A 72,089-nucleotide genomic window follows, 5' to 3' on the forward strand; every position below is an offset into this window, starting at 1 on the left:
CATCCGTCGTCGTCGTCCGTTAACTTTTACAAAAATCTTCTCCTCTGAAACTACTGGGCCAAATTTAACCAAACTTGGCCACAATCATCACTAGGGTATCTAGTTTAAAAAATGTGTCTGATGACCTCGCCTGCCAACCAAGATTGCCGACATGGCTAAAAATAGAACATAGGCGTAAAATGCAGTTTTTGGCTTTTATCTCTGAAACTAAGGCATTTAGAGCAAATCTGACAAGGGGTAAAAATGTTCATCAGGTTACGATCTATCTGCCCTATTTTCAGATGAATCAGACAACCCGTTGTTTGGTTGCTGCCCCTGCATTAGTAATTTTAAGGAAATTTTGCAGTTTTTGGTTATTATCTTGAATATTATTATAGATAGAGATAAACTTTAAACAGCAATAATGTTCAGCAAAGTAAGATCTACAAATAAGTCAACATGATCAAAATGGTCAATTGACCCCTTAAGGAGTAATTGCCCTTTATAGTCAATTTGTAACAATTTTTCGTAAATTTTTGTAATCTTTTACAAAAAATCTTCTCTTCTGCAACTACTGGGCCAAATTTAACCAAACTTAGCCACAATAAATCACTAGGATATCTAGTTTTAAAAATGTGTCCGATGACCCCGCCCACCAATCAAGATGGCCGAATGGCTAAAATAGTACATAGGGGTAAAATGCAGTTTTTGGCTTATATCTCTGAAACTAAAGCATTTAGAGCAAATTTGACATGGGTAAAAATGTTCATCAGGTTATCTATCTGTCCTGAAATTTTCAGACGAATCAGACAAGCCGTTGTTGGGTTGCTGCCCCTGAATTAGTAATTTTAAAGAAATTTTGCAGTTTTTTGTCGAGCCTGCGACTTTTGTCGCAGAAAGCGAGACATAGGGCTAGTGATCTGGCGGCGGCGGCGGCGTAAACTTACTTCTTAAACGCTTTATATTTTAGAAGACGGAAGACCCGGATGCTTCATACTTTGCATATAGATGCCTTATGTTACGAAGTTTTCGTCTGTCACATGTCCATTGTCCTTGGCCTCATTTTCATGGTTCAGTGACTACTTGAAAAAAGTTAAGATTTTTTGTAATGCTAATTTCTCTCTTATTATGAGTAATAGGATAACTATATTTGGTATGTGCGTACCTTGCAAGGTCCTCATGCCCATCCGACGACAGTTTTCACTAGACCTCGACCTCATTTCATGGATCAGTGAACAAGGTTAAGTTTTCGTGGTAAAGTCCATATCTCAGGTGTATGGAAGGATTGTAAGGTGTACATGTCAACTGGCAGGTGTCATTTGACCTTGACCTCATTTTCATGGTTCAGTGGTTATAGTTAAGTTTTGTGTTTTGGTCTGTTTTTCTTATACTGTACGCAAAAGGTCTACTATATTTGGTGTATGGAATGATTGTAAGGTGTACATGTCCAGCTGGCAGGTCTCATCTGAACTTGACCTCATTTTCATGGTTCAGTGGTCAAAGTTAAGTTTTTGAGTTTTGGTCTATTTTTCTTATACTATATGCAATAGGTCAACTATATTTGGTGTATGGAAATATTTTATGATGCACATGTCAGTCTCGAAGGCTTGATATGACCTTAACCTTATTTTCACGGTTCATTGCTCAGTGTTAAGTTTTTGTGTTTTGGTCTGTTTTTCTTAAACTATAGGCAATAGGTCAACTATATGTTTTGTATAGAAGTATTGTAAGCTGTATATGTCTGTCTGGCAGGTATCATCTGACCTTGACCTCATTTTGTTGGTTCATTGGTCAATGTTAAGTGTTCATGGTAAAATTTGTTTCTTAGATACTATAAGCAATAGGTCAACTATATTTAAAGCATATGTTGATTGTAAGGTGTACATGTCTGCCTGGAATGGTTCATCTGACCTTGACCTCATTTTCATGGTTCGTTGGTCAATTTTTTGTTTTCTTGGTTAAGTCTGTTTCTTAGAAACTATAAGCAATAGGTCAACTATATTTATTATATTGAATGATTGTAAGGTTGATAGTTGTAGTAAAGCTTTATATTTAGGACTATCAACATAAAATCAATGGTTAGTAAAGAAGGCGAGACATTTCAGCGTGTGCACTCTTGTTGTTATTATCTTGAATATTATTATAGATAAAGATAAACTGTTAACAGCAATAATGTTCAGCAAAGTAAGATCTACAAATAAGTCAAATGACAAATATGGTCAATTGACGCCATAAGGAATTATTGCCCTTTAAAGTCAAATTTAACAATTATTCGTAAATTTTTGTAATCTTTTACAAAAATCTTCTCTCCTGAATCAACTGAGACAAATTTAACCAAACTTGGCCACGATGACCCTGCCTGCCAACCAACATGTCAAACATGGCTAAAAATAGAACTTAGGGGGGAAATGCAGTTTTTGACTTATATCTCTGAAACTAAAGCAAATGTATAACGGTTGCGTTATTTCATGCATCAATTGTAAATAAAAATATCAGTTAACAATACAAACTGATTTATTTAAAGCGTTATTTTTTGTATCTTTTTTTTATTCCAAATAGAAATTTAAATGGGAAGTTTGAGATCTTAATGTGTCAGTATGCCTTTTACAAGTCATTGATTTTCTCTATTAGTTACATCTTAATATGTTTATACTTTATAACCTTAGTTGATGGAATTTGGTATTGTTGCATGTCTTTGACAATTTGATTAAATTTATTCATTGTTTATCTCGAATTAGAGCGATTTAGAGATTGGCATGTTTTCTAGACATCTGTCTATTTTTAAGAACATGTGTTGATCTATAGATACTCTTTATGTCATTTTCTTTGCTGTATCATTGACATAATTAAATATCTATTTTTATTCCTTTTAAACCTAGAATGTAATACTTCAGTGAAGCATACTATGTAGGTGAAGGAGACTTTCTTTTTATATGCATTAGTCATATGGATTAGTAAGTTTATCTAAATGTAGGTAACTTTTTTCCAATAAACTTCTATGTTTAAAGAACTTTATTCAATTAATCATGAAATATATGTTGACTTTGAATTGTAGAATGACCGAGCTGTAGATGTAAGTAACAAGAGCTTTTAAAGAGCATGAATAGCTCATCTCGTAACAATGTGCCATTTTGATATTCATGTTTACCTTTACAGCAATCAGTAATGTTTGCCTATTTGTTAATCTTATTACATGATATTTTTGTAGATATTTTATTGATGATTATTTTCATTGGTAACAGTTAATACTTATCTATGAATGTTTTCGACATAATTCGCAAAATTATTAAAATTAGTAAAAAGTGCAATAAATCCTATAAGGAATATGACAATTTGCCCATGTTAAATGATTCGTAGATCTCATTTTGCTTCTTTGAAGAAAAAAAAATAACAAAATTAAAAATGACTTAAATCATAATTCATAGCCTACTTAGGGGAAGTAACTCCTATAAGGAGTCGGTTGACAATTTCGGCAATACAGACTTATTTGTAGGTCTTTTGGTGCTGAACTTTTTTTCTGTAACTGTCCCTCTTTATCCATATTTTTTTCTTTAAAGGACTGTAACTCCTATAAGGGGTCAATTTACGATTTCGTTCATGTTGACTTATTTGGAGATTCTAATTTATCGAATATGTTTGCTTTTTACAGTTCTTTTTATCTTTTATGAATTCTGCAAATTATGAAACAAGAGTGCACACGCTGAAATGTTTCGCCTGCTTTTCTTACCATTGATTTTATGTTGATACATGTAGTCTTAAATATATAGAGAATATTATATGGCACTTTCAATATCACACCCGTATCAATCCGAGACACCAATATAATCATGAGAGCTCTGCTCGAAGGATTATATTGGTTGAGGGTTTATACGGTGTGTGATATTGAAAAAGCCATATCATATACACTTTATTATATACTTTAAACAACTCATAGACAGTACAAATTCTTCGGTATAAATTTCAAAGTTTGCTACATGAGGGGCCTGATGGGTTATTTTCGTTCTTCGTGATCGGCGCATTTTCGCTATCGTGATCCGTTTTTCTACAGATTTATACTCTTTTTATATTTTCGTGATCCGTGATCATGGAAATTTATTTTCTGTGAATCGTGATTGACAAAAAATCAACTCGTGAATCGTAATGAGACCCCCCCCCCATCAGGCCCCTCCTACATCACCACCGTCAACATCGTCAATCTTTGAAAAATTAGCGCTTTGACGTAATGACATATAAGGGGTTTGATAAAGCCTTTGCAACCGTGCTGATATCGATATCATCACGGGTGGCTGATGCAGCACGCTTGCCAATGATTGTATTACACATACAATGTATCTGTATTTACTACTAAGTATATAATAAAAAGTTTTACTACATGTATCACATAACATTAACATGATTCAAGAAAATGAGGCCAAGGTCAGATAAACCAAGCCAGAAATACATGTACACCTTACAATCATTCCATTCACCCAATATAGTTGACCTATTGCTTATAGTATACAAGAAACAGACCAAACCATGAAAACTGTATATTGACCAATGAATCATGAAAATGAGGTCAAGGTCAGATGAACCCTGCCAGACAGACATGTACACCTTACAATCATTCCATGCATCAAATATAGTTGACCTATTGGATATATAGTATCTTAAGAACAATCTTAACCAGGAAAACTTAACATTGACCAATGAACCATGAAAATGTGTTCATGGTTAGACGATATCTACCAGACAGATATATACACCTTATAATTATTCCATATACCAAAAATAGTTGACCTATTGCTTATAGTTTAAGAAAAATAGACCAGTACACTAAAATTCAACATTGAACAATGAACTGTAAAAATGAGGTCAAGGTCAAATAAAACCTGCCGGACTGACATGTACATCGTAAAATATTCCATACGCCAAATAAAGTTGACCTATTGCATACGGTATTAGAAAAACCGACCAAAACACAATAAATTGCTTCGCCGAGCGCAGCTGGATACGACCACAGAGGTCGAACCCTGAACAGTTGGGGGAAAATGGACACATCATTTGCACTTGATTACTGTCTGAATTTGGATTGTAATTAAATTGACACATAATAGGTTTCTGACACAGAATAACTGTAGTCAAAGAACTTAGAATTGGTTATATGATTTGAATTTATATTCAATGTTTTGCTTTTGTGCAATACACTTTGCTGTTGCGAATTGACCCCCCCCCCCCTCCCCCCAAAATAAAAAAAAAATTACCCCCCTTTTTTTTTTTTGCTTTTGTGCAAAACACTATGCTGTTGCGTATTGACCCCCACCCACTTTTTTTTGCAAAAAAAATAATATTTGAAGAATTTTTCTTTTTAATTTCTGAAATCTGAAATGAGAAAAAATTGACCCCCACAATTTCTTTTTACATTCCTAAACGGTTTGAGCCATAACCCCCTAAAGCAAATCCTAAACCATCCCTTTGTGGTATGGAAACTTGTGGTATAATTTCAGAGAGATCCAAACACCGTTCCACAAGTTATTGTCTGGAAACTAGAAAAATGCTTATTTGGGCCCCTTTTTGGCCCCTAATTCCTAAACTGATAGGACCATAACCCCCAAAATCAATCCCAACCTTCCTTTTGTGGTTATAAACCTTGTGTTTAAATTTCATAGATTTCTATTTAATTATACTTAAGTTATTGTCCGGAAACCAACTGTCTTTGGACGACGACGACGTGATACCAATATACGACCCCAAAATTTGTTTGCGGTCGTATAAAAACTTAACTTTAACCACCGAACCATGAAAATAAGGTCACGGTCAGATGACACCTGCCAGTTGGACATGTACACCTTACAATCATCCCATACACCAAATATAGTAGACATATTGTTTATAGTATCTGAGATATGGACTTGACCATGGAAACTTAACCTTGTTTACCGGTCCATGAAATGAGGTCAAGGTCAAGTGAAAACTGCATGAAAGGACCTTGCAAGGTACGCACATACCAAATATATTCTAATTTTACCAGTATGAAATTTTAATAACTTCACTGACATGACAGTTTTTGGTCATTTTTAGTCCTTCCTAATTCTGAAGTAATTGGTTTGATCTGGATTGGAATTAAACTCATGAATTGCCACTGGTCAAGAATGCTAAGGCAGTTGCATATTAAATACCTGAATTAATGTAAACAATCTTTCTACAATCAGCCTTATGTAGAAGAAACGTGCGTCTGGTGAACAAAATTATAAGCTTGGTATCTTTGATGATTTCAACAAGATAGAAAATAAAGATGTGAGGTATATAACAATGAGACAGCAAACAAACAACATACAAATGTAAAAACAAAAGCACTAAAGGTCAACACATGATCTTCAATAATATCAACATTAATGGTACCACTTTTACACTTCCAGATGCACATTTCAACAATAAGTGTCTCTTCAGTAATGCTTGAGTCCAAATTATTGGAATAAGGGTGACTGTGCAATGTCAAGCTCTAATTGGTCCATAGTCCTAACAATGACAAAATAAATTTAACATGAGACTATTTAAGATCTGACATCAACATAAAAATGTCCAAATGTTCAAATAAAAGCCGAATTCATGTAAATCTTACAGTATGTGCATATACCACGAAAATTGAAATTATGTTAAAAGCTATATATATTTCTAACTAGAGGCTCTAAAGAGCCTGTGTCGCTCACCTTGGTCTATGTGCATATTAAACAAAGGACACAGATGGATTCATGACAAAATTGTGTTTTGGTGATGGTGATGTGTTTGTAGATCTTACTTTACTGAACATTCTTGCTCCTTACTATTATCTCTATCTATAATGAACTTGGCCCGGTAGTTACAGTGGAAAATACTTTGTAAAAATTTACAAAATTTATGAAAATTGTAAAAAATTGACTATAAAGGGCAATAACTCCTTAAGGGGTCAATTGACAATTTTGGTCATGTTGCCTTATTTGTAGATCTAACTTTGCTGTACATTATTGCTGTTAACAGTTTATCTCTATCTATAACAATATTCAAGATAATAACCAAAAGCTGCAAAATTTTCTTAAAATTACCAATTCAGGGGCAGCAACCCAACAACTGGTTGCCTGATTGGTCTGAAAATTTCAGGGCAGATAGATCTTGACCTAATGAACAATTTTATCCTCATCAGATTTGCTCTAAATGCTTTGGTTTCAGAGATATGAGCCAAAAACTGCATTTTACCCTATGTACTATTTTTTAGCCATGTCGGCCATCTTGGTTCGCGGGCGGGGTCATCGGACACATTTTTTAAACTAGATACCCTAATGATGATTGTGGACAAGTTTGGTTAAATTTGTCTTAGTAGTTTCAGAGTAGAAGATTTTTGTAAAAGATTACAAAAATTTACGAAAAATGGTTAAAAATTGACTATAAAGGGCAATAACTCCTTAAGGGGTCAAATGACCATTTTGGTCAAGTTGACTTATTTGTAGATCTTACTTTGCTGAACATTATTGCTGTTTACAGTTTATCTCTATCTATAATAATGTTTAAGATAATAACCAAAAACGGCAAAATTTCCTTAAAATTACCAATTCAGGGGCAGCAACCCAACAACGGGTTGTCTGATTCTTCTGAAAATTTCAGGGCAGATAGATCTTGACCTGATAAACAATTTTACCCCATGTCAGATTTGCTCTAAATGCTTTGGTTTCAGAGATATAAGCCAAAATCTACATTTTACCCCTATGTTCTATTTTTAGCCATGGCGGCCATCTTGGTTGGTTGGCCGGGTCATCGGACACATTTTTTAAACTAGATACCCCAATGATGATTGTGGCCAAGTTTGGTCAAATTTGGCCCAGTAGTTTCAGAGCAGAAGATTTTTGTAAAAGTTTACGGACGACGGACGACGGACGCAGGACGACGGACGCCAAGTGATGAGAAAAGCTCACTTGACCTTTCAGGTCAGGTGAGCTAATAAAAGGGATATTTGGGGGAATCTGGTGAAAGATATCGAATTAAACAGCATCAAAGTGACATGGCTAAAATATTTTTTGTTTTCTTATTTCTAGCAATGTGTGTGTCTGTATGTGTATCTGTTTGTGTTTAAGTGAGTTATCAACATTTATTGAATATAATTAAGAGAGAAAATTACAACATTTGATAAAAAGTCTTTATTCATAATAATGTTTGTGAAAATGTCCATCTTCCAACATATATTTTAAGCACAGATTATGATGCAGACATAAAAAATAGAACAATTAATCACACAAAATATTGCACATGTAAATGGCAACATCCTGGTAATAGCTTCAATGTACTTCTAAATTATTATTTTACATCTTTATTTTATCCTCAAATAAGTTACAATCAAAAAGATGGCTTCACAATTCTTATATCCAAGTGATGGAATGTTCAGAATAAATAAATATTTGCGTGAAACTTATTCTTACATTAAGTTATAACAGCTTTGAACGGAAAAGATGCCAGAACAATACCAGTCGATTGACCTGATTCTTGCTGTTTGCAACCAAGAATTCAGCCAACTTACCCTAGATTGTTTTTTCAAATATACGTATAGATGATTTCAGCAAATGACCCATAATTCCTCTACAATTTTCATGTCTGATATAAAATTACTTTGAAAGTTTAGATTTTTGCCATGTAGAGGAAATATAATTATTGTTTGACCTTGATTGACTCTTTATAACAAGACATTGCATATGATTTCATATATAATAATTGTTTGATATTTAGTTATTAGAAGTGGCAAATATAATTCTTCTGAGAACTAACTGGCTTACAAAAATAAATAATGGACAAATCAAAAACAAACAAAAAATGTGTTTAACAATCTTTATCTCTATTTGTTGTAGCCTTATTTTGTAATTAATAAATTGTGCTACAACAAGAAAAGAAAGAATATAAGGAAAATTATTGGGAAAGTCGATTAGTCTTGTGCATGGTGGTTTATACTCAACTATTTTTCTTACTGTTGCAAAATATTAGAATACAATCAATGAGCAATAAATCTTATAGGAAACAGATGGGAACCCTTAATTAAATTGATAGCTATTAATTTGAATTACAAGTGCCTTCCAATACATTCTTTCAGCTTTTGAGAAAAGGTAATATAATACATTTTCACTACTGACTTACTGGTAAGTGGGAAATTTTCACGATTCAGACAAAATCACAAAAAAATATGCTCTCACATAAATTTCAAGAATCAAAGATAACAAAAAAATGCACAGCTAAACTAAAACCTTGTAAATCTGTGAGGCCTTTGAAATCAGGAAATTTAAAATTAACGAAATTAACCCATTTAATGTACCTCAATGATAAACACAGTATCAATCAACATTCATATAATATAACATTAGGTCAAATACACAAACAATCAAAATACAGATCCCGTGTCAAAATTTTGCTTACAAGGATCTGAAAACACTCAGTTCTACTTTCTGTTCTTGTAAATATTACAATAGCCAATGAAATTTCAGCCTTCCAATTTTTGAAGTCATGTATCATTATGACAAAACTAGAGGACCCCAAAGGGTCTTTAAAAAAGAAATGAGAACAAGTCGTTGTCAGATCCTTGTCAGCCAACAATGAACGTAGAATCTGTATATCTATCATAAGGATTTACAATAAATAATAAAATATAATTAATTGCACCTACAAGCAGCACTTACCTATATGCACCAAGTATCTAAAGCTCTTCTTCATAAAGTGAACATGCACATGTATGGTCAAAATAGTTATCTAACAACTACATTTTGGTTAATATTACAGCTATCATTCCTCATGCAGTAGGGTATGACAATATGATCTGATAAACATCTTATATAGTACCAACATCATTTACTTACATTTGAATATATGAGGCATAAGCTAATTAAAGAAAAAAAATATATTCTGCAAATAACCTTTTAACATACACCTGTAAATGTTTAGAATTATATATTTGAAACAAATTACCTTTAACAACACATTGTTTTCAAATGAAAACATCATTGAGACAGTAACCAAACAACTAATAGCAACCAAAAATGTTTACAAATGATGACAAAAAGAGTAGCCTGCAATCTTACAGCCACATACCTAAGGTTATGGATACAAGATTTTTAAAGATAGCATTGATAGTACATCATGTGATTAAAAGTTAATTGTGGTTGACCTTTTACCTCTTAGACAAAGGGTGAAATTGAAGGTGCTACTATTATTTGTGTTTGACAGGTGTCATTTAGACTTGATTTTATGTGAATCTAACAAAAAAATGAAAATAAAACCTCAAAAACAGGTTTGGTCCTAGAAATCACGAAATTAAACTCTGCGAAAACCAAACCACTTTACAGTATACTAACAATCTATTTTCAACTTCTTTGTAAGATATAGCATTGACATTAAATACTGTGGGTTCATATATATTCTTGAGGAACCAATTTTCCTGGATTTTGTGGATATAGGTGAACTGCAAATTTAAATGTTCAACAAAGTACAAATTTTCTCTTAGGCAGGTATGCAGGTTTTGCTAAAACCATGAATTGAATGTCCACAAACATACATTTCTTCTCAATCCACAAACATCCATGAAAATATATGAATCCACAGTTAAGTAATTTTCATGGATATTTGTTATGCATTACTGAATATATTTTATCATCATGAACAAAAGACGTTGTGGGCCAGGAATATATGTAATTGAAACAGCAACACAACGACACAAATAACCAAATGACATCTAGATTTCAAAAATTAGTCTTCAATAAGTCTATACTTTATTCCAACACATGGTTTTTATTGGAATAAAAAGATAAATAATAGAAGTTACATTAAAAACATATATTGATACTTAACTTATCATTCTCTTCAAAAGCATCATACTTTTTTCACGCTACCAAAATGTGTAAATTATGAAGAAAATTAAAGTATCATTTATCAAGTTAATAAATAAATCTGAATGAGCACCTGTATTTTAATACCTCACATTTTTTTCTTAAAAATATCTTACATTCTATATAATAACAACAGATTTTTTTAAACAAACATATCACACTTGAAAAATAAATGTCACTCAAAAATCACTCATTACATGCATGATTCTCTTTTGTAAATTTCCAGTGATTGAGTATATCACTCTCACAGAAAACCCTGTGTCCAGCTTTTGATGTAAACCTATTTTGTTGTGTTGTTGTGTTGCTGTCTCAATGGTATGTATCAAACATCTCCTTAACAAATTCATTTTAATGACATGCAGTAACTAAAAGGCAAGTTGTATGGATAAGCAATTTCTCATCTAAAAGAACCTTTACGCTGTAGACATTTCAATACATGTATCACAAAACGAAAATACGTAAAAGTTCTAAATCAAGGCAAGAGCCTTTACAAGAAATATGAATATGTGACAGTAAAACTCATGACTGATGTACACAAATATACGTACTCATCCTGCTCTAATGGAGCTAGTAAACATTTATTTGCAATCATAAAATCTTGCAATGATGCTATCAAATATTGAAAGAAAAGATATTTTAAAACATCTGAGCAAGATTTGGTTTACATCCTGCCTTGATGATGCTCACCATGCATGAACATTTCTAAATGTACCAATTAAGGATCTCATACCATTTCATGTAGTCCAAGCAGAATCAATCTTAAACAAATATAATGCTAGATTAAGATAGCAAAATAAACTTTTATGTGTTCTATTGATAATTTCTAAGCATGTCCAATTGGACTTCGGCAGAAAAATTGATGAATTTACCATGAAAGTTCATATTTGGAACACAAAATACTTATAGGTCCTAAGGTATATGTTATTTTTGTTAATAGATTTTTTGTTTGTTTTTCTATTTTACAAATTTGTGAATTAAAATTGTACCCTGATTTCATTTACAATAAATAAATTAATCCTTATTACATTAATTAAATGCTTATAAACAATAGTGACTGTGGAACAAAATAAACATTTTCGATCATTAGATTTTCACTCAATGAACATGATGAACTCTGACCTTCAATCATACAAACATACCAAAATTCTTCTCTTCAATTGGAAATATATCCCACATTTTATACACTCTCTCATACATTTATATACATAAATACATATATGTACATATGTGCAGTAATGAATATTTAACAATAAATCCTAATATAACAAATAACTATCATGGAACACCGAACGGTACGACTAAATTCTCTTTATGCTGAACTTTAATCTCTTTTATACATCTAGCTGCTTTCTCAGTAGCATTAGTTATCTATAAATATAAAGAATTTTATTGGTTTAGATGCTTTCAGCTGATAATTCTTTAGGCTGGGTGAATAATAACTTGTTGGTCTATCAATACTCATACTGATCTCTACAAAAGACTAATTTAATTTACTAATTGTATAATTTCATTCTGATATGATTTATCTTAATCAACTTTGTATCAACACATGTTATATTGTATTTAAACCCTGATAGTTTTGGATACATGGTTTTTAAATCCAGCTACAGTAAAAACCTGCTATAAAGGTTGTTAAGCAAAATTTTGTCATGTCAGGTGATCCTCTTTTTGTCCCACTGTAGTAATAACTAAGCATTTAGAACTTCTACTCAACATGCTCAAAGGTCACTTCTCTTATAATGTTAGTTCTTTCATCTGAGGGAACTTTATATATAGATTTGACTGTACTTTTGACTATTGTTTTTACAACTTCAATGAACTTTACAAAGACTGGTAATAACTGAAGGATACGTATATTGATATCTTGTTGATGAATACTCTACATCTCCTTTTGAACAGGTATAAATGAATGACCATTTGATTGTTTATAACTTAAAAAAATATGATATTCTATTTCTATTTCTATTATATAACAGTATTTATTTTTTTGTATTTTTTTTGTGTTAATTGCTGCCCATCGTGCACTTAATACAGGAGACAGAGTGTAAATCTGAAACAGTTAATTAGAACACTGATATTTTTTCTGTATTCAACGGATTACAGATTTTCCCTAAAATTTTAATCCGACTGATTTTAGATTGGTCATTTGAATCATTCTAGTTTGTCTGACCAATTTCCAAGTCTACAATATTCACTGGTTGCAGTATAATCACTTACCAACTGAATATCATGTAATGAAATAGGTTTACTGGCTAGCACGGACTGTGGAGCTGTTACACAATTAGGTAGATTTGGTTTCTGTCGTAACCGACTACTGCCGCCTACAACCATGTTAACTCGGTTGCTGAATAAGAAAAAAATGAAGTTATAAGATTTTTTGAGACTACATGTATCTGACCTTCCTACAACATTTGATCATAAATTGAGTTTAATAATAGCCCGTTTACATAAATACATACAAAGGAGATGTTTTCATACAATCTTTAACATCATCAAGAAAGCAAGAAAATTTGACGTCATAATTAAATTTCGACCAATCATTTGCCAAGAACAAATTTTCACCAGTGAGGAGAAATATTTTTCTCACACCAGTCAAGAAATGTGAAAATAGCACAAAAATTAGAGAACATGTTTTCCTATATAACCATAATAACTTGTTTAGATTGATTTATTGTTGCTTACTTGATGTCTGACATTTTATTAGCTTAGTACTATGAGTTACCTTAATGTTTATGTGAACAAATAACATTGTATAATTAAGGCATCAGTATCATATATCTGGAGAAAATCTACAATGTGGTACAGATTCCCTAAGTGCAATGATATTGTATCCAGATATGTGTTAATTTAAATTACCTATACTGTCTAGTTCTCTCTTGATATTCTGTTTGTTCTACTAAGTTACTTTCATTTGTAACATCTATCACATCCCTGAAAAAGTAAAAATTCTTTGTACTGGTAAATAATTTCAGCTAAGCTGGTAAGTTCAATCTATAGCAATGAGGTATATTCAAAAAGCGATTGGTAAAAGGTTATTTTCGTGCAACCTGTTTTCAATTTTTATTTCAAGTGTTTTCATGCTTAAAACACATTATTCGCCATGCTTTGTGCAAGTTGGAAAAAAAGCAACTTGTAATCAGTTTTTTTTTATGCCATAGTGTAAATATTACTTCATGCACATCATCAGGCTATTTAGCAGGATTTTATCTTACAAGAAACTATTACCACATATTGCATATTGAAGTTAGAAAGTTATATTTTCTCCCCTTAAAAATCAGAACTGGGATTATATTCCTTTGTGCACATCCTTAGGTAGCGTTCTAATTTAAAGCTGTTTTAAGTTTCATCAATGTCGGTCTGGCTGTTTAGAAGACTTTGCACTTTCAATGCACATGGATAGACAGATGGACTGAGAGGACAGTTCTTATATATCCCAAAACTTTGTTTGCTGGGGGTATAAAAAAGTATTCCAAAATGTACATTTTGCACCTACCACCTTTTAAAATGTTTGTTTACACTTTGCAAAACACATCAGTAATATTGAACCAACCTTGCCGTTTTCTGTAATATTCTTTCTAACGCTGACTGTTCATCTCCTTTTGGATGACTTATTATTGCTGGCTCACTGCTTGGACCACTGTCATCATTAAAATAAAATTGACAATGGACATTAAATCATTTTAGGAGATATAAATATTAAAATTCATTGTACAAATACTTGACAAAAGTATGCGTAAGTCATTGGTAAGTTAGGAGAATCAATCAGTTTTTCAATATGAAACTGGAACTTTGTATTTCATTTGTAGCAAAAATCTTTAAACTTATTTAAAAAGATTGAATATGCTTGCTTGCCTTTGTAGTCTTAAATTTGAGCAAAAGAAATCATCTACATTTATCCCTTATTGATATTTTTTGTAAATCTATATTTTTGTTTTCATTATTATCAGATGCTTATTGAAAGAAGAACTAAAAATACTGCAATAGAGGTTATTTATATATCATATTACTCAAGGACAAGAATAATACAGAACTGACAAAATGCTATGATTTTCATGATGTTCATCAACAGAGAAATATGACAAGAAATAGAATATTGGAGAAGCATTCACTTTGTAGACAGAAATGTATAATATTATGAAAATTTTGTAAAGTAAATACAAGCAAGGACAAGGATTCAAAAATCTTTCGGGAAGCTAAATATGTTTCAAAATAAAAGGCAGGGATTTTCCATAATTCTGTTAAATTCCAGGGAACAGGATATGAATGCACTGTACAAATACCTTTTTCACTATTATCCTGATTATTATTGTTATTGTTAAATATGAAAGCATACCCTGTAAGTTCTCCAAAAACATTTGTACAAGGTAAACACTAGATTTTCTTGAAATGTGTGAATGATCCTTAATTTGATTTTTATCTCTATTTTAATTGGGGGATGTTGAATTTACCTTGCACATTGTTGCAGATGTCATTACTGAGAATATTCCCAAATAATCTTATCAAGATTCAAACATACTGAAAATATGTTGTCTGATTGTCAAACTTAGCATCAAGTCAAATTTAAATTTAGAATTTAATTAAATAATTTATTGATATTTTCCAAAACCCAAATGACCCTTTAAATGTTTATGAAATCAAACCTGAGCAATCACGTTTAAAATTAAGAATTCACCGAAATTTTCCCCAAAACTAGTCATTGTTTAAATATAGTTTATGAAATCAAACCCGAGAAAACAGATTTTTAAATGAATCCCTATTAAGGTATTGTACACAAAAACTTCTCACAGTAGCTATATAGTCATGGTAGTTATTAATACATATTAAGGAGGCATTACTACATTCATGGTTCCATTCGTACATACATCTTTTAGACAAGCAATTAAGGTTTGCAAAAGCTATATTTCAAGTCGACTTTGAAGCCACAAAACTGTTCATAGATATTTCAAGGTAAAAGCCATTTTCAAACTTTAGCAATGTCAATTTAGAGCTTTTGAATGATTTGTCATGCAATACAAAACTTTACCTAGGTATTGTTTGTATTATAGGAGGTGGATTATAGGGCTGGGGAGGTTCTGTAAAGACTGGTTTTGGTTCTTCTGTTTTGATACCATAACAACACCAGCAACAACTAAAACTAACAATCACCAATAATCAGTCATTCCAACATGTCCAAAGGTCAATCTCACACAGTAAAATTTGGTTTTGGCAAGTATAAAGCAAATATAACTAGACCAAATGTCCTGTAGGCATATGAATTTCAAAATCAGATGTTAGAAGTACTGTAAAGTCACCTCATATCAGTAAGAGCTATTTCATTAAACTTAATGTGAGAGTGTACATGAAGGAAAGGGGGTTTTTTTTAAGATTAATTCCTTGATTTTCAACCAGCTTTTTTTTAAATTGGGTCTGGCTAGCAATTACTTTTTTCATTTTGTGCCATAATTTGAGGAAATGTTTATCAAAATAAAGGAAAATAGCCAAAAGAATTTTTTTTATAAAACGTTGCTCTAAAAAATCTGCCAGACAGAAATGGGAACATATGATATATCTTATTTTATCACTGTTACTTATATTTATTTATTCTGTAGCCATGTACACGTATTCAGGATCTTTCATCTAATTCAAAATGATTCAAATTTTGTTTTCAAAATGTACAAGATGTACGTTGGTCACAGGAATAGTTGCAACACATGATTAAATATTTTTTAGGTTTATATATTTTGCAGAAGGGTGCATGTCAAATATATATTTCTCTAACATACACATGAGGTATGATAGTGTTTGTTGACTTATAGATGTCGTATTTTTTTTTATTTTATTGTGTTGTAGGGTTACAGTCTCATTCATATTTACTTGAAACAGTTTGAATGTGTATCCACATAAGGAAAATGTTGCTTCTGACATGTCTGAGAATTATATGTTACATGTCAGATAAATCTTGTACATTCTAAAAAGTGTGCCTTTTAGAAATGATTTGTGGCAATGAAGGGCATTTCTTTTGAAAATGCATTTTACTTACACAGATCTTGGAGAATGATTTTGTACAGGGTTTATAAGTCTAGTTGTTTCATCTGGTTCATTAGTCTGAAAAAAAGTAAGTATGCACATTATTAACTGTACACGTCATGTATATATTCTAATATTTATAATGAAACATGATACTGTTAGTCTACAGTTTTCAGAGGAATAAAAACATTGCAAAATATTGATCACATTTAATGCTTTAAGAAACTAACAATGACTAAGGTTTCAACTCCCTCAGGCAAAGTTGACTATAGATGGATTTGGCTATTTTTATATGTCCTTTTTAGTCATATAGCTCTTCAACTGTTTCTGTTCTTATACATCCTTGGCTTTCAAATATTTGGCTTTGCGCTTTTTCTGATGAAGGTAAATCCAGAAAAGCGCTTCGGACGCATGAAATTTATAACAATTTGTTTGTTAGAGGCAGTTAATTTCGGATTTTTAAGTTAATAAGGGGCTTATAAACTTTTGCAGTGAACCTTCTGCAGCGGATTTTTTTCGAATCTACAAAATTTTTTTTTTTTTACGTATGATGGAGCAAGGCATTCTCTAAATACATATGGTTCCCCATACATACTCTTTGTATTATGATATTACATTAAATTTAATGAGAGGAACTTTACCAAGTAAATATAAAACGTTAAAGCAAATTATATTCACATGCAGAGAAAAAAGGACAATCTCTCATTAAGTATGCAACTGTAAAAAGGACAGAAATAGACAATAACAAATGTAAATTTATTATTATATATTGACTATTAAAAAAATTTACTTCTTATAGGCCTAATAATTTAACATCTGTAGATTTACAACTAGAAATAATGTGTAATATGGACCAATGGACATCAGATAACGGACCATAGCACTTCAGCGTGACTATCCCACTTCAGCGTGACCATCCCACTTCATTGTGACCATCACACTTCAGTGTCCCCATAGACATGATAGAACCACAGCATCTTACATATAAATGTAACACTCAGAAACGTGTCCATTCCCCAAACGTGTCCATATGACGTCACTGAACTCCAAAATATGTCTAGTTGTAAAAGGGCGCTAAAGCGTGTCATTTGTATAAATGCCCAAACGTGTCCAATCTCCCAAACATGTCCATATGAAGCCTAAATTTTTCCTTTCTCTGAAAGCTCAATCGTGTCCATATTATAAAAAGTAAAATCACAAAATTACCTAACTCCCAAAGATGTCCCCCGTTATTTGGTTATTGCTCTTTCATTGACGTATACTCCTTTCACCATTTCATTGCAAATTGAAATATAGTCCTTTAAGTCTTTATCAAACTAACAGTATAACCCGTGCCGAAGTGGGGCCTCCGTTCGGCTGTGCGGGATGTAAAAGTATGCAGCCATGTCATTTTATAATGTGGATATTAAATCAGATACCTTGTGTAGGGAGTATGCCCCCTCTCTGCACATTAAAATCCTTGTAACAACGCTTTCAGGATGCCTTCGGTGGTATGCTGCAAGGCAACATTTTTGTCCCTATCCATATACCCTTATTATCTAGTGGCAGTTAGAATTTCCCCAACTTTTATTTCAAACGGCCTCTACTATATAAGGGCAATGAAGGAGTGTCATACTGAAGTCCCGAAAAAATAAAGCGGTCTTTCCCCATTCCCAAAAATTATTATTTAATTCCGAGTCCCGATTAGTGCAAATTCCTATAATAACCGTAAAAATTTAGGCTGAATCCCAAATTCCCAGAATAATAATGGCACAATCCCAAAGTCCCGGAAATTATTCTTATAGAACCTACCTACATGACCTATAGTATTTGTTGTTAATATGATGTCGTCATGATAATGGCAATGCATGAAATATTTTCCACTGAACACAATGTCTCTTGTTTGTGTGTCTTTAAGCATGTTAAGCATTGTTAAGTGATTCTCAAAACCCAAAATTTATAAAAAAAAAAAAACATATACCAGTTAATAATTTCAAGAGCTTTTAAAGAAACAGAACTGTTGCAAAAAAATGGAAAACACTTCAGCAGGAAGCCAGCCATGCAATATCCTCATACATGATTAATATAGTAAGGCATTACCGCAGTTTATTAGCATGATTAGTACAAAATAATTTACTTCTTTCAACTGTGTTCCTTTATTAATTTCCGGTAATTGTGCCCAAAACACTTCAGGATTTATGTCTTTTGAATGCGGCTTTTATCTTATTTACGATCCAACCGAAACCCGACATCTTCAATCATGTCCCCTATCATGAAATTGTCGTAAACTTTATTGACGTCACTGAGAACATAATAGTGCTTAAAGTTTTGAGACGTACAGGCGTTTTAAAGTGGACACGTTTTGGCGAATAACAATTATAGGACACGTTTGGGGGTTATGAAATCGGACACGTTTGGGCGAACACCCAAAATATACCACAGAACTACACAAAATACAATAAAACTACTAAAATATACCACAGAACATTGAATTACTTTACAAAATGCAAAACTAATAATTCAGAATTATATTATTTTTATAATTCGGGCTACACAAATAACAGGACGATTGACCGGATGAGATATAAATTTCTTTAATGATCATAACTTTTTTTGTTATCAGGTTATTAGGTAGATTTTTTTTTTTTATATTTGGAGACCTTTGAAATACTAAACTATATTTCATAAAAATCTTTTAAAAACAATTTATTGTAAAAAAAAAGTTTTTCTATAAAAAAAAATGATTTTCTATAAAAAAAAAATGATTTTCTATAAAGAACTGATGTTTTGTTGTTTTTTTTTTGCATGTTTAGAACAATTTGACGATAGTCCATGAACACTATGCATTTTTTCAAAAATGCTTGCCTTTGGCATATCTATATTTTTCATTTTCAAAAGTTGACTTTTAGTGGATGTTGCATGAGACGTTTCCATAGATTTTACTCTTCACACTTGATACTTCATCTGTTGATACATGTATATATATACAACATAACCCTTTAGTCATGTTAGTGCACCTGAGATCCCCCCAGTTCGTGTTGCTCAGTCATTAGTTTTCTATGTTGTGTTTTGTTTACTGTTTTTTGTCTGTTTGTCTGATGGTTTTTTTCTTTTTTATAACTGGCATTGTCAGTTTATTTTCAACCTAATGTCCCTTTGGTATCTTTCGCCTATCTTTTAGTGCACTGTAAAATATGTTTAGATATGTTGAAAGCCATACTTAATGGCAACTTATAAATATACAAAATTGCTTAGTCTTTAAAAAAACCTGAAAGACTTCAGCTGCTTTTTTTGTTTGTTTTGAAAATGGGTGCAATTTGGGTACTGTTACCGATAAGGTTTATCAGTCTGTGTGCTTTCCAATACCTGCATTGCTATCACATGTTATATAAAGCCCAAAAGTTGACACTGTTCAAAAAGTTCTCAGACTTGCTAAATAGCATTGTATTCAGAGCGAAGATTTAGTTAAAGTAGGGTCTGTATAAACAAAACGGATAAAGAGGGGGAGGTGTCTCAAAGTTAGGAAATTGGTAAGAAATGCTTCTGTTTGATTGTGAACAAATAAGGGAATTTTCACCAGTGTGTCTTTATCATCTTCACTGCTAAAGCAGCATCCCATATTTAATGGGTTTGTTACTTTCTCGAAACTCTATACAGATCTATCGCTTTTTCGGTTTTATTTTGTAGGTGTCCTTAACCTTAGAAACTCACATGACTGTAGGAGGAAATTCTGAAAACGTTTGTTATTGATTGGTTAATATTTGACAATATTTATTTAAAATATGTTTCAAAATTAATTTCATTTAATAAAACTTTTCTATTTCAATTAATATTTAGTTCAAGAACTTAATCATACAAATGTTGTACGTATTTAATGTGTGAATTCGGGTATTCATCCCGCATCTTCAAGATGTCAGCCTCCATTGGAAAATAAAAATATGACAACATTTGTACTTCGAGGACTCAAAAGATCATTTCTTTCTAGATCTTTTTCGTTTACTCAGTACAGATCAATAAGAAATACTATTAAAGACATTTTGAAATGTAAACAAAGTGATGTAACAGTAAATGCAACGGTAAATAACCACCGGCACTTAAAATTGCCTAACAGTAAATGTAACACTTTCAAGACGTTTCGGCCACAGTACCATTTCGGCCAAAGTCGTTTCGGCCACACTATTTCATATTGTTCTTAACATAAATATATGCATTAACTGTTTTGACAGAAGTTTGTTTTTCGGAAAGAATATTAAAGTCATTTTTGCGGAGCGTCTTTTTACCACAGAACACCACAGAATACCACAGAACACCACAGAATACCACAGAACACCCAAAATATACCACAGAACTACACAAAATACAATAAAACTACTAAAATATACCACAGAACATTGAATTACTTTACAAAATGCAAAACTAATAATTCAGAATTATATTATTTTTATAATTCGGGCTACACAAATAACAGGACGATTGACCGGATGAGATATAAATTTCTTTAATGATCATAACTTTTTTTGTTATCAGGTTATTAGGTAGATTTTTTTTTATATTTGGAGACCTTTGAAATACTAAACTATATTTCATAAAAATCTTTTAAAAACAATTTATTGTAAAAAAAAAGTTTTTCTATAAAAAAAAATGATTTTCTATAAAAAAAAAATGATTTTCTATAAATAAATGTTTTTCTATAAAAAAAAAGTTTACATGATGAATTTTCCTGGCGCCAATTACACTTTTACGATTGAGATTGTTCTCCCAATTCTTTTAATAAATTTTGAAATAATCAACTATTTACAAAATTGTCAATTGATTGAATTCTAGTTGCCATCTTATTATGCAAGGTTTAATTCAATCTGGGAACAGTATATCTAAGTCAATATATATGTTCCTGATTCAATTAAATGGTTTATTCCTCCTAAAATCTTGTATGTCATTTGTAAGAAATCCATGTAGAAATAGAAGGAATAGTTGAATAAACAAGGGATTCATCAGATTAGATTGTCAAAACATAATGCTAATTAACTTCAGGTAAATATCTATAAAACCTAACAAGTTAGTTTTTATCAATATACAGTTTGAAAATATTCAAAAAGTTCTAACAAAAGGCTTTGGCACAGCTACTTATCATATAGACATCTGTAAATAAAAACACTAATTTCTGTTTATCATCAAAAGACATAAAATCACTATTAAAATGTGTTGCTTCATCAAATTATTTTTTTCTAAAATCGTCATATAAAGGACACGATAAAATAACATGGGCTTCATCTTCTAAAATATCCTTACAACTATCACAGACTCGCTCCTCTAAAAGTAATTTTTCAAATCTCCCTGTTTCGGTTCTTAGTGGTGCTACACAACATCGAAATTTGACAAAAGAACTCCTTTGTGAAAATGACATTGGAATTGCACAATAAGTTTCCGTTTCAAAACTGTTCTTAAATAAATTATATTTTCGAAGTTTGTTACCACCTTTACCAGATAAAGCTTTCTCTGGCTGTAAATTGCATTGCCACTGTTCAACATATTTACTAAATATTTAAGATATAATAGTATTGACAACTGAAGAACTATGAACATATACTGTAATGTTACACAAATGTTCTGCATTACACTCAGAAAAGATTGGAATAGAAGGAATATTTATTTTCAAAATGAAGGAATAGCAGGAAGACACCCAATTAAATCTATTTGATGTCTCATGAGGTGTGAAAACTTAAATGACATTTTAATTGGCTTGATGATTGGTGATTACGACGAGTGTCAAAATTAGATAATTTAATTAAATTTTGGTTCTTTTAATGTGCCGGTGAACTCGCTCAGATCATCGTTTTGGACTCAAAATATAAAATCTATATAGTAATGCTTCATATGCTAGTTTTTAATTATTAAGATGCAGTTCAACTATTTCTAAATGCATACAAAATTATGTAAAAATCTGAAATATTGTCCAATGACTTTTATTTCATCTCAAGTAAAGTATGTGTATACAATGTTTCATCTGAATTGCCGACAGTATTTGGTTTTGAACTGCATCAAGTGTATCAAGAATCTATTCAGTGTTTCAAAAGCCAAACTAATGTACTAGTTTGTGATGTCCATCTGAGTTGCCGCTAGTGTTGTCAGAGAACGTTTTCCATGGACTATTATTCAATATTTAATAATATACATGTATTTATTCATATTGTAACAACTCTTAACATAAAATTAAACAAAAAATACAACTACAACGATAAATACCCCAGAATTACAATTGTTTTAATACCGGTAGGTGTTTTTGGTATAGACCCAGTAATAGGCCAATTCAGTTTGGGGCGTAGCGATAGTGAGTCGACCCTAAATAGAAAAATTAAATTTATTTGAATAATAAATGTCAAATTATAAAAAGAATTAACAATAACAATAATATAATGTCTGAAGTATTTATATTTTTGGTGTTCTGTGGTATATTTTTGGTGTTCTGTGGTATTCTGTGGTGTTCTGTGGTGTTCTGTGGTATTCTGTGGTGTTCTGTGGTAAAAAGACGCTCCCGTCATTTTTGTTGTAATGTGTACGATAATTTGCTGTGAAACAAGAGAATGTAGCATATGATGTCGTATTGATGAAGACATTAATAATGTTTCACTCTAACTTTGCTGCTTGATTAACATATTTTTTTATAACAGAGAATAGAAAATAAACAATCTGTCCATATTTATTAATAACAAACATAAGCATTGATAAGCATGATAAGTACAGATACAATGTACATGAAAACCAATGACTGCATTCAATATCATACATTGTCATAGCAGCTAGCATAGCCCTATGCTAGCCTAGATTTGTATCTACATTGTATGTTGAACGGCATGCTACATTTGTACGTACCATTGTGCCAGTCTTTGTACAAACCACTTACACTTGCAATAACATATATACATGCTATAAATATCTTTCTTGTATGTTTTTTTTTTTACTTAGATACATTGTATATATGACATCATTTTTGATTCCCTGATGTCTTAAAGGATTCTCTAGCTACCATGATTTGTTTTGCTATCTTAATCTAGCGGCTAGGCCTAGCCATACGTTAGGTAGTCAAAAGCTACATATAGCTAGCAGCTACAATATTGATCACTCCCCCTGGTGAACAAGCTAGGGCATTCATAAAATCATTTATAAAATCGAAAATAGAAACTTGTCTCTCATATCCCTGTTCAGAAAATTTATTAAGATCGATTGAGCCATACTAATTACCTCCCTTTGACCTTTTTCTAATGACATTTTCGTTTTCTGCTTTAATATTTTGAAAATGCAACCTAATACTTAAAATTGGCATAATGTGAGCAGGTGATACCTGTGAAAGAGGGTGAAGTCCTGATAAAAAAACTGCAAAATGCATTTAAATACAGACAGTCAGGGGTACTACTTGTATAAGTAATCTTTATTTACTTGAAGAAGTAAATAAAATAAACTTATATAAGTTAATTATAATGTTTGAATAATCTCCCCTTAATTTTCTCAAAAATTTACTTGTATAAGTAAATTTTTTTTACAGTCCCACAAAAATTCTCATGTTTTGAGATGTAAAAACATGCCTTTAAGAATTTTTCTCAGGTTAGCTCATAATTTTTGATTAGAGTTCAATGTTTCATCTCATTAATTCAACAAAGAAACTGATTGCGCAAAGATCTTAAGTATTTGCGCAAGGCCTTCAAAAATTGCCCCTTGGGGGCTTGTAAATGAGCAGTGTTCTAAAGATAACAGACAAATGAGATTTTCATTGTCCATGAAATTACACTTAAATGATCAGTAAAGACATCTGCAAAGGACAGACAATCAAAAATTCTATTAGAGCAAAGAAGTCCTAAGAATTCAAGAAAAGAAGATAGGATGACTTTTTTACTTGTATAAGTAAAAAAATCTGAATGTCTAAGGGACATAACTAAGCCCAATTTTTTTTTACCTATACAAGTAAATAAAATACACTTGTATAAGTATCCTACAAATTTACTTATATAAGTATATTACTATTTACTTCTTCAAGTAAATAAAAATTACTTGTACAAGTAGTACCCCTGACTGACAGATTTTTGAAACTACAGCAAAATGATTTTTTGTAACTAAGGCCATCAATTATTTTTTTCCTTTAACCAGTTGCAACATTACAAAATTCATTATCATTTAAAATTAATCACTAACTTTAGAGATGGCCTACATTATTGGCTTCATGACTGTGGAAACAATAAATAACTTGTTTTACCAACATGACCAAATTGAAAAAAAAAATACTCTGCATCATTTCAGTTGCAAATGTCACTGAAATACAGAAACTTACCATATCATCATGATCATGGTCCTGTTGTTAGGAATTTTATTTATTTATGTCATTTTTAATGTAAACAAAGAAATGCTAATTAACAATTTTCTGTTTTTTTTTATCTTAGAAATATGATAATTAAACTCATTATATAGATACCAGATTTATATATCTTAAAACAACGAAGATACCATGTCAGCTTTCTGCTTATTTTAAATCATTGCAGGGATGATTCCAGGTGCTTTCAAATGGGTCCTTTGACCATCAAATTGGGAATTTTCATCCCAATTGGGAATTTTTTTATGCATAAAATCTTAGACAAAATAACATTATTTTCCTGTAAAAATGTAAAATGTATAAACATGATAAAGTTTTACCTGTCATGCCTGTACACTGCTGTAAGAAGTTGTAACATTTGAAATAATCCTGGACGGGCTACTGATTATGATATATATATGATTACCAGAATCCAACATTTTATATAACCAGCTCTGCTGGGCGATCTGCTTTTACGAGATTGGTGCCCATTAAATACATCATTAACCTGTTAACAGCATTCTTATTTATATTTTAAAATGCTTTGAAGACAAACCATGAAATATTATAGTTGCCTAAATCGGTGACGGAAACATTTCCCGAAATATCGATTTTTAATTTTTTTTTCTGAATTGGGAATTTATGTTCACAGAAATCTTGGAGGCCGCTGGCTGATTTTAGGGCCTCTAAGCATTCCTGAACTATATAGTAGAATCATTCCTGCATTGTGATACAAAAATCTGCCAGATTGATCAAGTGAGTTACCTTAGAGAACTTATGCATTTTGTTTGCTATAAAATCTACAAAAGAAAAAGCACTAGACTCAACATGCTCAATATGATGCACTCAAACAGAATAAATTCAAAATATTCGTCTTCATATTATTATCATTCAGTTTCGTAATCATATATATTGTATGATTAACAACATGACAGCCTCTGTCAACAGGAACAGGGTAATGCCCAAGTGCAATGAACAGTTAAAATGATTTTGTATGCTCTAGTTTATTTTCTTTCTTCATTTTATTGATGACTTCGTTCTCATATTAAAGAAATATACATGTAGTTGATGAATATATCTTAGTACAAAGTGAAACTTTTCACTATGTTTTTTTGTAGGATAATTTTAAGACAATAAAATTAAAAATATCATTCATAATTATATTCAGCAGTTCTTTTTGATAATGTGTTTAAAATTTAAGATTGGACAAATGTTGGACTTCCATACAATAAACGAGAATCAGAAATTTAAACAATTTTTTTTTTCGTTTTTGCCTAATACAACAATGTATCTGAAAAACTATAATATATAGATAGAAATTTAAATTAGCAAAAATGATCAGCAAGACTTGACCTACAAATAAGTCAAATAGCCGAAATCATCAGTCGACTCCTTGTACATGCTGTAGGAGTACTTGCTCTTTAATGACAATTTAATTTACCAATATTTTACACCTTTTGACTACTGTATCTTGAAAACTATAAAAGATAGACACTTTGAATAGCAAAAATGATCAGCAAGACAAGTTCTACAAATAAGTAAAATTTTGCTGAAATTGTTGGTTTACTTTTTATAGGAGTGATTGCTTTAATTAATTTTTTTTACCATTTTTTTGTGTTAAAATTATCAGCAATACAAGATCAACAAAAAAATAAAGATTTTTGTCATGAGTTCTATTCTAGTCCACAATGTTGGAGAGAGTCCATTGTTGAAGATGCTCATAGACCTACATGTAGGTGAGCAACACAGGCTCTTTTGATCCTCTAGTTTATGTTTACTAGCAATGTGCAGTACACTATCTAGGTCCATATAGTGGTGGAACAATCCTATATATACAGACTTGGAAAGTATAGTGCACATTTTCTAATAAACATAAAAATCTTGGTGCCGACATGAATTATTTAATACAAAAAGATAGGAAATACCAAAATAGATATAAGAAGATGTGGTATGAGTGCCAAGGAGACAACTCTTCATCCAAGTCAAAATTTATAAAAGTAAACCAATATAGGTCAAAGTACGGTCTTCAACACGGAGCCTTGGCTCACACCGAACAGCAAACTATAAAGGGCCCCAAAAATGACTAGTGTAAAACCATTCAAACAGGAAAACCAACGGTCTAATCTATAAAAAAAACGAGAAATGAGAAACTCTAATGAACCACATCAACAAACGACAACTACTGAACATCAGATTCAAAAAGCTATTTAGATTACAAGACTTAAAGTCCAATGTTTATATCTGCTAACTGAGTCCCTGTGGTTTAATCATGTGAAGTAATAAAAGGTCAAACTGACTTACTGACACCATTTTCATGATTGTCGAGTAAAAATATTTCTTTTTTTTAAATATGTGAAAAAAACAGAGTATTTTACTTGCAAAACATCGTGTCGACCATGGGTGCCGAAATAACTACCTCAGGTGCCGAATTAATCAGGTGTCGAAATGACTGGAATTCAATTATCCTGCTTCAAACCAGTCCATTGTACACAAACAACAAAATTGTGGATGGACGGGCAGGCAGGCAGTTTGTTGAAAAGATGGGCAACCAGGGATTCCTAGTTAGTGTTATCAACTCCTGCTACAGTTTTCAACCCAGATCCCTGAAACTTCACTGAAAGATTGCACACATGTTGAAGTAATTCAACTGCTATTATGCAGTAGTTAGAGGAATCTTTCCCCATTTTTCCAGACTTTAGACCTTTGTCATTTCTTTAACAAAATTGTAATGGTAACAATAACAATTTTTGGTTTTAACACAGATCTTTGGAACTTCACAGAAAGTTTACAAAGCTATTGAGATTATACACCTTCCATTATGGAGTTGTTTAAAAGATTTTCTCAATTTTCCCATGTTATATTTTCATATATATTTAAATGTTCAGTATAAAATTGAGAATGGAAATGGGGAATGTGTCAAAGAGACAACAACCCGACCATAGAACAGACAACAGCAGAAGGTCACCAACAGGTCTTCAATGCAGCGAGAAATTCCCGCACCCGGAGGCGTCCTTCAGCTGGCCCCTAAACAAATATATATACTAGTTCAGTGATAATGAACGCCATACTAAACTCCAAATTGTACACAAGAAACTAAAATTAAAAATAATACAAGACTAACAAAGGCTAGAGGCTCCTGACTTGGGACAGGCGCAAAAATGCGGCGGGGTTAAACATGTTTATGAGATCTTAACCCTCCCCCTATTCCTCTAGCCAATGTAGAAAAGTAAACGCATAACAATACGCACATTAAAATTCAGTTCAAGAGAAGTCCGAGTCTGATGTCAGAAGATGTAACCAAAGAAAATAAACAAAATGACAATAATACATAAATAACAACAGACTACTAGCAGTTAACTGACATGCCAGCTCCAGACTTCAATTAAACTGATTGAAAGATTATGTCTTCATCATATGAATATCAGGCACAATCCTTCCCGTTAGGGGTTTAGTATCATACCATCATAACATATATGAGAAGAACATAGCCCGTGTCATGCCAACAACTGGTTTTTAAATAAATGTGTTAAGTGCCGATGCAAAGACCCTATAAGTGAATCAATATTAACGCCAAAATATGCAATCTTTAATGACCTGACAACAGTATCGTAACTATATCTCTTCTTAATAAGTCTATTTAAAGGTTTTGTTAGCTTCAGACCATAGACCATTCTCCATTGTTTAAGAAACATTCTGTGCAACCTGGCCATTTGTGACTTTGATCTAATTTTATTTAAGGTTCACCTTTACCCCCCGAAAAATCAGTAATGAATATTATCCACAGTAAAAATATTAGTTGGATAACTGAACACATGCATGTGTTATGTATCCTAAATTCTTGTTACCTAATTGGGAAACTGCTGATTTTATTTAATTCTATAATGTAAAACAAAATGCTTCACAATAATGGTTAGGCATGAAATTTTATTTTGCAGGGCTGGGTGAAGACATTACAAGTCCACAAGAATGTAACGTTCATCAAAGTAAATGATGGATCATCGTTGTCATCACTACAAGTTATAATACCTCCAGAGCTCAATAACGAGTAAGTTAGCATAATAGAGATAATAATAATAAAATCTTTATTGTAGACTTTGTTCTTAAACTGTACAATTTCAATAAAAGTCAAGGCATCTTTAATTTGCTTCGATGAAACAAACCAATTACACAGAAATGATGGTGGCAAGCTGCATTGAGGGGGGGTGAAATTTGGGTGCTCGTTTCCAATCCTACTTTGTTTTGTAATTTTTTCCTAGTTCCCACTTTTTCCTACATCCCCACTTTTTTTTACCTTTGAAGCTTAAGAAAAAAAAAGGAAATATTTGATTTAATTAAGATTAATCAGAACTTTTTTGCTTAAGACTAGAAAACAAATGCATGTATTTTCAGTGAAATTACATTTGGTAGCAGTGTATCAGTAGAAGGGAAGTTGATAGAAAGTCCAGGACAGGGACAAGATTATGAACTGCTAGCAGAAAAGATATCTGTTTGTGGAACATGTAACCCTGAGGTTTGTTCTGAGTTGTCTCCCATTGTCTATTTATTTTTTTTCTAAAACCATTCATAATAAAACACTAAAATCTTTTTCCTATGCATGTTTTTTGTATTTTATATGTTGAAATAGAAAGTAAATTATAAGTGACAAAAATTGTGCACAAAATAGTCACAAATTAGCTAGTGGTGTAGCAAACAGATTCTGCAACACTGATTCCTCTGAGTACTGTATCAGAAGCAATATTATTTTAACATTTGTTAAAAATACTTTTTTATGCCCCTCCTATGGTAGAATTATGTTTTCAAGTCTGTAAGTTCTTTCGTAAGTAAGTATGTTTGTCTGTGCCGTATCAGGTTAAAGTTATATGAAATTAGTTTCTTGTAATTTTAATTCTTATAGAAATTATTGAACCAATCCATGCATAAAACCAAGTTACACTTATTACGAATCTACAACGTATTATTGACAAATAATATTTTGTGTTGATGGCAAGTTAATTAACTTTCCTAGTTTGTTGCCGGAGTCTAACAGAAAATGACATTGATAAACAATCAACACAGAATCATGGAGCATGTGGAAAATAAGTGAATTGATAGAATGAATGATGTTTTAAATCTTTTATATTTTCCATGCGTTCACATTTGTTAATTAAACTTTTCCATAACAGTTGTTAAATGATTTGGTGTATTTTATATGTTCTTTAAGAATCAATTATTACTATTACCTTCCAGTGCATGTTTGTTTACATTCTTTCGTCAAGGTTTTTCCCTCAAACGTGTGCCTTGTGGTGGCCGAAGGCCTAACAAGAGGTCTCATAGTTAAGGTCACTCCTTTCAGAAAAATATTGGCGAATTAGTGTTTGTGAAGATGATAGTTCAATAGCAGTACATTTTTGAAAATTTTGATATGATAAAAGATTTTCTTTTACAGGAAAGTCCACGTTCAATTGCTTTATAGTTAAACTTAGCCATTCAAGTATATAAAACATATTCAACTTTTATTTTAATTTGAAGTATCATATGACTTTAAAGTCATGGTATTTTATTATTTGACACCACAGCAAACACATACAACCAACTCTTTTCAAGAAAGAAAAATTGCAAAGATAGACAACGATTACTATGAATATGTGTATTTGTTAGCATTTCAGGATTTCTATGGGTAGAAGTTCAGTAGTTACTTGCAATTACAATATATTGAATTTTCCACAGTGTTACAAATTATATTTAAATGGTTGATATTTCCATTCATGCCAGTTGTTTTGGGGTAAAGATTGCATGGTACTGACTTGATATCTATATCTTCCAAGGTTTATCGTTACCTTTCATAGTTCAAACAAAATAGTGTAGTGAAGTGATCCTATCCAGTATCATGCAATTTATTAATGATATGTTATACTTAGGTATTCAATTTACAATATGATGTGTATTAAAATTTTCATAAGTAATGCATGGTGTATGAATCTGTGATAAAAATAGGTTCAGCTACAAATGTACAATCATGAACAAAGGAAGATAACTCCAACTCTAATTTAAAGTTTGCTTAGCTAAATACAATTCAGTGTTTTATTTTAAATTCACAAAATTGCAAAATGAAAGCAATTTTTACCCTTCAGTGCTCACAAGCACTTTGATTCTATAATGTTTAGGGCTATTCCATTAAAATGTATGTGGGAGGGTAGGAAGGGAAGTTTAATTATTGAATGTGGGTCAAGGGTCTTTTTTTAGTATGCGTCTATAACCATTATGCAAAATTATCTAAAACAAGGTTCTTGGTTGTAGGGATATTTTGAAAGTCCCTTCCTACCCTCCCACATACATTTTAATGGAATAGCCTGTATTCTATTGTTAATTCTTTTTTTTCCAGGAGTTTCCTTTTCAGTCTAGAAGTAAGATACCAGTGGAGTATGTTAGGGATTATTTACATTTGAGACCAAGAACAAACTTCTTCAGCAGTCTTCTTAGACTGAGAAATGCTACCACAAATGCTATTCATAAATATTTTCAGGTAATTCTATTTACTTGAGTTATTTAAAGTTTACATTGAATGACATTGTAACCAATTTTGATTAAAAAAAATTGTCAACTTTATAAATTTGTCAAATATCTTGAACTGAAAAATAAGTAAACATATAGACAGCACCTCAACAACAAGGCAACATTTTAAGGTCAGCATGTGGTCATTATATTTTCTTCATTATAATTTTCCTGTTTCTGCAGGTTTTTTTTTAAGAATCATTGACATTTGTTTCCATGGTATTGTTTCTTTTCAATACTAAATAACTCTGCTTGTCATTGAGGATATTATTTATTTTTAAACAACAACTGTACAATGAATTTGATAAATTAGTTATTTCTGCTGTAACAAAGTTATTGAATATATTCAAAGTATACTTTTTTTTCAGGATAATGAATTCTTATTTGTACATACACCAATACTGACATCTAATGATTGTGAAGGTGGTGGAGAAGTCTTCAGTGTGGAGGTAAATATATCATCTACAATATTTGTTGAGGCTTCCTTTTAAGTATTTTGTAGATGACATTTACCCAATTTCACTTTAATAATAAAATTGAGAATGGAATACATGTATGAGTAAAGGTCATCCAGCACATCAAAATAGTTGCTTAAAAAATTCAGTTTTTTGGACATATCCAGGAAATTTCTTTTCAAAGGAGCAGATTTTGTTAAAGTTATAAAGTTCATAAAAAAAAATTGTTACTTGTTTGTTATTGATTTATATCTTATTTTCTTCACAAAAACAGTTGTCCTTTTTATACGGGACGTATTATGGTATACAAATGTCGTCTGTCCGTCTGTCTGTCCGGCGTAAACATGTCGCACCGTAACTTGAGAACGACTTATCCAAATTTCATGAAACTTAACATAGTTGTTACTTATAATGGACAAACGATCTGTATACTTTTTGGTGAAAATAAGATTAAAACTTTTTGAGTTACGGGACTTAGTAACTAAAACAGGTGTGTGTTTTTATTCACATGTCGCGCCGTATCTCAAAAACAATTTATGATTATTGCTTAAAACTTTACACACTTCTTAGTTATATTAATCTTAAGATCTGTATACTTTTTGGTGATGATTCAAAATTTTATTTTTGAGTTATTGAGTATTTTGTAAAAAAAGGGGGAGGGGTTTTTTACATGTCGCGACGTATCTCAAAAATGATTTATGATTATTGCTTAAAATTTTACACACTTCTTAGTTATATTAATCTAAAGATCTGTATACTTTTTGGTTTTGATTCAAAATTTTATTTTAGAGAGATTGATTTTTTTTTTTCTAAAAAGGGGGGTTTTCACATGTCACCCTGTATCTCAAAAACAATTTATGATTATTGCTTAAAATTTTACACACTTCTTAGTTATATTAATCTAAAGATCTGTATACTTTTTGGTTTCGATTCAAAATTTTTTTTAGAGATATTGAGTTTTTTGTAAAAAAAAAGGGGGGGTTTTCGCATGTCACACCGTATGTCAGAAACTATTTATGATTATTGCATAAAAATTCATACACAAGACGACGGGCGTATCATGCGCTCATGGCGTCGCTGTTTATTAGAGGTTGCAATATAGGACAAAAATAATATCCAAAATAGATCACATGTACCTTATGACTTTCTCCATGATGATTTAAAAGAAGATATTGAAGTTTAGCATCAACAAAAGAAAGCAAAATATGAATCATTTTCTTGTACATATCATTTTAGCCACAGAATAAAGATCTCATACCTGAACTTTCAGACAGTGAAGAGGAAAACAAGACACCAAAGTTATTCTTCCGAAACCCAGCTAATTTGACAGTGTCAGGACAACTTCACCTAGAAATTATTACAGGGTAGATAAGTTTACTTTTAGTCTCACTTAAATAAAAAAGCGAGACTTAGGCTTGCTGTTTCCAGCAGCAGTGGTATCAGTGTCAGCATCAACAATGAATTAGTTGGTGATTATTTCAGTTTATGGGGGACCACTAGTGATAGGTCAATGATATTTAGTATGCAGTTGTATTAGTATTTGCACATCTGATTGCCATGGAGATAATTTGACTACTCCCCCTCAGTCATGGTCTATTGACTTTGAATATTTTGCATATACAAATAAGGAGATGTGGTAGTTTACATGTTGAAGCTTGTGATTAAATCAGTTTAAGATAAACCACTAATATTAAATCAGTGATAGTTGGTATTTAGTTGCATAAGCATTTGCAAGTCTCATTTCCATGGAGATTCTATGGCCCCACTCTATCATCATGATTCATGACTTTAAAACTTGCATATTTTACAAGTTGAAGTTTGTGTTTAGGTTATCCTTAGCAAAACTTGTAAAATGTATAAGATATTATTTTGTCACCTATGACCTGTTTAATATGAAGCTATATTTTTACTGGTGCATTATTACAGAATATTGCAAGCTAACTTTTTGTTACTTTCTGTGGGAAATTTTATGTTGCTATACAATAATTATAAATACATGTTTGTATCTTTTAGTGCAATATCAAGATGTTATAACTTTGGTCCAACATTTCGTGCAGACATGTCAGTAGATAGAACCCACTTGGCAGAGTTTTATATGGTAGAGGCTGAAATGGCATTTACACAATCGTTAGAGGATGTTCTAGAGGTTAATATTTGTGTTATAAACTTGTCCTGCTATTTCCAATCACCCAGAGTTTTTAATATAGAAATGATTTTGAACATGTGTAATGCAGAATCTTCTTACAAATTTAGATTTTCTAATACGTTAATGTCAGAGGCAAATATAATGCGTAGTGAAATTTTATACCATAGAACAAAAAACCCATGTCTTCGATTTGGCTAGTATCAAATAGCATTTAATAGTCTTTTCAATTTGATAAATGTCTAAAGAAAGGATCAAACTGTTTTATTATTTGTCATTTTCTATTATTTTAAATCCATGAAAGATCAGTTTGATATTGTAACATCAGTTATAGTACTAATGTATCATGTAAACATTTCTTAACTTGTCCATTTTGGGACGTTGCAAGAAAATCAACTTGTCCGACTTCTAACCTCACTTGCCCAAATCAAAAGTTCAATGAATTAAATAATGCTGTGAGTGTCCTTACCTACTGACTTATTTATTAGAGCATGTACAAACTTTAAACTTCTCAAGTGTTCCTGATGAATATTAATCAAAGCAATCGCTTTATACACAATTCATTTATTGTTTGCAATATTCTAATTTTATGTCTTTTTGACATATAATTCAGTGTATCATGTAAAGCCAGATCAAGTCAAATCAATATGATGAATTTCATTTGAGCCAATACAAATCTGAAGGAAAGATTGAATATGACAAGACAAGAGAATATTTTATTTAAGTCTCACCTCTTACAAAAAAAGAAAACAAAACGTTATAAATTTCATGCGTCAACATTTACAAAATATAAATTCACATATAAAATAAGAGCAACTCTAAAAGGTGTTATGAGAGACTATATATAAAACATAATAAAGCTATACATTTTAAGTATATAATACAATGTAAACATTTTCAAATCTTGGCATTGTAAAAGTAAACATTTTCATCACTAAATATAAATACAAATTTATTGTCATCCGACATATTATAAATTACATGACAAAAAGAATTAGCATGACTAAACATATAATGACCATGATGACAACTCAAAATAACATATTTCTCATCTTCAATTGCATTATCTTTATAATTAAAACACACTCATCATTTATAACATAAAACAATGGCTAGGGAACTGAAATCAGATATAACATTTTCTTGATTATTTTAACAGGTGATAGAAAGTCTAGTAAAGTTTACCATAAGAGAGTTACAGACTAATTATGATGAGGATTTACAGTTTTATTATAAATATGTAGCTCCTAAAGATCATCAAGTAAGTCTGAATTAAAGTTGCTTATTTTGTCTTGTTTAGGATGAATGTTGAAGAATGTGAGACATAGGAATGCTTATCTGGCGACATTTTCTAGATTAGGTTCATTTCTCATATTCTATAAGCAATATTTCAAGTGTATGGAATTATTGTAAGGTGTACATGTCTGTCTGCCATGGTTCATCTGACCTTGACCTCATTTTTATGGACCATTGATAATGTTGAGTTGTGTGTGATACTTGTAGAAAAAACCTAGATCATTTTAAAGACGTTTAACATAAAATTCAGTCATGATCAGAAAAATAAGACAAGAAATTTCTCTCTACATGTCCAATCTTATTAAAATAAACTAATGGTTTGGCCTATGTATGTAACTATGGTTGTTGACAACAAATATGGAATAGGATGTTAGGGGAAGAATTTGTCCTTGTATCTGTAAAAGCCACACAGATAGAGGACAAATGAAGCAGTCAAGATTATCTGAATTAAAAAGGGTTATTGTAGACATTCATAATTTTATCAGTTTTCTCCAACTTATCAATAAGTTTTAAGAGTTATTTACCTTTGCATAAAACTATATATACAGTTAAACAGACACCATTTGTTTAAAAGCACTTCCAACTGTCAGATTAATAAAAAATGAATGTTGTGGAATTACAATTGGTGCCAAAAATGTGTACAAATTTGGGAATTACAGTATAAATAAGCAATGTGTTAAACAATTTGTAGCATTAAAATTCAATTACATTTATGTATAGAATTTTTATACGCCCGTTTATGGGACGTATTATGGTATACCGTTGACCGTCTGTCCGTCCGTCTGTCGTCAACATGTCGGACATTAACTCAAAAAAGCTTTAACCAATATGCATGAAACTTTGGTGAATTGTTTATATCTATTGACGTGAGCTCCCTTTCGTTTTTTATAAATTTCAGATTTACCGTTTACGAGTTTTGAGGTTTTATTCATTAAAAAAGGGGGGATTTTCCACTTTTCCAACAATAACTCAAGAATGCTTTCACCAACTTGCAAGAAATTTTGGTGAATTGTTTATATCTATTGACGTGAGCTCCCTTTCGTTTTTTATAAATTTCAGATTTACTGTTTCCGAGTTTTGGGGTTTTATTCTTTAAAAAAAGGGGTGATTTACCAGTTTTCCGACAATAACTCAAGAATGCTTTCACCAACTTGCAAGAAATTTTGGTGAATTGTTTATATCTATTGACATGAGCTCCCTTTTGGATTTTTATAAATTTTAGATTTAACGTTTCCGAGTTACAGGGTTTTATTCATAAAAAAAGGGGGGATTTTCCAGTTTTCAGACAATGACTAAAAAATGCTTTCAGCAGTTCTCATGAAACTTTTGTGAATTGTTTATATCTGTTGATGTAAGCTCCCTTTAGAATTTTATAAATTTTAGATTTTACATTTCTGAGTTATGGGGTTTTATTCATTAAAAAAGGGGGGATTTTCCAGTTTTTGGACAATAACTCAAAAATGCTTTCAGTAGTTCTCATGAAACTTTGGTGAATTATTTATAGCTATTGATGTAATCTCCCTTTTGATTTTCATAAATTTCAAATATTACATTGAGAATTAATTGAACTTTATTTGTTTATAGTCTGACGAGAGATTTACTAAGTATTGGGCAACAGCACAGTGTATTGCACAACAGCAAAAAACCTTTTAATTGAATATAAATTCAATTCATATAATCAATTTGAATATTGTGTCCATTTTTGCCCCAACTGTTCAGAGTTGGACCACTGTGTGCGTATTCAGCTGCGCTCGGCGAAGCAGTTTATTTAGATTGGTGTCCTTTATATTTCAGAAAACAGTACAGACAGCTCTAGATAAGGGTTTTACAAGGTATTTTTAATCTTAAGATTTGTGTTGGATGATAACTGAACATGTTAATGATCCATTGTATAAAAATTCTGTGAAAACTCTGTAGGCAGCTCTCTGTTGGACAGACAGTATGACCCTGCACAATATGTCCATATTTTCCTGCAGTATTCAAAATTCTTTGCCAATTCTCCTTGTCTATTCTCTCATTCTCTTCTGGAAAACTACCAAGAAGCTTAAAATGTGAATAATAATTTTGATTAATTATTTCATTTTCATATTATAATTATACTGTGCCAAAATAGCAGCAGTCTTATATTATAAAATAATGTCTTGGACAAGTTGGAACATCAGTGCCGATTTAGTATTTTTACAGAATTAATTTCCCTTTGAAATACAATTTATATAATGAACATTGCATTGTAACCTCTCTTACACCTCATTTTTTGTCGAATTTTTATGAAATCTATATCAAAGGTTTATATCAGCAAGGTTTTTGAAGAGTTCAATAATCAGTGCCTATCAATGATTTTTACAGAAATAATTCTTGGAAAAGGAAATTGCATGGAATATAACACTGTAAGTGATCATTTGCCTAAATTTATGTAAAAATTTAAAAGAACTAAAAAAACATTTTTTTCTAGTACATTTGTATGCATAAAATATGTGGAGCACATTGGAAGGCTGTTCTTCTTAACAGTATATAAATGTACTAATTTTAAGAGTATTTTACAGAATACCATATACAGATGCAGTAAAGATTCTTGAAAAGAAAAACAAAAAGTTTGAATTTAAAATAAGAGTAAGTTTTTTCTCTTTGCTTGAAACAGATATATAGCAAATGCTTTCTGTTTTATATTTTAAATAGCATTTATTTACAGATTTTTAAATTGCATGTAAATTTTTATTTTATACAGTTTAGAAAAAATAGAATGTTTTTAGAATTAGAATTTGTGTTTTATATGGCATAACAAATATAGTTTAATTGTCAGGCCTTTGATTTTACTTTTTTCAGTAAGTCCCATGATAAGGTTTTAATAAGAGCCTTTACAATAAAGAAACATACATTATTCCAAAATCATGTGGCAATATTTTTGTTTTTATGAAAAAGAAAACATGAAAATAAATTGACCTTTTTTACAGTGGGGAGAAGATTTAAAGAGGGAACATGAGAGATATTTAGTGAAGTATAACAATGATATACCAGTGTTTGTAACAGACTTTCCTGCAGCCATAAAACCATTCTATGCCAGAGATAACAATGATACACAAACAGTTAGTATGATCTTACAACATACCGTGGAGTCATTATTATTGGTGAAAAACCAATTTTCTCTGGATTTCATGGGTACAGGTAAACCTATGCATGCAGACCTTGCCAAAACCAAGAAATCAAATATACATGAATCATGAGTTTGCTCTATCCATGAAAATTGAAAATAAATGAATCCAGAATCCACAGTATAATCTCTACTGTTCAAAAGATTATTTCAGGTGTTTTTTTTTGCCAGTAAGTGACCCCATGGTATGTAGTGTTACCTTTTTTATTCTTCTGTCCTCTGGTATCACACAGTTGTGCTGACCCTTTTCCTTGTGCTAGTAGATATTCGTTATTTTTTTGGTACATTTTTTTTTTATGATGCCTTACAGATCAAGTTTTGATTTTGTTCTGGTTGACAAAATTTTCAGAGAATTAGGGTCCTTGGACATAAAAAATTTGATGAAAGTTGCTCTTGTTTGAACTTTTATGATATGCCTGATTTTTGGTACATAAATGTATAATCATGACTCAGAAATAGACATTTTGTTTTATGGTATTCTGGTTGACCAAATTTTTCAATTAGTCTTCAGGTTGGGGTATTTGTGTGGTACCATGACATCTAGTTTAATAAAACTATAAAAATTCAATTGTTGTCAACTCTCCAATGTCTCCATAGCTGCTTATGCATTTGCATTAGGATGGAAACAAGTCGCTAGAACTGACAACCTTTAAAAGAATACATATTCTTGCAGATCACAAGAAAAGTACACAATATAATTTTTATAAAGATTCAGCCATCAAACTAAAAAAAATATTTAAAAAAAATCTGATATATATCATATAAAATCAATATGTCAACAAATTCTATGACTGAATGAAATGAAAATTACGCAAAAATATTTTGTGCATTCAAAGCAATTTTTTAGATTTACCTTCATCAGAAACGCTCAAACCAAAACATATGAAAGCCAAGTATTTTTAATTACAGAGAAACATTAGGATGCATGTTTTGCAGAATAACATAATGCTGCTTTCAGTATTTTAAACTATAAATATTTAGCTGTCTTCGAAACAGGGAAAATCGTATTTTACTGAATGTAGTGTAGAATGTATCTTTATATTGTTCCCAGTCACCAATTAAAAAGCAAAAAGAGTGTTTTACACAAAAAAAATATGTATTGTGAAAAATAAGTACAAGCTGATGTTTCCAGCATCCTTATAAAGACAACTCCCAATTTATATGTTTTAATCTATAAATCAATATAGATTAATTAGTTCCTGTAAAGTATGAGTGCTTAAGTTATTATTATCTCTCCTTATTTTATACAGGTATCATCTGTAGATCTTCTGGTACCTGAGGTGGGAGAGCTAGTAGGAGGGACAATGAGGGAGGAGAGATATGATATACTTAGCAATAAACTGCAGCAAAATGAACTTCTAGAGAGCCTGAATTGGTGAGCATTTTCTTTATACTTGACCAAACATTTTAAGCTAACAAATGCCCCAAGGATGACTGAGATATAGCAGTATGTTCACCTTGGTCTTTTTCCAACTGGCAGTTAAAACCTTTGCCAAAGTGGAGCATTGATTTAGCTGTGGGGGATGTACAAATTTGCAGCAATTTCTGGTCAGATTGGGGATGTTGAATCTGATGCCCCTTTCCAACATACCATTGTTTTCCAGTGGCAGTCCAAAGGAGTTGGAGCAATAAGGCACTTATTAGGCCCAAATGTTATTACAAATTGAAAAAATTACCATACATATTCTTAAATTTGTCCTGACTACACTAAAGTACAAGGTATTCAGAAAATAAAAACAAATTTCACATTTAACAAGTTACCATGGCAACAAACCATGACGAAATTTGTATGTTTTGTAAAATGTCATGATTTTCCTTGATTAACATCAACTTTTAAGCATATATTAGATTGGAAAAGTATGTGTGTACCTAAGAAACAAATTGATATTTGGTGAGAATATGTCAATAGTTATAATAAAGCTTCTCTGAAAATTTTTTTGTTTCTTGGCTGTGCATGGTATTTCCACAATGGAAATAATGATAGACAACTGCATAAGTTCTGCAAGTTTCTTTGTTTTCATGAAAATGGTGCATATTATGAAGTAAATGTGACATCATAACATAAAAAATCTTATGTAATTCATTTATTTTTCATGATGTTTTGCATTTCCAAACAATATGTGCAAATTTGAAATAGTTCTCTAAAAATTTAACCGGGCCTTAATGCCCCTACTCCTTTCCTGCAATTCATCCATGTCATAATACCTATAGTATTAATTGTTAATAGTTTCTGGTTCTGAATATGCATGAAATATTTGCTACTGGACATTAAACAAGCAACAATCAATCAGCGATTATTTTAAAAATTTAAAATTAAAGAATCTGCTGACAAGAACCAGAAAAAAAATCACACAAGGAAAATGTTTCATATGGTCAACAGGCGTAACAGTTTGAAAATGATTTTCATATTTTTAACTTGGTACTAGCCCTTCTATAGAATCACAATACTTCATTGGTTAACATCACTGCAAGTGTCCTATAGGACGTGAAACAGAAAGGGACCATGAATATGAAACAAATGAACTGTAAAGTGAATTATATATCACTGAGACAGCAACCCATGGGCACAAATAACACAAATACATTTAGTTTTCAACATATAGTCCAAAAATAGACAGATCTCTTCACAATATGTCAAGCTCTAAATTGCCCCAAGTAAAAAAATGTTTGCTCATTGTAAAAATGTCACACATAAGTTTTGTAGACTTTTTTTTCAATTACCTGATTTGTGACACATTTAATACATATTAAATTGAGTTTTGCTCCGGTTAGACAATTAAATGTTTATGGGATTATGTCCCTTGAACTTCAAAATATCAACAGTAATGGAAAAAGACTCCTTTCAGAAAAGAGCATTCATGTCATGAAAAATCCACTTCATATCACTTTTCAAAATTAAAGAAAAGGGAATGCTGTATTTTCAGAAATTTTGCAATGTTTTTATTATTGGAATTGCCTTCATGAAAATGAAAAAAATCACATTGTAAATGTCTATGGCATGATTATATGAAGCATTTCCTGAATTTACAACAGTTAATCTTTTTTTTGTCAATTGTTCAACAAATGCAATAATTTATGAATTTACAGTAACAGATGTAATGAGAATTAGAAAGAAAAAAATGTGCTGTGCCTATAATATTTTATAAACATATTTTGCAGGTACTTAGATCTAAGGAAGTTTGGAAGTGTTCCACATGGAGGATTTGGTTTAGGTTTTGAGAGGTTATTACAATTTATACTAGGAATTAACAATATACGTGACACTATACCATTCCCTAGATCATCAAAACATTGTAAACTTTGATGCAGTTGTTTTCATTAAATGTACAAATTGTTTTGTTATGATGTTTTGTCTTGTACAATATGGCCATGTGAATTAAATGATGTGTGCAGTTTGTTTGCTTGTAAGAAGTACTGATTATCAGGTTGTCTGCATATTGATATTGTAAAATATCAGCTGCGAGTCACAATATGAAGCTTTTTGTCAAGAGTGTGCAGTATGTCCGGGTCAACGTATTTGACGTCACAAAGCCGTGATATGTACCTATTATCAGGTTGTCTGCATATTGATATTGTAAAACATCTGCTGAGAGTCACAAAATGAAGCTTTTTGTCGAATGAGCTCAGCGAACGAGTTCAAAAAGGCTTTATATTGTGTCGAGCAGCTGATACTTTACAATATAAATATGACGAAAATCTGATAATCAATTTATCAAATTGTATTTATGTATTTTGCATGATAGAAAAAATTGTTTTTCTTTGTTTCACCAGCAAACCTGAAGATGCATGACTTGATAAATTCATTATGACATCGGTTATATGTCTGGGTCAAAGTTATTAAGGCAGAGTTACGCATTTGACGTCACAAATCTATGATATTCAATTTTATAAAGAGCTGAGCAGAGTGATACAGACAGTGGGAACACCGATAAGGAATATTATCACAGTCAATATACTTTTGTATAAATTCATAGCCAATTGTCTAAACCATCATTACTAATTTTATTGAAATAAAATGCCCTCCCCCTTTTTACACACATATGGTGTAGTAGACACGTATACTTTATCCTTACTCTTTATTAGGTCATATCTTTAATACAACAATTCTCCAGATTGTTTTTGGATATTCAACAGTATATGTGTGTTATGGGCCGTATTTTAAAGCTAGTGATGCATTAAAAAAACATTTTAAAAATTGATAGACAAGAGAAAGTCTAAGCTGTAAGGTCTTTCATGTTCATCAATATTAACTGAGAGTTAGAATAAAGAATTTGATTTAAAAATGAAATTGCTCAGTTTTGACCTTTGTTTGTGATGGATTGGAGAAATGTTGAGTGCATTTTGAAACCAGGTTAAGGTAACAGGTACGTAATTGAGTTATCTCAAAGAATTTATGAAATTTACATGCAACTAGAGCATGAGGAACTGAACATAAACACAGAAAAACTTAAGCATGAGGAACTGAACATAATCACTGAAAAGCCTAATCATAAGGAACTGAACATAAACACTATCAAAAATTAAGTATGAGGAACTGAACATAAACACCAAAAACTAAAGCATGAGGAACTGCACATAAACACCAAAATCTAAAGCATGAGGAACTGAACATAAACACAGAAAAACCTAATCATGAGGAACTGAACATAAACACAGAAAAACCTAATCATGTGGAACTGAACATAAACACTGAAAAACAAGAGTATGAGGAACTGCACATAAACACCAAAAACTAAAGCATGAGGAACTGCACATAAACACCAAAAACTAGAGCATGAGGAACTGAACATAAACACCAAAAACTAAAGTATGAGGAACTGAACATAAACACAGAAAAACTAAAGCATGAGGAACTGAACATAAACACCAAAAACTAGAGCATGAGGAACTGAACATAAACACCGAAAAACTAGAGCATGAGGAACTGAACATAAACACTGAAAAACTAAAGCATGAGGAACTGAACATAAACACTGAAAAACTAGAGCACGAGGAACTGAACATAAACACAGAAAAACAGGAACTGAACATAAACACCAAAAACTAGAGCATGAGGAACTGAACATAAACACCGAAAAACTAGAGCATGAGGAACTGAACATAAACACAAAAAAACTAGAGCACGAGGAACTGAACATAAACACAGAAAAACTAGAGCATGAGGAACTGTACATAAACACTGGAAAACTAAAGCATGAGGAACTGAACATAAACAGAAAAACTAGAGCATGAGGAACTGAACATAAACACAGAAAAACTAAAGCATGAGGAACTGAACATAAACACAGAATAACTAGAGCATGAGGAACTGAACATAAACACTTAAAAAATAGAGTATGAGGAACTGAACATAAACACCAAAAACTAGAGCATGAGGAACTAAACATAAACACAGAAAAACCTTATCATGAGGAACTGAACAGTAACACAGAAAAACCTATTCATGAGGAACTGAACATAAACACTGAAAAACTAGAGTATGAGGAACTGCACATAAACACCAAAAACTAAAGCATGAGGAACTGAACATAAACACCGAAAAACTAGAGCATGAGGAACTGAACATAAACACTGAAAGAATAGAGCATGAGGAACTGAACATAAACACAGAAAAACTAGAGCATGAGGAACTGAACATAAACACAGAAAAACTAGAGCATGAGGAACTGTACATAAAAACTGAAAAATATATATACATATGACTGTTATACTTTCTGAGAAATAGCAAATTCAATATCTGGAAATGGTAGTGCAAATGTGTAGAATACACATAAATATCGTAAAAATAATTCACAATTTTGACTTAAAATTTCTTAAAATCCTATTGAATGATTTTTCTTTAAAAATGTAATGTTATTGCTACTGAAATTTCCGTTTTAATGATTTTAAAATTTAAAGGGGTCAAAACCCTCTGTTAAGCATGGAAAAATTGCCAAAAAGGCAAAAGTAATTGTGACATCCTGACTCAAAATCTTATTTTATGATGTTTTTAGATATAACAAGACACTTTAATGATTTATATTGCAAAATAATATGGTGACCCTCTGTTACTTACATATTCATAAAACAAAAACACGTTTTTTTGCAAAAAAGGCAATTGAAAGTTAATTTATTCAATATTGTTTGCGATATATGTTTTTTACTCACATCTTATACATTTGTACTTATTTATATCTAGAACATTCAGTTATCTATATCTCAGGATGTATAAAAGTTACTTATCTATATATTTATTCATTATATTCACATGCACTTATACAGGTCTGCATATAATTGGTCTTGCGGAAACCCATCTTGTTGGAGAAAATATTATAAATATTGATGGTTATAAATGGTACGGAAATAATCGAAAACTAATCCACGTACGTGCTCGAACTGGATCCGGTGGCGTAGGATTATTAGTGAAAAACGATATGCATTCACAGTTCAATGTAGTGAAAGTGGACGCATCAACAGACGGAATTTTATGGGTACAATTTTCTGAAATTAACAACCAAGATAATTGCTTTTTTGTATGTGTGGTTTATCTACCGCCGGAACACTCTACGCGTTCGGTCAACATCCATGATTTCTTTGATACGCTTATGTCCAAAATATATACAATTCCAAATGGTAGTCCTTTTTATTTATGCGGTGATTGGAATAGTCGAGTCTCCGACATTGAAGATTATATACAAGGAATTGACTTATTACCAGAACGTAATGTTGTAGATTTTACACCTAATAGTTACGGCGACTTGTTTTGTGAATTTTTGAGCAATATTAATTGTTGTATTTTAAATGGTCGAAATTTTATCAACAATGACTTTACGTTTGTGTCAAGCAGAGGATCATCGGTCGTTGACTATTGCGTAGTACCTTATGAGAAACTGTCATTTTTTTCAAAACTTTGAAGTCATTCGAGCAAGAACTCTAATTGAAGAAAATGCAGCCGTAGGCTCTTATGACCCGAAACATATACCGGATCATTCTTTGTTATGCTGGACATTTGTCACACCTGGTTATGATGTTCAACAAACCGTGTCCGATCAATTGACAGATAACGGTACTGTAAGACTAGTTAAATACGACACACGGAGTATTCCGAACGATTGGATGTCTGACAATGAAACAATTTCCAAACTTAACACATTTATAACTGAATTAGAGGAATCTGAAATAAACCAGTTAAATTTAGACAATAAATATGAAAATTTTGTTAAAATTGTACATACTGAAATGGATTTAAAGCTAAATAAACGTAAAACTAATATATATGATGGCAAAAGTAACAAAAGGAGACGAATGAAAAAATCGTGGTGGAACGACAATTTAACACTACTTTGGAACGATGTATGTAAAGCCGAGCGTGCGTGGCATAAGTGTCATAGCGGATGCAAGAAGGATTTACGCCATATATTTGTAGAAAAACGGAAATTATTCGACAAAAGCAGTCAGAAAGCTAAACGACAGTTTTGGTACCACAGTCAGGAACAACTTCTAGATGACCAACAACGGGATCCTCGAGAGTTCTGGAAGAAGATTGGTAAAGTCGGCGTTGGAAATGAACGACAGAAATCTATACCGATGGAAGTGACACTAGACGATGGGACAACTAGTACAGATACAAACATTGTGTTAAATAAATGGAAAAACTGTTTTGATAAATTATTAAATTGTAATAATCAGACCATTGACACTAATGTTAATATTAATATTCCAGATGATTTTTTAGATAGGGAAATATTGTTTGAAGAAGTAGTAAATGCTGTTGCTAAAAGTAAAAATGGCAAGTCACCTGGTATTGATCAGTTGTCAGTAGAATTATTTAGAAATAATGCATTGATGTTAACTTTGCATAAGTTATTTAATATATGTTTCAAGTATGGAAAAATTCCTTCTGTATGGGGTAAAAGTATTATAACACCAATTCCTAAGTCTTCAACTTCAGATCCACGAGATCCTTTATCATACAGGGGCATAACTTTAGCTCCCTGTGCATATAAATTATATTGCAGTGTACTAAACGATAGATTAGTGTATTGGTTAGAACAAAGAGATATTATTCATGATGAGCAAAATGGCTTCCGTAAAGGTAGAAGTACCATTGACCATCTAAGTACATTAACTTCAATTATTGAAACTAGAAAACTGAAAAAGTTATCAACATTCACAGCTTTCATAGATTTTAAAAAAGCGTATGATACTGTTAGTAGAAAATTACTGTTTACTAAATTGGATGATTTAGGAATTAGTACACATTTTTTATGTACATTGAAAGCTATATATTCACATGTAGAATGTTGTATTAAACTTAATGGTAATATGACAGACTGGTTTAGCGTTAATTCAGGTTTAAAACAAGGATGTGTATTATCGCCTGTTATGTTCAATATTTTTATTAATAGTTTAATTGATGTAATAAAAGCACTAGACATTGGTGTAGACATTGATGGTGAAAAAGTTGGTATACTTTTATATGCTGATGACATTGTATTCATTGCTGAAAATGAAAATAATTTACAGACTCTATTAGATGTATTAAGTAGTTGGTGTGTTACCAATTGTATGAATGTGAACTTAGATAAAACTAAAGTTATCCATTTTAGGAACCATTCGGTTCAACAAACATCTAAATCTTTTTTGTTAAATAATAATACAGTACAAATAGTATCTTGTTACCGATATCTGGGTCTACTGTTGACAGAATATCTCGATTATAATGAGATGGCTAAAGCTGTAGCAAGGTCGGCAAGTCGAGCTCTAAGTTTATTGATTGTTAAAAGTAAAGCACATGGTGGTTTCCAGCACAGTACCTTTACAACATTATTTGATACTCTGGTCTGGTCAGTCATAAGCTACGGTGCATCCATTTGGGGCACTCGTTCATTTTCTTGTATAAACGCTGTCCAGAACAGAGCTATCAGGTTCTTTATGGGTGTTGGCAAGTATACGCCAAATGATGCTATTAACGGGGACATGGGCTGGAGACCACCTAGTGTAAAACAATGGACATGTATCTTTAGGCACTGGGCAAGATGTAGTGTCATGACCAATGACAGAATAAATTATAAAGTTTTCAAATGGTCACATAAAAATGCTGTGAATAATAAGAAAAACTGGTGTAATAGAGTCATGAAAAAACTTAAAGATTGTAATTTTGATTTGTATACTAGTATTGATAGTGTGCTGCATAAAAATATTGTTCTACAACTTGAAAACGTTTTATTTAATAAATATATTGCAGAATGGCAAACGAAAATTTTGTCACAGGGTAATGGTAACAAGCTTCGTACTTATAAGCTATATAAATCACAATATTGTACAGAGTTATATTTAAAACAAAATATGTCTATTAAATTTAAAAGTGCTTATGCAAAATTTAGGTGTGGTGTTGCTCCACTTAAAATAGAAACAGGACGATATGAGAATAAACCAATAAATGAAAGATCTTGTTTTATGTGTAAAAATGAAATTGAAGACGAAAAACATGTATTTACTTTATGTCCTTTATATGCAGACCTTCGAAATATATTGTATAGGGAAGCAGTAAAACATAATGATCAATTTTATAACGTGTCTAATGACGAAAAGTTTATATTTTTATTCAGAAATGAAGAACTATGTCAGGTAGTTGCTAAAACCTGCTTTAATATTTTATGTAGAAGAACAAATTTCTTATTTGTATATAGCTGATGATATATTTTAAATCTTAGATATATATAGTTTTAAAATTATGTTAAATATTGTATATAATTAATCATTTAATAGTCTCTCATAATTCTTAATAGAATGGCGCTTGTATATGTTTTAGTATTTAAGCTAATGATATTTTACTGTTAGTTTTAATATACTATATGTTTTATATATGTTTTTCAATATTTTATGTTATACGCAATGTTTTATATGTATATTGGAATGTATAATGTTATACAAGTGGTGAGACTTTAATAAAATATTGAATCTGAATCTACATGCCCTATTTGTGTGCAAAATTTCACAAAAAGCTGTGAGGTCGTCCATTTACGTACTTAATACCCTAATTGTTTGTAACTGATTTGTAATTTGAATAGTACTTATTACCTTGATTGTTTGTAAGTGATTTGTAATTAAAATAGATAGGTGCTTGAGTAAATTTTCCTCATTGTTTTTTATGCACTCAAAATTAAAAATTTCACGTAGAACAACATTTGGAAAATATTTATAAATTTGTATGAAAATGCATAAAGTGGCTTTACTCACATCATAATATTATTGTGTTATCATTTGCCCTGAAGTACCGGATTTTCTTTTCGTAATAAGTCAATTTTAATACATTTTTTGTATAAAGTAAGTACAGGCTGATTGTATTAAATTAAATGTAGTAATTTGGTGCAAAATTAAGACAGATACTGCTCTAAACCCTCCCACTTTATAAATATATATCTCCATGATGATACCTTCAACTTTTGACAGAATTGTAGCTCAATATGTCTAGGACCAACAACTGTATGAAGTTTTCTTTTCCTAGTAGAATTTGAGCTCGTGTTTCTTTTTATAATATTTTGCAAACAAATACAGACCGATCCTAGCTAGTCATACTACATAATCATGATAATAGTAAGTGCTAATTTGGCTGACCTACTTTTGACCTAAAAACAAGTTTGAAATTTTATTTATTTTTTGAAAAGATTTTATAGTGATCAAAAACATTTAAAAAAAAAATAAGTTAACACTAGAATGATTTATGCCTTGATATTGACATCAAAGCAGGAAACCTGTTTTCCATTTTCTTTTTCATAATCATTAAGAAGAACTCACAAGATAACAAATAACCACTCCATAATGACAGTCCTAAAACTTTTGTTGTTATGATATCAGTTTTTGGCTAATATAACAATGAGTGAGCAGGTGAAATATTGATTTACCAAAATCTTAACATTTGTCATAACATTTTGTGTTCATTTGTCATGATTTATTAAAAGGAGAAATCTAAGTTTGAAGCAAGCCCCCTCTGGTTTCAGTATTGTCCTTAATTTATGGCTCACCAGCATAGATGTGATTGAAAATAAACTTTGATTTATTTATTATTATAGCACACTTTATCATTTTTTGAAGAAGCTAAATTTAAGGACGGCTAATTCCTTGTACTTTTGTTTAGCAAATAACATTTGAATAATTTAAGCTTCATTTCGGTATTACAGAAATAGTGCAGAAATAACTCCACAAAGAGTCGTTCTGTACATGCTATGTAAAAATTGGTCTTATTATAAATAAGTTTTAGCTGAACTAATGCTACAAAAATATCAGAAGTTGTTAGTAAAACTATCTGGTAACAAGTAATGGTTGTAACAGGCTGGTGCTACTAAGTCTCTCAAACAAAGTGCCCATAAGTTTATACGCCTATATATATCATTCATTTTCCCTTGACATATCAAACAAGAATATATGGTTAATAGTGGCGGATGGAGGAGGTTGAAGCTCGTTCTCCTCCCTTTTGATTGGAACATTTATATCAATTTTTAGCATAAAGTCATCCCAAACAAACTTTGTATTGTTTTGCTCTGCTCGGAAGTATTTTTTTCGGGGATTACAACCCCCTTTTCAAAAAGTTCTGGATTGTCCCTGGTTAAGAGGTCAGTGAAATGGGGATGCCACCTTTGCACTCCTTTATATATCATTCAGTGCAACCCTTTATGCCAAACTAGTATTGTAAGTATAACACAATGATTACCATGACTGGCATTATCGGTTATCCAGCTTCTACAAGTAAAAAGTTGCCACGGCCCTACCTATGTTACCCGTTACCCGTACCACACATTGATGGATGGTTCCCAACAAACCCAATAAAAATGCTGATAAAAATCAAAGAAATTGAATTAAAAAAAAACATTTAAATAATTCCTCAGACGCCCTAGTATACAGAAAACCATCTTAAGGAACAAATTTGAATATTTTTTGGGGGATTTTCCTATCTACTTTGTGAACAAGTTTTCATAAACATTCAAAAAGTGTACCTCAAGTAAATGATCGTCACACAGCAACAACATATTACATCATATTTCTATATTTTCAGTCTTTTTAGCATCTCTGAGTTTGACCTTTGACCTAGTCGTCTTAAAATAATAAAGCTCTTCCCATTTCCTATACAAGTATCTTACATCCAATAAGTTTCAATTTTCATTATTCGAGTTATTATCCGGAAACCAATTTTTCAAATACAAATCCTTTTCTTGGTAACTTTGATTTTGAAGTTGGGTCTCTTTATCCTAAGTAAATACTTTCCTCCTATCCCTTTAACTTTCACCTATAAAAGTTTCAATTCAATCCATTAAGGGGATACTATTATTAGTTGCGGACCAAGACGGAAAAAGCGACGACGAAGTGCTCCCGATTTGTATTCGGGGCATAATAAAAGGAACTATTGTGAGAAAAATGTAAATGAGACATGAACCATGAACCATGTATTTTCTTCTTCATCTTTAATTTTGACAAAATAAATATACTTAATTTTAATGAAAGGGGTTTAGGGGACTAGGGAAAATTGGAGGGTTCAGATTTCTTGAAAAGAAAAATTATTGTATAAGTTGGAAATTATACCAATTTTATGTTGGCTTGCAATTAAACTGCTATATCTAAAGACAGGAGAAAAATGCAACAAAATATATGTTATAAAATGAAGAATTCAGACCTTTACGATCAATATAAAAATAAGAAGATTGGTATGATTGCCAATGAGACAACTCTCCACCAGAGATCAAATATCGATAAAGAAGATTAGCAACTTATATATCAGCGTGCGGCCCTCAACGATGAGCATAACTCATACCGCTTAGCAAGCTACAGAAGGCTTAGAAATAACAAATGTAAAACAATTTAAACGAAAAATCTAGCGGCCTAATTTATGTACAAAACAATAATCGAAAAACAAATATGACATACAACAAAGGACAACCACTGAATTACAGGCTCTTGACTTGGGACAGGAACATCCAAAATGTTGTGGGGTTCAACACGACGTTAGCGGTGTTGTGGGGTTCAACACGACGTTAGCGGGCGCTCAACCTTCCACTAACATGGGACAGTGGTGCAACAGCACCACCTTAAAACTGTACAAAACAAACATGATAAACAACAAAAAACGACAACCATCGCGTTACAATTTCCTGACTGGGAACTTACTTTACACGCTGTCTGATCTGTTATAAGACGATCAATAACTAGCGCCTGTTGTGTTTAACTTCATACTGCTTATGTTGCAGAAGAGACATTTATTGTCGAAATGCGCATCTTGTGCATTTAAATTATTACTGTTAATATTATAACTCTTGAAGTGAGTACTTAAACCTAGTGAAAAAATGCTACATAATTTCAAGTGAAGACAACCTGGAGTCCAGCAAAGCCAAGTTATTCTTTATTTATACATTTATACAATTAAAATTGTTGGGTGTACTAAAATCATTGCATGCATGCCATGGAATAGCTGAATCTTTGAAGCTACGGTTCGAATTTCAATTACATTGCAGACGACCGGGTTTATACTTGATATGTTTTAAGTGATGACATTATGCAGTATTACTATAAAAGTATAGTTAACGCTTCAACAAAAAACAAGGTTTTTCCTAAAGTATACTGAATATGAAAATATTTATTTATGTGTCTGTTAAGATTTTTTTGTGTCTATATTTATTTTGTTATTAGGAAAAGTACTTAATGTAAAACTACTCAGACTGGTACTGAACAGTGAAAGATATATTTATGATCATTTTAAACTTTATTTTAAAGTACCGTAATATGTACATATATGAACACGATTTAGTTGAATAATATTTAAATAAATGCAATTAGTCAATCATACAATCATTTGTATTTATATGGGTAATCTAAAATTCACATCTTCATTGTCGTAGTTCAAGGTATTAAAATGCATGAAAGAATTTTGTTTCAGGCAAATCGTAAGCGCCAATCAACATTCTGTCTCATGAAAAGTTGGCCACAAGATGAAACAACAATTTAACATGTAGCCTCCGGTCTTGTGATTTCATCTGTAAAATTTATGTTTACAAATAAAAGAAAAAACAACAAATTTAATGTAGTTAAAACTGGTTCTTTAATTCACCGTTGGATGTCACGGAGTAAAAAGGATATGTTCTATGTGAGACATTATAGATATATTTTCAACTGAATATAAAATTAGAATTTTTATTTAATGTACATTTCATTGTTCCTCTTTTAACTCATAATGATAAACAAACGGAACAGCTAATGTACATAACTCTTTCAACTATAATAATTGCTTGCATCCACTTCACACAAACTTTAAACTTTGGTGGAAAGTTGTCTCATTGGCAATCATACCATATCTCCTTAGTTTTATAGAGTAATCTAATCGTATTTACATTGTAGATAAAATTCGTTTGTCCATTAAAGAATTTGATGTTAATTGTAGAATTGCGTTTGTTTCTTGAATTCTTTTACAATTTGTTTAGACTCGGGTTGATGTAAAGCTTGACATAACTGTGTATTTGCATTCAGGTGTCACAGGTCAAATTTATTCGTTCATTTTGTGTTAATTTACGTTTTTTGATTGAGTTAAGCCTTCCAATTGATATTTTATAGTGTGTTTTTCTATGTTGTGATGTTATACTATTGTTTTAGAAAAGGGAGAAGGTTTGGTACCATTAAAACGTCCAATTCCGCTGCAAATGTTTGCACCTGTCCTAAGTTAGGAATCTGTCGTCTGTTTATGTAGTTCATACGTGTTTCTCGTTTCTCTTTTTTATATAGATTAAACCGTTGGTTTTTCCGTTTGAATGGTTTTACACTAGTAATTTTTGGGGGCCCTTTATAGCTTGCTGTTCGGTGTGAGCCAAGGCTCCGTGTTGAAGGCCGTACCTAGACCTATAATGGTTTACTTTTATAAATTGTAACTTGGATGGAGAGTTGTCTCATTGGCACTCATACCACATCTTCCTATATCTATATAGTATGAACCCTTGCCTATCATTGAGGACCATACGTGTGTTGATCTTGAGAAGTAAGGAAACTTGCCTATCACTGAAGTCCATATAATGTGTTGATCTTGAGAAGTAAGGAAACTTGCCTATCACTGAAGTCCATATAATGTGTTGATCTTGCTCGAGACATATCGTATGGAAACTTGCCTATCATTGAAGTTATAAAAATAAGAAGATGTTGTATAATTGCCAATGAGACAACTCTCCACAGAGACTAAATGGCATAGAAGTTAACAGCTATAGGTCACAATATACAGTCTTCAACAATTAGCAAAACCATAGATGTATAAACCCAAAACCCATACCACACAGTAAGCTATAAAAGACCTCGAAATGACAAATGTAAAACAATTCAAACTAGAAAACAAAAGTCCTGATTTATGTATAAAACAATAAACGAAAAACGAATATAATATACTAGCTTTTTTAAAATAATGTATGTTGTTGATAAAGTCTTACGTATTTTTTTGTTATATTGTGTTTTCAGATTTCTTTCTCGTTGACATTTTCTCCTCAATTTTGTTTCGTATATTTTCAAGATGCAATTGCAAACCTTTAACCTTTATTTACAAGTCAGCTACAATTAATTCATAGCAGTTAGAACAATTTACAACAATTCATTTTGACTAGAATCCACAAAAATATAGAACTTTGAATTCATCATGTAGAAATGCCTCGTTTTACACAAATGTAAATTGAAATTTTGTTTCATTATTGTCATAAATTTCGTCACCATGCACGTCATTCCGTCTGGTGAGATGTACATGGTCAATGTCTGTTTCGTCTGATAACATCGTCCTCCACGTCCCCTTAAGGTAATCGTTACAATGGATCGCACCCCCAGGAATATACAAGGTGTGACGTTTGGGGATTTTGAATCCGGTAATGTGAAATTCTCCGTCCTCTGTAAATTTGGCTAGAATAAATGTACCTGACTCATCCGTCAACGGACAATCTAAGTGAGAAAACTCGTGGCGTTCAAGACCCGCACCACCGTTGGTGGCAGCTACATATTTTTCTAAATACCCATTCTCGTATGTAAAGTCCTGTATTCCATGTCTATACAGCAACGAAATCTTTTCTTGTTTCGCGTCGGCAAAACTGCAGTCATAATATCGCAAAAGTTCTGTAGTGGCCACATCAGTAACAACTTTTCCTTTGAAATCTGGCGGGAAAATAGCTTTGCCTGATTTTCCAGGTACTGTGCTTGTTTCCCATTTTACCCCTTTTACTATGGTATGTTTCGGAATTAGAGGCGGAAGATCACTGAAGCATGCCAGATCTATTAAACTATATTCACCTGGAACTAAATCTGCCACCATTCCATGTCCGCCTTTCATTACAATTGTTCCCGTGTTTCCTTTCCTTCTGAAAGTTGCAAAGTTTTTCCATCTATCACGAATGTAGGATGTAAGTTCTTTGGAATCTGTGTCACTATAAACCTGTTTTAGCTGATTCTGGAACTGACTTACTGATGAGTCATTTAAGTCGATATCCTCAATTTCTTCCTCAATAATTGAAGTAAGAACGTCAGAATTGCCACCCTGGACCATTTTCTGAAAATCAGAGAAGGTGATTTCATCTTTCGTAGATTCAGAAAAAGCGTTCATAATTTTAGACATCCTTATAGAGCGCTTCTTCTCCCACACATATTCTGTAAATTCTCTGAAGTTCAATGTACCAGAGCCATTCCGGTCCGCTTCTAAAAACGCCTTTCTTATAGCGTTTACGCATTCAGCAGTTGATGTCTCATCCATCACATGTTTCGAAAAGTACACTTCAAATTCATCGAAGGTGATCTCGTTTTTATCGCTTGTGTCTACCGTTTTGAACACTAAATTAACTTCTTTTTCAGACATTTTAAGGCCTATTTCTTTGATAAATTTATAAAATTCAGTTCTATCTAGGAGACCGTTACCGTTTGTGTCTATTTTCATGAAAACCGCTTTTAGTTTTTCTCTGTTAACTGATATGAAATCGGTACTGTTGTTATTCTCCAGACTACTTGTTTTGTTTCCATTCGTTCCATTTAGTCCTGGCTTAGTGGTGACTTTGGGCACAATCTCAACAGTTACAACATCTGTTGATTCCTGAATACCTTGTAACTGAATGACTGGTTTACGAATTGGATCTGGCATGTTCGAAATTGCACGAGATACTCGTTTGTGGTTTTCATTAAGTGCAGTGTCTACTTTCTCCAAAGAACTTTGTTTGGTTATTGCTTTTGAAGACTGTTCAATCCTTTTTGTATATCGGTCACGCAGCAACTTCTGTACTGGAGTTGTGTTTTCTAGTATGCATTCAGTGATTTCCTCTACAGAAGTAAGCCATGACCGTTTTTCGGAGTCATCTTCAACCGCTATTTCTAGTTCTATAACTGGATGGTTTGCTATACAAAATCTGCCTTTCAAATGATGTATTATTCCGCTGTACATGGGGAGACTTTCTACTTTTGTATTCTTAGTAATTACTAACTCAATTTTCTTAGTGCTGCTTTGAATTTTGACTTTATTTGGACTTCCGGTATATACACTTACACTTTGCGGAGTAAGGATACAGCTTCGCTTTGCCCAGGTTGACCAGTTTGATTGCTTCCTACATCGAACGTATACTTTCTCTTTTTTCAAAATCTCTAATACAAGCCACGAATAAAGGTCATCAATGCATGCTTTTGTTTTGTCTACCGTTGCTTCTTTGAACACAAGATCTTCTAATATTTTGACGAAGTCCATAAAAATGAAATCGTCTGCTGTGAACATTTCATCAGTTGATTTAATAATGTTCCCGAAGTTGCTAAGGACCTTATCGGTAAACCAGCAAGCTTCTTCTCTGCACAAAACAGGTGGATATGTGTCTTCTCTCACTAACCGGTTGTTTATTTTCCATAATTTGTATAGCTCTTCATTAGGTATGGAACTTTTACAAGTTGTTTTGATAGTATCCCAGCAAGTCTCTTCAATACTTTCAAGGAGAATACCGAACGAAACTCCTTTCTCTCGCAGAGAATTTTTAACATATATTTTGTAATCCTCAAATTTGATGGTTTCGTCTTGAAATGTCTGATTGAAGGTGTGTTCCGAGTAGTTCACAGTCTGTAAGCCACTGAGACGTTTTGTTACTTCTTTTACTGTTGCCTTTGGTGCGTTGACTGCAAATTTCTTGGTGACATCAAGTGTTGCCACCGCCTGCCATACGCATGTTAGTTGCTCTCCAGGCATGTTAAGTTACCTGAAAGGAAAACAAAAATCGTTAAAAAATTTCACTCTCTAGCATACTAAATATTACTAAGAATAATATATGTGGGTCTGAGTGGGGTTTACAGGGTAGAGAATAATGGACAAAGTAAAGAATAGATAAAAACGGGCCAACACCATAAAGAATAGAAAAAAATGGCCTAGAAAAATAAGAATACAGAAGAATTGACCCCCTCTCCAATCTAGACCCTCATATACATATGCAATCTATATAAGAGTCATTACCATATAGAAAGAAACATTTATGTATTTGACCTGGATTGTTGTTTAATAAGGAAATGAACTGTTAACACAGAGATATGTCTCGCCTATTTGTTATTTTGATAATGCAAATGTTGAAATTAAGATAGCAATACTTTTTAACATGTAAGTTATGCAAATATTCAAAGTCAATGAACCATGACTGAAGGTACAGGGCTAAACAATCTCCATGGAAATGAGATGTGCCAATGCTAATACAACTGCATACCAAATACCATTGACTTTTCATAAGTCGTTCCCTTTAAACAAACCTAAACACAAACATTAACTTGTAAACTGTGTAAAAGATTCAAAGTCAATGAACCATAATGAGGGGAGGGGGGGGGGTTAAATATTGTCCATGGAAATGAAACTTGCAAATGCCAATACATTTGCATATAAAATATCATTGACTTGACATTAGTGGTTCATCTTTAACAGACCTAATCACAAACTAATACATATGTAAACTAAGCAAAAGTTTCAAAGTCAATAGACCATGATTAGGGCCAAATAATCTCCATGGAAATGAGATATGCAAATGCTTATACAACTGCATACCAAATATCACTGACCTACCACTAGTGGTTCCCCATAAACTGACCTAATCACAAACTAATACATTTTTGACGCCGCCGACGCCGGAAACAGCATACCTTTGTCTCGCTTTTTGACTGTGTCAAGGCGAGACAAAAACTGCAATCATAAAGACGATAATCAAAATCAAAGCTGAAAAGTATTAAGCCTAATGACTCTTACTAAATCAATGTATACGACTTCTTTTTACACGACATATAAATCGGTCGGTATCCATTTGCTTAAAATGCATACCTTTGCACTAAAATTACGAATTCTTCACAATATTTGATGATAATCCCTATAGCACCTTCAGTGCCATAAAAAAACTGTGATTGCCAAAATTTTTTATCAAGCTGAATTCAAATCATATTAACTGTAAATGAAATAAATTTAAACGTCTTATGTTAATTGGTAATTCAATTTTATTTGTTAACTCTGACTAAGTTATTTCAGTATGCATCTATTTAGAGCACGCTGGTTCGAAAACGCATCCAAACTTGTTTTTCTTACTAAGTTGAACTGTTTCTAGAAAAATAAATGCATGCTTCGTATTTTAGATACGAAATGTTTACTACAATCAGCTATCTTTTTTAAAACAACAACACAATTATTAACATTATATTGTCTGAAAAACATAATTGCATTCAATATTACAAATGTATTTATTTAAAATTCTACCTATTAGTTACTTTTATCATAATTGAGCAAATTTACTTACTTTTTTAATAGTTGTTTACATCTATGGTATATCAAATTGTTTTAAGTGGTCTATTTTCAAAAAATACATGTAGCTTGTATCTGGAACGCTTTATATACCATGATATATACGTTTCTCAGTGGGTTTCCCACAGAAAAAGGTGATATACCAAGAATTGGGCCAATCGAAATTGTCAAAATATTTACGTATATTCTGATCTTTTCTATTTTTAGAGAAATTTAATCGTGCCCTCAGGTATAAGCGTCCTAATCTATTTTAAAATCTTTTCTGTTTAATGATTTACATATCCGGGTTTTTTAATTATTTCGTTTATTGTATATATATATATATATATATAATGTCTTCTACGTAAACTATAATTAAGCACTTTACTTTCTAGCGAATTTATAGTATACGGAAACTTACAAATTGATCTTAATCAAGGAACTAAGGTACCGACCATTCATCTTCGGATGGGGGTGGTGGGGCTTGTTTTGGTTTTTTTTATTTTAAACACAAATAATTTGTTTCAGAAGGTAAATGAAAAAATAGTTTCTAATAAATACAACATTAATTCTTGATCCTGTAGTTTGTTTTTGATTGAATTCGATAAATTGTTTGTCCCGAGAAAAAATACCATACCCCCAAAAAGATGAATGGACAGTGCCTTATGTAAAAGGATCTGTGTGACAACGAAAAATAATCTGTTATCAATATCTTTAGAACACCAGCATTATCACTTGTGTTTACAAACGTATTTTCAAAATTTTTGATAAATAATCAAATGCAGCAATTACATTTTTTATCGTCCATATCGTTATTAGAGAGTAAAGTGCTTTTCCCGTACCGATTTTTGTCTCACTTCTTCGAAGTAGTGTAGGCGAGAAGTAAGCGTGCTATTTCGGGCGTTAGGTCAGTTAAAAGGGAACTAAAAATGGTAAGTTTGGCGTCGGCGGCTGCGACGTAAGCAATTTGTTAAATTTTGTTATTGGTTCAGTTTAAGGGGAACCACTTATGGTATGCCAATGATATTTGGCATGTATTTGAATAAGCATTGGCACATTTCATTTCCGTGGAGATTATTAAGCTCTGTCACCTCAGTCATAGTTTATTGACTTTGAAACTATTGTTTAGTTTAAAGAACAAGTTTGTGATTAGGTCAGATTAAGGTGAACTGCTAATGGTAAGTCAACGATATATTTGGATATAAGAAGATGTGGTATGAGTGCCAATGAGGCAGTTCTCCATCCAAGTCACAATTTATAAAAGTAAACCATTATAGGTCAAAGTACGGTCTTCAACACGAAGCCTTGGTTCACACCATAAAGCAAGCTATAAAGGGCTCTAAAAATTACTATCGTAAAACCATTCAAACGGAAAAACCAACGGTCTAATCTATATAAAAAACGAGAAACGAGAAACACTTATGAACCACATCAACAAACGACAACTACTGAACATCAGATTCCTGACTTAGGACAGGTGCAAACAATTGCAGCGGGTTTGGTATGCATTTGAAAAAAACATTGGCATATTTCACTTCCATGGAGATTGCTTGGTTCTGCCTCTCAGTCTTAGTCTATTGACGTTAAAACTTTTGCTTAGTTTAAATGTTAAAGTTTGTGATTATAGGTCAGTTTAAGATGAACAACTTATGGTTAGTCAATGATATTCGGTATGCAGTTGTATTATCACTGGCATTTCTCATTCCCATGAAAATTGTTTGCCCCTGCGCCTTCAGTCATTGTTCATAGACTTTGAATGTTTTGCAAAGTGTGCATGTTAGAGTATTGCCATTTGAATTTTCACATTTGCATTTTATTACCAAATTTACCTACAGGCGATTAATGATTTAATTGATGAAGTCAAAAAGTTAAATGTTGGCTGTTGTCTGCTCTATGGTCGAGTTGTTGTCTCTTTGACACATTCCCCATTTCCATTCTCAATTTTATTACATAGGTGAAGAAAAAGTGTGTATAATGTTATATGCAGACGATGTAGTTTTCTGAACAGAAAGTGAAAGTGAATTGCAAAACATTTTGAATACTTTAGACTGTTGGTGTGATAGAAACATGATAAAGGTTTATCTAAAAAAATCTAAAGTTATGCATTTTAGAACACCTTCTGTGCCATGTACTAATTTTCCTTTTGTTTTTAATGGAAAATGTGTTTAGATAAAGTATCAAATTATACATATTTAGGTTTATTGTTAACCGAACATTTGAGTTATGAGGATATGGCAAAAGCAGTTGCTAAATCTGCCAGTAGGTCATTGGGGTTATTAATAGCAAAATGGTGGTTTTCAATATGATGTATATGCAAAACTGTTCAATTCAATTGTATGGTCAGTGATTGACTATGGTACCTCCATTTGGGGTACTAGGGAATTTTCATGTATAAATGCTGTTAAACATAAGGCTATGATTTTCATGGGAGTGGGTAGATATACCTCTAACTTAGCACTTTATGGAGATATGGGATGGAAACCATGTATTGTTAAACAATGGTCTACCATATTTAGGACTTGGTCACGATTTAATAAGATGTCTAATTGTAGACTTAATAAGAACATTTTTCTTTGGAGTAATAATCTCAGTTTTAATAAAGTAAAAAATTGGAACTGTAGAGTGAATACAAAGTTTAATGAACTTGATATTAATCAGTATTGTAATATTGAATGTATTTTGAGCAAGTCTGTTATTAAAGATATTGAAAACAAACTATGTATTATGTACCAGAATAAATGGAATTCAAATTTACTAGCTAATGAAAGCAGTAAATTGCGAATGATCTTTTTTAACAGTGTATGTAATAAAGAAAGTAGTTTTAGTAATTTGAGTAATGAGGAAAAGTTTTTATTTATGTTTCATGATGACAGAGTTTGCTATTTTACAGCCAAAATCTGCCATGAAGTACTTTTTAAGAGAAAGTGTGTTTTATACTCGTAATAACTGTACATAATGTTGTTTGTTTTTTGTTTAATTGTTTTTAATATTATGGTGTTTTATGCTAAGATATATTGATATATGTAATATATGTAATAAAAATGTGTATTTTTAATGTGTGTTTTACAGTCTCTCATAACTCTTTTTAGAGTGGCTCTTTTATAAATTGATCTGTTGTTTTATATCAATGTTTTAAAGAGGTGAGACTCTAAAAAAGTATTTGTTGTTGTTGTTGTTTGGCGATACATATTTCTGTGTTAACAGTTTGTTATTACAATAATGTTACTTGTATATTGTGCTGGTCTACTGCTCGAAATTTAATGGGGAGGGTTGAGATCTCAAAAACAAGTATAACCCCTTAATATGTTCACGTGTCTGGTCTGTCCCAAGACAGAATTCCAGACAGTGGTTGACTTGTTCAATATCTTAATTCTTATATCTATAATAAAAAAAGGTGTTGCTTGGAGAATTTGTTTTGTAAGGAAGATCTTTGATGACCTATGTTAAATTTATTTCCATTTGTTTTTTAAACTGGGGAATTTAGAGATTGGCATATTTCTTAGACACATGTCTATTGTTGAAGACTTGTGTTGATCGCTAGACATCCTTTGGCTATTGTTGAAGACTTGTGTTGATCGCTAGGCATCCTTTGGCTATTGTTGAAGACTTGTGTTGATCGCTAGACATCCTTTGGCTATTGTTGAAGACTTGTGTTGATCGCTAGGCATCCTTTGGCTATTGTTGAAGACTTGTGTTGATCGCTAGACATCCTTTGGCTATTGCTGAAGACTTGTGTTGATCGCTAGACATCCTTTGGCTATTTGCGTTGTTGTGTTGCTGTCTCATTTGAATGCACCTCATCGTTTTATATAGTTTCTATGGTTTTATTAATTTTATTACCTGTGTGCATATTTTAGTCAATAATATTGAAAAATAATAGGAAATCTCCCTAATTCAGACATAAAAGCAAGTTTAATTATTTTTCTGTTAACCCCAAGAATATATTTCACAAATTTTGTATGTGATTTTTCAAATATCTCTTTCGGGAAAACCTTTTCCTAAATTCAATCTTTCTTTATAAATGCAACTGAAGCAGTTGAACACATTCCACATATTTCACTACGGGCACCCGTACATTGAAATGGGCCTTATTGTATCGCCATTAAGATGCATATAAGTTGAGACATTAGGATTTGATGATGCTAGGCATTGCAATATAAATCAAGCTTTCATTGATTCCTTGTGTAGATTTGCGACCAGATACAAAAAGTAATTCCTATGTACTTATAACACTTTACACATTCATTGTGTAGCCCATTTAAATACAATGGGCAATCTTGGACTATTATACTATGTCCAAGGGGCAATTAATATCATGTTTATCTGATTTGTTAAGAATCAAAACTTTTTTTTTAAGTTTACATTTAAACACATTCTGAAAATTGTAACCTTTTCATTCTCTCTTGTAAACGATCTTGTGTTTCTGAGAAAATAACTATGTCATCTGCATGCATAAGACAATCAAATATGTTGATATTCAGATCAACAAGATCAGCACATAAGGAAAATGTTTCTGACATATCATGTATAGTAAAAAACTTTAAAATATAGATATAACATGTATAATTGTTGACTAATGACTTAATTACAGTCACATGTATTTGTATATATAAATTTAGTCATGTCATTTCGTTTTTGAAAGATATGATAGGATTTTTTCCTGGAAAAATAATGACACACCGATAAAATAAAATTTACAATATTTTTTTTTTAATTTAAAAAAAAAATTTTGACCAACAAACACACAGACAGATCAACATCAGAATTAAATCAGTTATGACATTAAATATTACCAACTGAGAAATGGGGGGAGACGTCCAATATTATGACTCTTTGGTATTATCATTCAAGTTTTTAAGTGTGCCATATCACATTGCTTTGCTAGAGCGACGGTACGGATGGTTAGGAGACAAATATCCACTTTCAACAATTGAAATGGCATATTTTGATACTTCCATTACTTTATTTGCACATTTTCTCATTATTGCAATAGTCTCCCGCTGATTCCATATAAAAAAAGGATTCCCTTCTCACCCAATGCAGTTGGAAATGAAATACAGATTAAATGTATGGTACTTCAAGAAGTGTTTTTAAATGGAGTCGAAAAGCGAGATAACATAGGCAATTGCCTTCTTGCTTGCCCTGTTTTTAATTTTCCGTTGTTAATTTCTATGCTACAAATACATGTACGTTAATTCAAACTTTAATTGTAATAAAACTGTGTTCATCAGCTCAACTAAATAGCAGCATAATCATATTATATTTGTTAATTTCAATAATGCAAAAAAGTATGTATATCTTCTGTTATGTCATAAAAACTTGAAATCAATTATGATCCTAAGAATTAATTTTCCGAATGTTTTATCTTTCAAATTTCATAGAAAAGGACATATCTTAAACTTTTGTTATGCTATCATAATTAGCTGAACAGCCTCGTTGGGTTACAATGCATTAACAAATTTACATTTATTTATTCTATGAAATGAATTATTTTGCGATACACTCGCTGTCGAAGACAAGTTTTACACATATCATGCAAATTGTACATGTTTTGTAAAAAAACTCAAATTAATGACATACTTTACTTTGCTAGGGGCCGTTTTAAACTTGCAGTGAGGGGACTTTTTTTTATTATTTTTTTTCTCCGTGTTGAACGCCTCACTTTTACTTTGAGATGAATCTCAGGATGAATACAGCAATAAAAGCGCTGTTTGCTTTTTGTGTGTTTTTTCCTGTGCATATACTGATTTTGTGTCATGGATGGATACCCCATTTCCTTGGGTTTTCTTTTCTACTAAATAGAAATAGTTTCTACCTTAAGGTATTGGATAGCTTCAATTATCATACATATTTGAGTGTATAAATATATATAGTTTGAAATGTCCCTCTAATTATTTTTTTTATTATTCATACTTAAATTTGCCATCAAAATTGCAAATGTATTTAACGTCTTAAATTAATTTTAATTTGTTTACATGTTTGAAAGTAAGACATCATGGTGTCACAATCGACGGTCTTGTGAGAAAAAAATAAATGGAAATTGGCTCTTACGTTATCACGATAGTGTTACAAAATCTGCCACCATTATTTTTTTTATCCCTAGACGAAATATCAGTTAAATATAATATGTCTTGTACAAAAAGATCGCTTGATACTTAACGCCCAGTGGCATATAGCATACACTTATTTACTGATTATGAGTACAATAGAAAGTTTATTGTCCCCGAGACATCAACTTTTCCCCGACGCGAAGCATTAACTTGCTACTGTCCGATTTGCCAGTAAATAAGTATTTTCAGAGAGTACGGGAAAATGTTTGCTCTTATAGGAAATAGATAATACCCATTTAACAGTTTTTGAAGAAACTATTTACCGGTTAACAATTATTGTAAAAATGAGAAGTTGTGTGATTGCCAATGATAGTTTACAACTATCCATCATTGTTCAAATGAAGTGGATGTAAGCAATTATAGATCACGGTCACGTACGGCCTTCCAAAATGAGACAAACCCATATCGTATAATCGGCTAGGTATGTCAGAATTGAATTTCTGTCGTGATTTGGGCTGACGTTTATTGCTTTGTCTGGACTTAAACAACAGCACTACTTGCGGTCTAAAGGGGGATAAGCAAGGGCCTGCGACTCTTTTCACAAAAAATCTTAAGATTAAAACTTATCGTAAGTTATACTGAAATGTGTATGACTTACGAGTAATTTTACTCTTAAGATTTTTTGTGAAAAGAGCCGCTGAAACGGTAATGACTGTTTTATGATCTTATTTTCCAAAAAAACGCATACTGAAGTCTTTTCAATGAGATCATAAGCGAAACTATAATATAGTATACAATGCAAATAATGGATCGAACATATCGTGATTTGATTATAACAATCAATCAGTATTTTGAGCATCAAACTTATGTTTTTGCATGAGTTACCAATGCACATGGACGCATATCATAACTCTTGTTAATACTAGTATTCAAATATGTGAACTAGATGCGACTGTGACAAAATCTTCAAGACTTTAGCATAATTATGAGCATAATGCGATACTTCATATTTGAACCTATGCGAGTATAAAGCATGTGCTATACAACAGAAATTGTTGAAAACTGAAATATTTTTAATTATATTCACGATAGAGCTAATCAAAAATGTAAGAGCAAATACCGCTTTATGAAAACTTAATTATCCAAAATAAATCAATTCAGACAATGAGCGTTGGTTGATATTTTTTTTTGTTGCTTTTATTAGAAATTCATGTCGATGATGACTCGTTGTGATATGTAGCTATTCAGCCACTAAAATTTGTTAACGATAAATAATCGCTCACTATTCTAATCTTTTAATGTAGAAATTATGCTTCGACTTATGATCGTGATCTTTAAATGTATGAACAAGCTATAGTTAAATTATCATTTCAAGCAGGCGACGTAAAACAAACTCTCCTACGGCATTAAAAATATCTTGACAGACCATAGTTTTAACAAGAATGGGTACTTTGGGAGCATCGGCCGGTCAAAATGGCCCCGGCTTTGACCAGGAGATCAATCTTCAGATATCTCTTGACTTCGGTTTGTCTATTCCCGCCGAGTCCGATGGCGATGGTTCTCCCCCGAATACTTCAGCTTCCTCCACCGTGATGATAACAGATTTCCCGTTGTCATAACACACCCTTGGTCTTGGGTTGGGAAGTGTCCTTGGTGGTGGGTTGTAGATAAGTTAGTGACACAACTAAATTAATCCTGATAGGGAGTGTACACGGATACTACTGTACATTCAGGCATACAATTATGTATTAGCTTTAAATAATATATAAACAATACTGACTCACCTGAACAAAAGCGCATATAGAAGTCCCACTTTAGAGAGAGAAATCTACTTGTACAATTTCGCGTCACTGTTTCAGGTTCGACCAATCAAATTTGTTAAACAATCAAACAACTTTAGTTACTCTGATATTATGGGGTAAAAAGGGGTGTGGCAAAGATTTTTCAAAACTTTCACTCAACAGAACAATAACCCTTAATTTAATTAACCTAGACATACGTTGTTTACACAATCATGACTTGCTATTTCTAACAGGACAATTATTATTAAGTAAGAAACTAAATTAAATCACATCAAAATATATACACATAAATATACGATCAAATGAGTCCTAAGTAGTAAGGCCATATAAAAATATTGTTCATTGCATCATTTAACAAAAATTACCCTGAGTTATATCAGAGATATATATGTCTCAGATTTTATCAGAAAAAAATACAACATAGAAATTAGAAATATAAAAGGGTTTTACAGAGACAATCAATTGACCGATCTTGACGACACTTGACAAAAGAGCATTGAAGGTAAAGCAATTATTGCACTAGTAAGACTTGAATTTTGTTAATTACTCCGTCAAAACTTGCTGGGTTTAATACAGTAGAAAATCGTTGATGAGTTACTATTACATAAGAATTAACTTGTTCAGCTTGCTGCGAGTGATACATCCAATTTTGACAGAATTGTGTATATGTACAGTTTTCATGGTTAATTTATTTGTTATAACTAATGAGGAACATACAAGAATGTGTCCATAGTACACGGATGCCCCACTCGCACTATCATTTTCTATGTTCAGTGGACCGTGAAATTGGGGTAAAAACTCTAATTTGGCATTAAAATTAGAAAGATCATATCATAGGAAACATTTGTACTAAGTTTCAAGTTGATTGGACTTCAACTTCATCAAAAACTACCTTGACCAAAAACTTTAACCTGAAGCGGGACAGACGGACGAACGGACGCACAGACCAAAAAACATAATGGCCCTAGGTAAGGCTGATAATGTAATGGCTACCACTGAAGGTGTTGTAAAATCATAGTAATATGTACATAATGATAAGCTAATTATGGGGATAGTAACACAACCTGAAGGTATTTCTAAATATAAACCCGAGTACATTTGGAATTTCTTTTGCGATACAGGTAGTAAATAAGTACTGATAAAAATATAAGTACTAAACAACTTAATACAACAGAAGCATGAAGTCATGTGAACTCAGATGCCGTAAATTTCTCTAAAGCAGAAATTTCATTGGATGTAGGTGTTTTAGTAACTTTGTGGTAAAAAAATGTGGGGGTGTTGTCTGATTTAGTTTTTACAACTTGTTGTAATACCCGACATGAAAAATGTGAAACAACTCAAACGAGAAAACTAACGGCAGAATTTTTAACAAAACTATTTACGATAAACAAATATGACAGACATGAACTGATGACAACCACAGACTCCTAACTTGGGACAGGCTCATAAAGAATGTGGCGGGGTTAAAAGTGTTTTTGAGCGCTCAACCCTCCCATATCCCGGGACAGTGGTGTAACAGCACAACATAAAACCAACTATAAAAATCAGTTAAAATTGGCTTAACTCAGAAGATCGACACGAGGCACAAAAAAACATTAACATAAAAAGAATAGACACAATAGTCTTTTTAAGACATTTTCGTAAATTTATTCGTCTATAATATTATAAATAAAATCCATACTGAGATAAAATAAACATGCCTATATTCAGTAACCATTTATTAACTTATAATAAAACTGCAGCCAGGTATGATACTTTATCTACATGAAAAAGAAATACCCTTGAACTTTCACCAAGTTTTTATTTTTCGTAAACCATACGCACTTGGGTGCATGTAGGTCTAAAGATAAAGAAAAGTCCATAGTTTAAAAATAATCAAAGAACAAGCAGATTCTCATAAACTGTGTTTCAATCGGTTATCAATACATTATATAATATGTTTAATATGAGATACCGAATGAGGCATTTATTTTTTTTAAATGAGTGTACTTGTACCACAAATGCAAGTTTATACACTTCATTAACGTTTACAGACAAAATACCGTTCTTTGATTAAAATCTTGTATCATATGGTATATCATTTTCTACTTGTCTGTATGAGGGTCATTATCAAAAAACATGCAAATTTCGATGAAGTAATATTTGGAAAAACGATGTCATTGTTTAAAACATTTAAATGTGTCCCTCTATTCTATAGTATGGTAGCAACTATTTTCAGAAATATGCAATGGGAAAAATGAAGGGTTCCTTCAATTTTAACAATTTTAGGTCATCCTTTGATAGAATCGTGTCAATGGTGTTACCAATTTAAAACATGCATTTAGGTACTAAATATTATTGTTAAACATCAAACAACTGTTCCAATTTATTGTTAAGGTTTAAATTACTACTTATTGACATTATTCCTCTAGCTATACATTCTTTTTAAACATAAATTTCAGAATACATTGTCGTAAAAAAGTTGGCTGTCCTAATTATGGCTGTTGTAAATACTAAAAAATACACTTAAATTGAATATATGTATAATGTATAAGATGAAATGATAAGAATATGCTTAATCCTTCGTATACAACCTAAAAACGCTTTCATTTATGAATAAAAATTAAAAAGTATCGCATTTTTATATAGTAACACCACTGACTCTTCAGTAACTCCAATGACACAAAAGTATCACCATTGACAACACATTTCAAATTTTACTTTTATTAAGTACTGAACACAAAACAGAGAACACTGAGCAAAAGAAAAAGAAGAAAAAATAATTCTTAGGCTTAAAAATTTCAAATTATATAACATAATATCAATAACTAAAAATGTCAGTAGTGTTACTAAATAGTGTCATTGGTGTTACCAGCATACACCAGTTTTTGAAAACTTTGTATATGTAATACATGATATTGTTAAAACATTGTTAAATAAGTATTGTTTGTTATAAATAATATGATGTTTCGCTTGTTAAACATGAAAGAAAACCAAAAAATGCTGATTGTCATAATATATTCAGTGGTGTTACTAAGCTGGTCAATGGTGTTATTTTATTAAAATGGTATCACCATTGACAGTAACACCATTGATTTTCAGGTGTATTTTAAGGTTTAGTTACAAAATAAGGGCTCCATTCCCCTATTTTATATGGTGTTCCTGGTGCATGTTTCTACAATCAATATATTTCATAATTCAAAGTTCAGGAATTTAAAAAAAAAGAAGATTTTTTTAAGGGTACACCATGGACACTATTTTCAATTACGATATAGCTTGTACTTACTTTTAATATTTTTTTACTAAATTTTCAACATAAATGTTTGTTTTCTTTTGCATAACATGCTTACAGGTAACAGTGCTAAGGAAAAAACTATTGTAAATGCTGAAATATTGAGAAAGATAACTCTTACCCTACCAATTTGTCTTTTGGTTACACCATTGACTTAAAAAATGAGACTTTTCCTTTTGGTTAAATTTTTTATTATAAAACCAACATACACCTTCCAAATCATTAAAAAAATGTTTGTATGTATCAAATGCAATAAAAAGTGATAATTTCTAATAACAAATGATATGAATAATAGCCCTATTTCAGGTCTGAAGGGATTTATAGTAAAAAATAACAGTTGATTCTGGCTATATCCAAGGGTTTGAGAAAAAATTAAGAATGTTTTTATAACATTTCATACTGTAAACTGTGTATAGTGTATCACAAAACATTCATATCTTTCATATGCAATAATTATTTTGACACATTTTGATATAGTTTCATGTCTTTTGACTTGAAAAGACCAAATAACATAGTTTTGCATGTTTTTTTGATAATGACCCATGAAAGAAGATGGATACAAATCTATTTCAGAATGTCAATTCTTAGGCTCTAAACCCACAAAGTCCACATGTGGCAAATAGATTCCTTGTGGACTATATAAGTGGGTTTTGTTTCGAGGAGGCCATGCTCCTTGCACGATCAAGACATATTGTTTGTGACTCAGAGGGCTGTATGCATATCATTACTACGAAAAGTATGGGATTGTAAACATAGTGAAAGGCTTCACGATTTCCCCATACTTTTAACTGTGATCAGCGCGCGGTGATTATTAACTCTGTGTAAAAATTAACAAACTTCCATGTCGAAATTTTTTCTAAATAGATTGTTACTGAATTCTACCCAATAAATTCTTTAGAAGGCTACACAAACTCATTATAGGATTGCCCAAAGAATATGCATTTGATATTAATGATTTAGAAAAAAATTATATAGATACATGTACCAAAACATCCTGATAAATAAAAGAGTTGAAGGCCAGTACGTATTAATTTGTTTTGAATACCTATAAGGATTTCTTCTGACTCCAAATTTTGGAAACCAAAACATGAAATAAATGTCAATAGCAGTTTCAATACTGCCTTAAACACCAATTTGTAATACTAATAAACATATTTTTTCATTGATATTGTTGAAGACTTTATAAGCATATTTTTTTTCTGGCTTCTTAATATTCGAAGTCCACTACAAAATCTTTATGAAATTGACCCTAGTATATGTGGGCAGTGTTATATCGTTATGATCTACCGTCACGATAATTCGTCTCAAGTAATTGTTATGATACTATGTAGATAATACAGTTCTCTTAAAGATAGGCATGATTTGTTATTGCTACATCACATCCTTATAAATCAGATATAATTGTGTTACTTCCGGACTTAAAAGTAAACAACTGAAGGACCGGAAACTATGTTCGGGTTCGTCCATATTATCCAACGACAGTTCACTTCCTAGTAGTACAGTTCATTAGTTTACCCACATTTAAATTTTTCAATTCAATTCTTTATTTACCAAATGTTATACAACATATAGGTATAATCAATATATACTAAATTTAAATTACAAAAATAGACGATCATGACAAAACAGACAGAAATTGTAAATACACATACAAATAAATATATATGAATATATATAGATATAATTTCAAATAGCAAATATATGTAATAAATGAAGTACAAATCAACTTAAAAGCAGTCATTTCTGAGCTTCACTGCTCGAAATATATATTTTCCTATAAGTTGCACAAGTCTTTAACATTAGTAGTGCTTAATAATTGTAAAAGTTTATAAACAGATGGCTTACGCCAATACTATGGTTTTATTAAACATTCACGCAAATTTGAATATAATAATGGACATGATAAAATAAAATGCATTTCATCCTCAATAGCACCAATACCCATTGTACAGGTTCTAAGATTTCTATTTACATTAGAATACCTTCCCTTTTCTATAGCTAGATTATGCGAAGACAACCTCAATTAAACAATACAACTTTTGTAAATTTCGGGTATTGGTTTACATAAATATGTCATCAAAGAAAAGTTTGATATCATATATCTGTACAAAAACATTTTGATGAACTTTCTAAAGTAGCATCAAACACTTGTTTGACAATATCACACAGTCTCTGTTTAAGGATGTTCGCTACTCTGTTTAAAAATAACAAGCTTTTTTTTTAAAGACTGTTATAAATTGGTGGTAAATAAATAAAGAAACTAAAAACTAAAAAAGCAGAAAAAATGAAGGGTCCGTGTGCTTGTTTTCGAGATATGGGCCATTGAAAATTTGGTGGGAAATAAATTCCTCTAGATTTGTCATACATTTAACATTGGCACCTTTTTTCTTTCAAAAACGACCAAAAAATAACAAGGATTTTATAAGATTTTCAAAGATGACATTTTAAACTATATGTAATCGAATTATGG

General features: G+C 31.6%; 3 protein-coding genes across 5 annotated transcripts; 1 reads left to right on the forward strand and 2 right to left on the reverse strand.

The window, feature by feature from the left end:
• Nucleotides 1–8,111: 8,111 nt before the first annotated feature.
• On the reverse strand, nt 8,112–20,569 carry LOC127716382 (ragulator complex protein LAMTOR1-like). 2 transcript variants are annotated; one of them, XM_052222565.1, is made up of 7 exons: nt 20,413–20,569; nt 16,870–16,934; nt 15,874–15,984; nt 14,401–14,487; nt 13,707–13,781; nt 13,068–13,194; nt 8,112–12,218 (listed from the first exon to the last, which is right to left on the reverse strand). In XM_052222565.1, exons 1-7 carry the CDS (start codon nt 20,452–20,454, stop codon nt 12,126–12,128), a joined length of 600 nt encoding a protein of 199 aa, XP_052078525.1. In that variant the 5' UTR covers nt 20,455–20,569; the 3' UTR covers nt 8,112–12,125. The 2 variants fall into 2 exon arrangements, with proteins under 2 accessions (XP_052078525.1, XP_052078526.1); XM_052222566.1 differs by lacking the exon at nt 15,874–15,984 and having other exon boundaries at nt 20,413–20,565.
• A 133-nt stretch (nt 20,570–20,702) lies between these two features.
• LOC127716381 (probable asparagine--tRNA ligase, mitochondrial) lies at nt 20,703–42,088 on the forward strand. The gene is made up of 13 exons (XM_052222564.1): nt 20,703–20,911; nt 29,109–29,218; nt 29,563–29,683; nt 31,535–31,675; nt 32,073–32,153; nt 33,396–33,523; nt 34,173–34,305; nt 35,462–35,563; nt 37,393–37,430; nt 38,142–38,208; nt 38,550–38,681; nt 39,997–40,121; nt 41,906–42,088. The coding sequence occupies exons 1-13, from the start codon at nt 20,774–20,776 to the stop codon at nt 42,048–42,050; spliced, it is 1,461 nt and encodes a 486-aa protein (XP_052078524.1). The 5' UTR covers nt 20,703–20,773; the 3' UTR covers nt 42,051–42,088.
• Nucleotides 42,089–54,079: 11,991 nt separating this feature from the next.
• On the reverse strand, nt 54,080–66,347 carry LOC127714232 (uncharacterized). 2 transcript variants are annotated; one of them, XM_052220273.1, is made up of 2 exons: nt 66,331–66,347; nt 54,080–56,949 (listed from the first exon to the last, which is right to left on the reverse strand). In XM_052220273.1, the coding sequence occupies exon 2, from the start codon at nt 56,937–56,939 to the stop codon at nt 54,402–54,404; it is 2,538 nt and encodes an 845-aa protein (XP_052076233.1). In that variant the 5' UTR covers nt 56,940–56,949; nt 66,331–66,347; the 3' UTR covers nt 54,080–54,401. The 2 variants fall into 2 exon arrangements, with proteins under 2 accessions (XP_052076233.1, XP_052076232.1); XM_052220272.1 differs by lacking the exon at nt 66,331–66,347 and adding an exon at nt 58,513–58,641.
• Nucleotides 66,348–72,089: the final 5,742 nt, after the last annotated feature.

The sequence above is a fragment of the Mytilus californianus genome, unplaced genomic scaffold (genome assembly GCF_021869535.1).
Source record: "Mytilus californianus isolate M0D057914Y unplaced genomic scaffold, xbMytCali1.0.p SCAF_9, whole genome shotgun sequence".
Lineage (NCBI taxonomy): Eukaryota > Metazoa > Mollusca > Bivalvia > Mytilida > Mytilidae > Mytilus > Mytilus californianus.

Coding starts and splice junctions, on each gene's coding strand:
- LOC127716382 (XM_052222565.1), bottom strand. CDS start 20,454: ATGGGATGCTGCTTTAGCAGTGAAGATGATAAAGACACACTG. Junction 15,985..16,869: donor AATCATTCTCCAAGATCTGT/GTAAGTAAAATG, acceptor GGTGATTGTTAG/TTTTAGTTGTTGCTGGTGTT. Junction 13,782..14,400: donor ATATTACAGAAAACGGCAAG/GTTGGTTCAATA, acceptor TTACTTTTTCAG/GGATGTGATAGATGTTACAA.
- LOC127716381 (XM_052222564.1), top strand. CDS start 20,774: ATGACAACATTTGTACTTCGAGGACTCAAAAGATCATTTCTTTCTAGA. Junction 32,154..33,395: donor GAGAAGTCTTCAGTGTGGAG/GTAAATATATCA, acceptor ATATCATTTTAG/CCACAGAATAAAGATCTCAT. Junction 34,306..35,461: donor CGTTAGAGGATGTTCTAGAG/GTTAATATTTGT, acceptor TTATTTTAACAG/GTGATAGAAAGTCTAGTAAA.
- LOC127714232 (XM_052220273.1), bottom strand. CDS start 56,939: ATGCCTGGAGAGCAACTAACATGCGTATGGCAGGCGGTGGCAACACTT.